The 72,089-nt window shown below is 41.5% G+C and overlaps 1 protein-coding gene and 3 long non-coding RNA genes across 4 annotated transcripts; all 4 read right to left on the reverse strand.

Moving 5' to 3' along the window:
* Positions 1-10,915: 10,915 nt before the first annotated feature.
* LOC132529940 (uncharacterized) lies at positions 10,916-22,487 on the reverse strand. Its single transcript, XR_009543619.1, has 3 exons — positions 22,457-22,487; positions 21,352-21,559; positions 10,916-11,003 (listed from the first exon to the last, which is right to left on the reverse strand). It is a non-coding gene; the product is annotated as an uncharacterized LOC132529940 (long non-coding RNA).
* A 13,445-nt stretch (positions 22,488-35,932) lies between these two features.
* On the reverse strand, positions 35,933-45,973 carry DACT1 (dishevelled binding antagonist of beta catenin 1). The gene is made up of 4 exons (XM_060167040.1): positions 45,546-45,973; positions 43,227-43,359; positions 41,986-42,141; positions 35,933-38,885 (listed from the first exon to the last, which is right to left on the reverse strand). Exons 1-4 carry the CDS (start codon positions 45,888-45,890, stop codon positions 37,102-37,104), a joined length of 2,418 nt encoding a protein of 805 aa, XP_060023023.1. The 5' UTR covers positions 45,891-45,973; the 3' UTR covers positions 35,933-37,101.
* A 7,502-nt stretch (positions 45,974-53,475) lies between these two features.
* On the reverse strand, positions 53,476-55,735 carry LOC132529959 (uncharacterized). Its single transcript, XR_009543620.1, has 3 exons — positions 55,628-55,735; positions 54,277-54,488; positions 53,476-53,844 (listed from the first exon to the last, which is right to left on the reverse strand). It is a non-coding gene; the product is annotated as an uncharacterized LOC132529959 (long non-coding RNA).
* Positions 55,736-63,797: 8,062 nt separating this feature from the next.
* LOC132529967 (uncharacterized) lies at positions 63,798-70,822 on the reverse strand. Its single transcript, XR_009543621.1, has 3 exons — positions 70,750-70,822; positions 66,831-66,915; positions 63,798-63,929 (listed from the first exon to the last, which is right to left on the reverse strand). It is a non-coding gene; the product is annotated as an uncharacterized LOC132529967 (long non-coding RNA).
* Positions 70,823-72,089: the final 1,267 nt, after the last annotated feature.

The following is a 72,089-nucleotide window of genomic DNA, read 5'->3' on the forward strand; positions in this document are numbered from 1 at the left end:
CAAAGAGTAGCCCCCGCTAGCCACAACTAGAGAAAGTCCATGTGCAGCAACAAAGACCCAATGCAGCCAAAAATAAATAAATAAATAAATAAATTTCTTTTTAAAAATAAATAACTAAATAAATAAACACTAAGTTTGGGGACGATTTCTTACACAGTAATAGACAAACAGAACAGGTATTTCTGTATGAAATCCACCAACTATAGTACTGAAAAAATATAAATTTAAACCACAAAACAAAGCACTGTTTCAGCCAAATACTACACTTCTGTAGGCTGCTGGTTTGTATCATCTGTTTGCTCTGGTGATTCCCAAATGCTCTGAATATCTACTAACACCCTGCTTTTTCATATCTTCATGGCTTTGCAAATGCTGCCTCAATCCAAACATCCCAACTGCTTAGTTTTCCTCGGAGTAAGAGCTGGTTAACTTTTGTTGAATAAATTGCCAGGTGACCAGAAAACTGAGGACTAACTATCCTGAAGTCACCACCTGTCTTCCTTGATTCTCCTTGGAATCCTAATCGTAACCCTGCTTTCACTCGTAGGCGGATCTGGCTCTGACCTCGCCACTTGCAACACAGTGGGTGTTGACAAGTTATATACATTTTATTCTCCAGCTTCTCCCATTTGGGGGATTCGTAGTGACCTGTTTCTCTAGTTGCCTTCTTATTCTCCTCTTTTATCTTTCCTCTGGCAATTCTGTTGTTTATCCACTCTTATCTTTTTTTTTTTTTCACTCTTATCTTTCACGGCTTTCAATTATTCAAGGAAGCGTGTCAGGTACCAGAGCTGACCCGGCACTGCACTCTGCAGTACAGAGGGTGCAGAGATGGACAAGCATACACTGTCCCTGAACAACTTGCCATGGCCTCCCAGCACCTTCCAGGGCATGGGAACCTCTCGCATTTCGTACTAAAACCCACTTGCAATCCAAGATGATCTGTGGATATGCGGGTCTATCACGGTCCAGATCCAATCCTTTATTTTTCACAAGGAGTCAATCAAAACGAAAACTTCATACTGGTAAATTCTTGGCTACCTGACTTTTCCTTCATCCCAACTGCTCAGTGACATTTAACTTGTTTCTCTGTCCTTAGATTAAAAAAAAAAAATTTAATATTGTAACTAAAACTGTAACTAAATGTGTCCTAAATATTTTCCCTAGCTCTGGTCTCTCCACCACTGTGGTTCCTCCCACACAACAGTGAGAGATTAATCCTTTTAAGATGCCATCTAAACGCAATTGGCAGATGCTGTCCACACACCAGAAAAAGCTCCAAATGCCACAGCCTAGAACTCAAATGCATCTGAGGCCCGGCCCCAGCCTGACGTCCCAAGTCCTCTCCTGTAACACCCTACGTGAACCCTGGCTCCAGGCAAACCCACTGCCGCTGTCCTTCAGAGCGCTGGAACGCCTCCCCCAGCTCTGGCTTTCTCCCACTCTCCTACCGCCACCTCACAACTTACCCCTCCTAGGTCCCTCCCCTTCATGATGCCTTCTCTTAAGGCCCACGGTCTCAGAAGCAGATCCTTCTCTGCACCCAGGTGACACAGACTTCTACAGACTCAGATACACTCCCTCAGGTTGTTATCCCTCTGCAAGCAGGTTCCTCTTCTCCAGAGAGACGGTGAGCCTTTCAAAGGCAGAAGTCACAAAGGCTTTGCACAACTTTGTATCCCCAGGACCTAGCGTGATGCTCAGCAAATGTCTGACAATCGCACTCGATTGTATGTGTATCAGTTGTTTGCTCTGGTTATTGATGAGACACAACCCAAGTGACAGTTAAACACCTCACTTTGGTTACTGACCTTGACCTTCCTTCTGACCCTGTGATAATGTGTAAAACTTAGCAGGATTTACTGGCCACTCACTAACTAAACAATTGACCAGAAGTTATACACAGTAAACACCACCTAAAAAGATGTGAAATTCTGTTTCTAAGACAAACCATGCTTACCTTTAAAGCATGACACTCAATATCCCTGGGAAGTTTCCGAAACAGTATCTGAGGAATGGACCAAAAAGGAAATCAAAATTATTTTGTTTCCTTTATCCCACAGGACCCTGGAATTAGCATCCACACTGAAACCATGTGAAAGTAGCAGATCAGCAAGTGTCTGGCTTTAAATATTCCAAAGCAAAATTAAAAAACAAGTCAATGGGTATAACTGAGAAAGCATTCATCTTGGGGGAGCTGAGCTCACGTCTCCCTTCTTTTTTTTTTTTTTACATCTCCCTTCTTGAGTGTAGAATGACTGGATTCTACAGACACTCGGCTGAAAGCCAGTGAAGGGAAAAGGGGTGTAAACTTTAAGCGAATAGAGCCAGGTTGTCAAATCTCTATGCAATTAATGTAAGGATTAAGAGATAATAAGAGCTCTGGATTCTGGTTAGATCCTAGGTGGTGCTTAACAAGATTATTAAGACAGAAAAACCTGACCAAGAATAGGCAAGTTGGGGCAAAGCTTTCCAAATCATTTTTAAAAAGCTAAATATAGTGTTTTATGGTTGCTTGTGACATAAAAAATACAGAAAACACATTATGACTTTTACATAAATGTCACTGTTCAGACACATTTAATTGTTTCCATTGAAAACTCCCTATCTTACAGATGATTAAGAGTGAGGTCAGGAAGCATTAAGGGACTGACTCACAGTCATGCAGCCGTTCTAACCTAGAGGACAACAGCTTTCCATTGCACGCACTACCCCTCATTCACAATGGATAAAACCTCTGATGAGGAAGGGTCCAAAGATAAAGTGTCTGCATTAAGTGACTCTTAAATAGACAACATTAAAAGTATTTAACATACATTTATGGTTATGAAGAATTGGACTTCTTAAGTTGACCTCCTGGACCAAGGACGGCACATTGGATTCTCCTCGTGAGCTAAACTGATCAATTATCTGGAGCCCCTTTTGGAGAAATGTTCCAAGGCTACCTCTGGGTTTGGTAGGAAAAAAGCAATGCAGTAGATTAGTGATGTCTGCCGTGGGCAAGGAAAGGTGTGTGCTAGTAGCATGCATGCCACATATTTACCATTCCTGACTTAGACACTTAGCTGTTGAACTTACTGTGGATTTTCCCTGGCTCTGACCGGTACTTGGATTCAGTCCTCCCAATGCAAAAATAATTGCTTGGACAGGTCAGCCACCTCAGAGAGGACTGATAGGGGAGCTGTGAACACCTTGCTTCAGGTAGAACCATCCCATCAGAAAGCTGAATCAGTGTGTCTGAATTATTTGCTTTAGAGCAAATATATCTCAGAGAAAATGCACAGAATATGAAGATTCCTTTCTCCCTTGAAGAGAAGCACATTGTTCACCTTGTTGGTGATTGGCAACTTACAGTGAAAAGAGTGAGCAGACTCTTTATAAATTACCATATATGGGATATCATATTTTAAAATATTAACTGATTTTTGTCCTCCCATTATTTATCCCTTTTCCTTTTTCTTTTTTTTTGGAGGGGTTGTGGGTTTTTTGGGGGGGGTTTTGGGGGGAGGGCGGGTTTGGCCACACTATGCAGCTTGTGGGATCTTAGTTCCCTGACCAGTAATTTAACACGTACCCTCGGCAGTGAAATCACCAAGTCCTAACCACTGGACCACCAGCAAATTCCCCCTTTTCCTTTTTCTACCTCTCTCCCCCACTCCCACTTCAAACTGAGAATCTATTTTCAGTGGAGGGATTTGACAAGACAATAAAACTTAAATCCCCTGTCACACACTTGGACATATTTTGTTTATCCATTTTGTTGAATATTTATGTTATTTATACTTTCTATTATGAATAATGTCACTATGAACATTTGTGTACAAATTGTTGTGTAAATATATGTTTTCATTTCTCTTAATGAAGCAACTCCTCTCTTGCTTCTGTTCCTTTTATCAGGGAATCCAAAGATTCACCAATATGCTTCCCCTTCGTTTCATTGGTCAGAGTTTAGTAACATGGTCACCTCTGTCTGTGAGACTGGGAAAAAGAATGTTTCTGGTTTATTCTATCATGGGAGTTGAGAAAGGGAAGAGGGAGTTGGGAATGACTATTGGGTTATCCAACTAACTGTTCTTCCAATGGACCTGGGCCTGCTGAATATCTCCACTTGTGTCAAAGGCACCTCAAAATCATCACGTCCAGCTCTCAACCCAGCATCTCCTTCTTGCCACCAAACCTGGTCCTTCTCCACCACAGCCTGGCTTCCTGGTCTCCTTTCTTTCCCTCACCCCTGGAGCTAATCAATCTCCAAGTCCTATTTTACCTCCTAAGCATGTCTCAAATCTGTTCACTTCCTTCCATCTCCTCCACACTGTTTTCAGGAACCTTCATCTCCTCCCTGCACGGACACAATCGCCTCCACTCTCTCCTCCCTCCAACCCATTCTCCACACCCTGCCCAGAACCACAGCTTCCAAATGCAAATTAGTTCATGTTCCTGTGAAACTTAAAATCTTTCGAAGGTTCCTCATTGTAAAAGCGATGGTGAACACTAACATCCACCAAGCCCCTTCACGACCTCTCCTGCTGCAGGCCTTTCCACAGGCTGCTCTTTCTGGCTTAAATGTTTCCCCCTATTCCTTTGTCTAATTTTAATTCCTACTCATCTTTCAAAGTTCAGCTCAAACATCCTTCACTCTAAAATCCTTCCATGATTCTTCAAACCAGGGCAAGTCCTCTGCTCTTATAACATGCATTTTGCCTTTACGCATTTAACACATCCAACTAACTCACTATGTGATTGCATGTTTAACATGTCTCTCCAGCATGAAAGTAAGTTCCATGGGTCAGGAAGCGTAGCCTTGCTCTCTGCTGCTTCTCCCATGCCTAGCACAGTACTTCACACATGGGAGGCACTCGGATAGTTGTAGAACATAAACAAGAATAAATGAATTAGAAATAGATGGAAAGTATTCAGAGCCAATTACTACCACAAAGAAAGCCACTGAAGCAACTCTAGCTGGGGACCAAAGGGAGGAAGGGAAGTTTGAAGAGATTTGATTTCCTCCATGAAGTACAATATTGCTTTCCTTGCAGACAAAATCTTCAGGCAGTAGCAGCCATTGGGTGCCTGATTACCAAAGCTTTCGATGGTATTTGCTCAGATATTACTTTCTGATCCTTTCTTGTTTCAAGTTCAAGTCTGTTGAAAGCTAGGATAATTTCTGATAAAGTACCTGAAGAGTACTAGCATGACATTTGGTACAAGGCAGAGATATCCAATAAATACTTTGAGTTTAATTGAATCCTGATATCACTGAATTTTAGTGTCAGTGGCTTGTGGTCTCCAAAAACGTTGTAAGGGGAGAGAGAAAAGTTCTAAGTGCCTTGAGGGCAAGGACAGTATATTATTATATAATCATCCCCTTGCCTGACACATAGAGGACCTATAAATGCCCACTGCTTTCTACCACGTATGGAGCCCTCCACAGGTGCTGGCAATGAACAGCCTGTCTCACCAGCCCCACTCTCATTTTACCTCTTAAAACTCTCATGAAATCTCCACTTTACAGGAGAGGAAGTACCCCATACACTTGTCTGAGGGAGTGATCTGCTTTAGAAGAACTCTTGCTTAAAAGTCAGATACAACCTAGGGGCAGGACAGGAATAAAGATGCAGACAAAGAGAATGGAATAGAGGACATGGGGAGGGGGAAGGGTAAGCTGGGACGAAGTGAGAGGGTGGCATGGACACATGTACACTACCAAATGTAAAATAGCTAGCTAGTGGGAAGCAGCCGCATAGCACAGGGAGATCAGCTCGGTGCTTTGTGACCACCTAGAGGGCTGGGATAGGGAGGGTGGGAGTGAGATGCAAGAGAGAGGGGATATGGGGATGTATGTATATGTATAGCTGATTCACTTTGTTATAAAGCAGAAACAAACACAGCATTGTAAAGCAATTATACTCCAACAAAGATGTTAAAAAAATAAAAAGTCAGGGAGATCAGCTCAGTGCTTTGTGACCACCTAGAGGGGTGGGATAGGGAGGGTGGGAGGGAGGGAGACGCAAGAGGGAAGAGATATGGGAACATATGTATATGTATAACGGATTCACTTTGTTATAAGGCAGAAACTAACACACCATTGTAAAGCAGTTATACTCCAATAAAGATGTAAAATAAAATAAAATAAAAGTCAGATACAGTGCCTCTAGACCACCTCAAAAGAGATCACAACTTTCCTTCTCAATTTAAGGAAACAAAAGAAGGAGCTTTGGGGCTCAAGCCTACTCTCTTCGAAGCGACAAAAAAAGCGATTTTTCCCTCAGTTGTTCAGAGCTTACCTGGTGATTTCTTTTTCGCCAGCACAGTACGCAATTGCATAATTCAGCCCAGTTCCATTGTCCCTAAACCCTAATACTTTAGCTTTCTCTTAGAGCTAATGATCTCAGGGAAAAGAGCATTAGTGCTTAAAATGTACAAGCCTCTCCTTGAGTCCTATTCTTATTCTGCTCTGCTGCTCAGCACCAAATCATAAAGCAGGGCACCATTTCATTCTGGGTATCCCCATCACACCTACTTAACACTGAGCACTTAAATCACCCTGCCAAGTAGGAATATGCTCATTTGCTGTCTCAGGAATCGACGCCAGGCGACACCAACCAGCTCCCCACAAATGCTCGCTGAAGAATTTCAAGGCCAGCAGAAACCTTTCCAAGAGAAACCTGGCAGCCTTTGAATCAAATTTCAAATAAATGTCTGCAAAGACAGCAATATTATAAAGGATTTTTATTCCTTGACCTCTATCCTATAGTTTTTTGGTTTTAAAAAATATATTAAAATTTTACTCATCCAATCCTTTGCACCCAGGTATTCAAATCACTTGGCACAGAATAAAATGTCTAACCATACTTTATATTATTTTATAAACAACTTTAAAACTGGAGAAACTTGGACTTCCCTGGTGATGCAGTGATTAAGAATCTGCCCGCCAATGCAGGGGACAGAGGTTCGAGCCCGTGAGCCACAGCTACTGAGCCAGTCTTCAAGACATGGTGATTTCTTCCTCTTCATCAGACCCCCTCCTCAAAGACCTGAGCCCTGGGTGTTACCCTGTTAGTGATCAGTCCTTTTAGTTCACATAAATAGCCACTTCCAAGTAAGCCAGCCGACCCCAGGAAGGCTGAGTGAGGATGGGCTCCAGCATCTCTCTCCATATCACGATACCTAATCATTCATGCATGCGACTCAGGGGGGCCACACAAGCGATTCTGTTAAAGTATAAGGAAACTGTGTTTCAGAATTAGTTTCTGTCCTTGCCTGCATATGAAGCACCTAGCAACTTCCTCTTCCTGAAGCAAGAGGAGGGGTGGGAACACAGAACTATAATCTCTGGCTGCAAGCTCCTCTGGAAGAGCAAGCCCACCACACTCAGCAGAGCAGCTCTCCCCTCCCAGGCCTTGTTGACAGGGCGCCACCCATTGAACATACCATTTCTTGACAGCGCCATCGTTGTTGGTGACAGTTCACTGAGTCCTGAACAACCTTCACAGTGGTGTTGCGGTCCATAACGCTAAAACTGTTCTCCACATTCTTTGGCAATTTAACATAGTTCACATCTCACAAAGGGAGAGTGAAGCACACTTCCATTCTATGCTTTGTATTTTTTCTGTAATTGAGAGGAAAGATCTTCAACTACAGGACCTTAGCTGTTCTTCTCTTGCAGAGTGAGTTCCTTTATTTAAAGAGAGATATCTGTCCTCTGAGTCCCAGGGCTTTTTCCCTCCAGAGCAGCTGGACAAGTGCTGATGGTACGCACAACTTAAAGAAGTTGGAGAGCATTGTAACTGCCTCTCTTACATTACCCTTTGCTTTTGAAACTTCAGAATAAATTGCAACTTGTACAGTCGTATTTGAATCAGAATCCTTATTCCCACTGGCAATTTTTCAACCCCCAAAGTTTAAAAAAGAAAATCAAAGACATACATATCTTTTTAAAACATCACTCTGTGTTCTCCTCCTAACTCTATTTTTTTCCCTCTGGCCTTAAGACTGTGCATTCCCTTTGGGCAACCTCCTTAATGAATCCTCTGATATGAAATCTGCCCTTAGGCCACTTTATCAGGATGGAACTCACCGACCATCCCTGGCCTCAATTACTTTCATACAGAACCAAAGATTCCTTATGCCAGTTTTTCTACTCCAGAACTATCACACGGTGCCCCAGGATTTTTCTACTATGTAAAATAGAAACTAAGTTGAAAACAATAATTGCAAAATATTTTATCCTGGTGATGAGTGACTCTTGAAGTAATTGGTAATTGCTTATAAAATTTGATTCTGTATTCAGTTCAATTTATGTGATCTCCCCCGAAATTGAAAATTAAAAGGGAGCAGTTTAACCTGTAATAACTTTCAACTTACAGATCAATTGTAATCCAATTATTGTGGAATAATTCAACAAGAGAATACAACTGCAAGAAAGCCTATATAATTGGAAGGAGATCAGTAGATTTTTGCTCAACCTAAAAAGCAAAGATTGATATATGATTAATGATGGAGGGGAAGATGAGTCCAACAGCTTGGAATCCTTTCTGAATTGTTAGGCACTTATAAATAAATAAATAATGAAATCAACATGGTACTGTTGGTTCTTTTGCCATCAGGACAAACATTAACAAACATTAGTGGTATGTGAACCTGTCCAGTGATTTACTGAACCAGTCACTGCCTCTTAGATGCATTATCTTATACATTCCAGTTATATGCTAGTCACTGTGGGCCCTAGTGCCTCCTCAATCTACAAGGCACTATATGACACAGTGGTTAGGAATACGGACTTTGGAGTTAGACTACCTGGGTTCAAGTCCTAGCTCTGCTACTTACTGTGTGGTCTGTGCCAGATGGACCCTGCATCTCTGCTCTGTTGCTGGGCTGTATGGATGACATCAACAGGCTTCAGTAAACTTGAACTTCTGATGAAGTCTGCCTAAGTCTACCAGTAAAGACTCCTGGCAGGAGCCCAGAGGGACGGAAAAGGGGTTAGGGTGTTTCTCCCCATGGCTCCTTCTCTGCAAGGCTGCCATGGGCTAACATTGCCCCTACCCCAGAGATCACTGCTCCCTCCCTGCAAGGTGCTGTTGGCTTCATGTACCTCTCTCCTCCAGCGTTTTACTGACTGTCCACTACCCTCATCCATTCAGACCTGGGGTAGTAACAGCCTGCCTGCTCCTAGTTCCATCAATTCCTCCCCAAAACCCACATTTATAATTAGCCCATTTTGTAAATAAACCCTCCCAAGTTAACTATTTTTATGTGTCATCTATGCTCTGTTTGGATCCTGACTGATAAACATTGTGACTCTGGATAAATTACATAACCTCTCCATGCCTCCATCTATAAAATGCAGAAAATAACAATAACTTACTTCCTAGGCTCATGATGATTAAATGAGTTATTAATACATATGAAATACTTGGAGCACTGTCTGGCATATAATAAGCATAACTAGTTTATTTTTCTTGGACCACCATTTTCATCATTGTTATCATTAGGCAACACTAATAAACAAAGGTGACATGTCCTGGAGGAGCTAACCATCTGGTTTCTAGCATGCTAAGTTGTTTGTGGAGAGCTATAATTTAAAGAAAGGACCCAGAGAAATCTGACAATTACTACAGAAAGTAGCTTAAGGGAAAGCCAGTGGTGATTTAACAACACTGGGCAGTTAAGATCGATAGTAATTACTGGTGATCCCAAAGGATTTCTACATTCAGTTGCTTGCTCTGCTTTTTCTCAAAGCCCTTTTGATGTATCTTATCCTAGATTCATAGATGTTTAGCTCCAAAAAGGACTCTAACTAGAAACATAACCCCTCATTTAGCACTTTATTTAGAAAAGAAAACTGATTTTACCAAAATAAACTGTGGGCCATTTAGATGCAGACGCTGCATGAGAAAAATAAGTGGGAAAAAAATATTGGGGCCTTTTAGTCTTGCTTAAGGGACTCTCAGCTAACCATTTGGAGAGATTTATTTCTAACCAAAGTTTCCTAAATCTAAGAAAGAATATTATTGTATTCTCTCCCTAGAGAAGGGAAATGGATCTTAACAAAGGAAAAAGAAGAAGAAGAAGAAGAAGGGAGAGGGGGAGGAGGGGGAGAAGAGGAGAAAGAAGAAAGAAAACAGAGAAAACGGAAGTCCCCCCTCCATTCTGCAGACTGATTTATAATACCCATTAGGTTCAGCAGAATATGAATTGCTTTGTGTCCAAAGCATTTCACCAGGACTTATATTCAATTCCAAGAGTGATAGTAAATGGCAGGGGGTAGGAGATGGTTATTCCTCAAAAGAAGAGTGAAATTTACAGGATATTATGTGTGTCCAAGTCAAGTTGTGAGGGTCTCATTCCCTTGAGATAATGTAGGGCTAGACCCATCGTTTCAAAAATCAGAATCTTGGGCTTCCCTGGTGGCGCAGTGGTTGAGAGTCCGCCTGCCGAGGCAGGGGACACGGGTTCGTGCCCCGGTGCAGAAAGATCCCACACGCCGCGGAGCGGCTGGGCCCGTGAGCCATGGCTGCTGAGCCTGCGCGTCCGGAGCCTGTGCTCCGCAACGGGAGGCCACAACAGTGAGAGGCCCGCGTACCGCAAAAAAAAAAAAAATCAGAATCTTTGGGTTAAAAGAAACTAGATCTCAACCTTAAATATTTCATTTCATCTCTCTGAGCCTCTATTTCCTGTAAAATGAGAGGGCTGAACCAGATGGTCCCTGTGAATCCTTCTAGTCCTTTATATCTAAAATTCAGTGAATTTTAAATTGGATATTACAGATATCAAAGAACCCCCTTCCCAGCCTCAGATTCTATTACAAAGAAACAGATGAAGGCTACACCTCACTTGTGAAAGGATCAAAGTTGCTTTTTGATTTCTTTCTTTCTTTCTTTCTTTCTTTCTTTCTTTCTTTCTTTCTTTCTTTCCTTCTTTCTTTTTTTGACATCTCTGAGTGGATTTCTGATCCTTGAGTCCAAAAATTCATTTTAAACTCATCTAGTTGTTTCAAACTCCTGGTGAAAAAAATTTAGTTAAAAGAACTTGATTTACAAGTAGCATGCCAAAAGCCCCTTCATAAAAAAAAGAAAAAAAAAAAGCCACTTCATTAATATGTCCAATTAGGAAATCCACTTGGAAGAGTGACTTGAAATGAGAAGGATGCAAAGATACTTTGAGCAAGGTTAGAAAACAAGCCATGAACTGAGAGAAGATACTTGCATCACAGATAATCAGCAAAGTGCCAGTAGGTGAAACTTGTAAAAACCTGCAAATTAATAAGAGAACAACAACCCAACAGAATAATGGGCAAAAGATTACAAACAGGAGAGAAATGGCCAACAAACATTAAAAGCCACTCAGCCTCACTAATAATCAGGGAAATGCAGATAAAAACAACAAAGACCATTTCGCTCCTATCACTTAGGCAAAAATTTAAATGACTGATATTACCAAGGTTTGGTGAAGATGTGTAGACATAGGGACACACAGGCTGGTAGTAGTATAAATAAAAATAAACATTTTAGAGAAAACAACTAATGAAGTTGAAGACGTGCATACACTGAGGCCTAGTATTCTTCCAAGTATATAATCCAGTGAAACTCTAACATAATAGTTCAAGCAGACAGCTTACAAGAACATGTTTATAACAGCAAAAATTGGGTACAGTCAAATGTCTATCAAGTAATAAAAGTAATAAAAAAATAAATACATTTGGTGTAATCCTACAACAGGATATTATACAGCAGTTAAAATGAATGAGGTGTCGAGCCAAATGCACCAACAGGAACCTGTAAATGTCTAGTTATATATATATTATATATATATGTTATATATAACTAGTTATATATATTATTTCATTCATCTAGTATTATAAAATATGCCCCAAGCTACATTATTTATGGATACACATACATGTAGTCAAAATATAAAGGGAACATATACAGGGTTGATATGTCTGGCATCAGGAGAGTAAAAACATCTGATGAGGGAAACAAGGAAATTTGATTGAGAAAGTGTTCACAGGGGACAGGGGATTTCCATGATGTTTTGCTTATTTAGAAGAAGAAAAAAGAAAGATCCAGGGATGGAGTAGGGAAATGACAAGATGAGTCTGGAACACCTTGTGGTACCAGGAAGGAAGGAGGAACTCAGAAAGGATGGAGCGTGTAGACAGTACGTAGGAGTCATCTTGAAAGAGCTATCAGTGGCTAAATCTAGGATATTTTGAATGACAAAATAATGATAGTAATGAATTATAGCTTATAAAATAAAGCAAACTCCATGAGTCCACTTTGATATAATAAAATATTAACTAAATAAATAAATGAGAGAAGTCATGATGGAAATAGAAAAAAAATCACCATTTGGCAAACACCAAAGTAATCATTGTGGCAGGCAAGAGCCCCCAATGGATGCTAAAGATATGATGAAAAACAGGATATTTGCATAGTCTCAGTGTATTTCTGCATAAGATACTCATTAATACTTACTAATTGCAAAGGGGAAAAGAGTAAATTCTCTTCAGCCAAATGATCAAAGTGAACATTACCAGTAATGGAACATATCCACATTGAGAACACCCTGATGTGATGCACTGAAAAGGGCACAAAGTCGCTTCTGTGGTGTTCTTGCTAAAAATGCATAATATGAATTCAAACATTAGAAAACACCAGACAAATTAAATTGAGACACATTCCACAAAACAACTGGCCAGTATTTTTCACATGTCCAATCATAAAAGACAAAAGAATACAAGGAACTATCCTAGTGGCAACATAGGACGTTAGTGGGGAAAGTTGGTGACATCCGAATAAGGTCGGTAGGTTAGTTAAGAGTACTGTATCAATGTTATTTTCCCAGTTTCAATCATTGTGCTATGGTTTTGTAAAGGGTTAACATTTGAGGCCGCTAGATGAAGGGTACATGCAGACTATTATTTTTGCAATTTTTTAAGTCTAAAATTATTTCAAGATAAAATGTTTTACAAATAACTGCAGCAAATATGACAAAATGACAAAGTGATTATGGTAGTGAAGTATCTGTTATCTATACTTCTCTGTATGTTTAAAATATTTCATAGTAAGAGGAAAGAGAAAAATGAAGGATGTGTAAATTTAAAATGTGAGTATAAGGAGTTCGTCTAAAGAGATATTTTTATCACAGAGCAGTTTTCAAACAATGAGTTACTGTGGTGTGGGCCCAGGCTTTGTATCTGCCAGTCAGGAGCCTTGATTGAAAACTAGAAATACAAACACTGGCATATTGAGAAGTCCTGATCTTCTGACTCTATTCTAAGCAAAATACACGATGTTAATTTCCTGTCCCCCTGCCTGGTTTTCTCTTGAGGTTCACGCTGATTTCCCTTGGCCTACTACTACTCTAATATTCTTTCTGATTTGCTTTCCACCTAATTCCTCACTAGCCTAGCAGTCTAGGTCCAGTTCATTTTGCAGCTTTAGAAGTAATTGTCAATTTATAGGAAAAGTTATCTGAATGGAAACAGGGAAATCAAGTGTACAAACTGGCTTTGAGGAGTTGATGAGTTTGACTTTGAAATGCAGAGTTGGATTGGCTTCATCACGACCTTCACGTGGAGATGCCTTGCAGATTGTTGGAAATGCGAGTCTGGAATTTGGGACTACAATGAGGATATGACCTCGTATTGGGGGACTAGCCACAGAAGATGTGTGATTTGATAAAACCACCAGTGTTTGGGAACAGAACCTTGAAGAACAATTAAATTTAAGGAGCAGAAAGAAGAGAAACCAGCCTTTATCGGGAATGTAATAAACAGTATTACCAATAGCGTTAAATGATGTAATAAATTCAAGAAAGGTGAGAATTGAGTTAAAACTAGTGAGTTTGGTTATTAGAATGTGGTCTTCAAGGCATCAGATGCTTCAGGAGGGGTGGATTGCAAGATGCTAAGTCCAAAAGGAGTGGGAAGGGAATGGGGAGGCACAGACGTGTGGTGGTGAGATGAGGAAGAAGAGAGGATGAGTGTTAGCCTTGAGGGGACAGCTGCACCAAGGGAAGGATTTTAGAAAACAAAATGCAAGAACACTTGAGGGAAAGGAGAAGGGGCCGATAGAGAAGGAGAAAAATTATGCGTTAGAAGGGTAGAGCAAAGTCAGGGAGGGGAGAGAATGCAGGTCACAGGCTGGGGGTGCACCAGCATCAAGGGCTGAGCCTGCCATCTTCAGTGCCGTCATGAAAGAAAGACTGAAAGTGAGGATTTCGGAGTCAGAGAAGAGAGACACTGAGGAAGCCGCTGCCTAGAGCCTCAGGTCAAATTCACCTGTTGTATGAGGAGTATTAGGGGGGAGACTGAAGGAAAGTAAGGAGGTTCAGGGGGAAATGACAATTTTAAAATAGCATTAAGTGTAAATCCACTGCTATCTTATTTTCTCAACTGACTGTGGAGCAGCCCCGGAGTGCAAAAGTATCAATGCATACAGCATTTAATAAGGCTGCTTTTGCATTTGTTTTGTAACTTTATTCCAATAATCCTATGACATAACTGGAATGGATATTATTAACCCTGTTTTATCAACAAGGAAATCAAGGCTCAGTAGTTAAATGCCTACCAAGATCGTACATCAATCAAATCAAGATTAGAACTCAGTTCTATTCACTTTGTTCCCCCGAAGCACTTTGGAAGAAAGGGCTATTTTATACAAACTATATTCAGCCAAGCAATTTTTTAAAAAGCTCCCAGGAAAAGCTGCCAATGCGTGCACTGTCAACAGAATCATGCCTAATAATCTCATTAGTGGAAGAAGAGTCTTCATTAAACTTGTTACATGGTTAGATGAGGGTTGGTAGCAGATGGTAGATATTGAAAGCAGCTCGTTACAGCTAAAAGCTGTTGGCAAGAGCATTTAGAATATACAATGATGGATGACATAGTATTCAATTTAGGGAAGGTGGTTGAGTCTAATACAGTGACCCAAGGGTCAAGCTCAGGCTTACCGCTATTTAACATCTCTTAGGATTCTTGCAGCATGCATAACTACATGCTAATAGAATCTGAAGACAGTCACAACTGATGGGTGATGGAAATACTAATAAGGCAGGGGAAAGAAAATAAAAAGGAACTTGATACAGTTTAAGGTTTAAAGTGAAGAGATTTTTCACTAAAAAAGAAATGCAAATATACTGTAGTAGGGTTGAACCCCTACACTCTGGGAAGAGGATCAAGAAAAACCTAGGAGGTGATGAGAAGAGAAGTAACAGGTGATAATACAGACTGGATGATAGTGCAGCCAAAAGGTTCAACTTGAGTCTCGAGTTAAAATTGCAACTGACCTGCTGTCACTTGCTTAACAAAAAAAGGGGGGAAGGAATGGATTTATGTGTTTGTGAAATGCACACACGCACACATACCTACCCACGCAGAATATCTCTGAAAGGACACAGAAGAGAATAATAACCTTGGTGGCCTCCTGTGAAACAAACCAGTGTCCCTCAAGCTAAATCCCACCTGCAAACTGTTATATTTGGCAGCACAGTTTTAAAGCTGAGTATCTTTAGGTTTGGTGTAAATTCTCCAGTTCAGCATAGCCTCATCATTCTCTCATTTCACATGTTTATGTTATCTGCCTGGCCCTTAGAGGGAATTGAGTTGGCATCACCACACATGCCCAGACACAGTCACATATGGAAATAGATAAACATAGAAAAGGGCCTATACAGATATATTTTGAAAGGTTAACAACAATGATCTCAGAGCAGTTAGATTATGGGCGACTTCTTTTATCAACATTTCTAAATGTCCTACTAAAGACAGCACATATATAACATAAATAGTAAATGCTGGTTGGTCTTAAATTCATGTTTAAATTAACATCAGTTAGCAGTCTCTAGCCAAGTACAGTCATAGACCTTCCAGGAAGATGCGGTGGGACAGTTGTTCTGATAGATTTTGCTTTCTGTTCCTCCTCTTATGCCTGTGCCTACATCTTTGTATGTGTCTTCAACTCAAGCTAGGGCAGGTGAATGGGTCAACCCCGTGTAGTAACTGCACGGTATCCACATTTCAATAAAGGAAAATATTTAAAAGGATTTTTTTTGTTTTTATTTTAATAGGTAATATTTTAATGGGTAGTGTTTAAATGATTAAATAACAGCCCACTCTGCCAGTCATCCAGTTCTCTTTCACAGAGGCAACCAAAGTTACCAGTTTGTTGTGTATTATTTCAGAGGTGGTCTATGCATATAAGTAATTACAAATATATCATCTTTGGGAAAATTTTGCCCAGAGCAAGTCTATTGTTTTTATCTGGGTATTATGAAGATGACTTAGAAATGTATTTTGTCTGGTGATGTGAACAGAGGTCACTTTCAAGTCCTTGTGGAACATCACGGCGTTTGCTATGACAGGTACGTGTAAGTGTCATTGCAACGGTGGCCATGGAGGCCAACTGTTTTCTCACACTTCCAGCTGTAGGGAAAGCAAGAACAGCAGCCTAACCAAATATTTCAACCAAGCAAATCGACTTTGTCAGTACTTTTAATGGTATTCCTCTCATCTGATAATTATTATCCCATTTCTTCCCTGTTGCTGACAAAAAGCCTATAGAGAGTAGCTAGTTTCAAAAGTGAAATGGGCTTGACTGTGAAAATATGCAACCTTATGATTTTCGTGACAATTTATCTTAGTCAGAGCTAAGCGAATTCAAATCCAGTCCATCATATCTCTACCTCCAAATCTCCTACACAATGCTGAAAAGACACAGTTGTGTCTGCTTCTCCTTAAGTCATTTATCATTTTTAAAGGGAGGGAGAAGAGAAAGTGGTTTCCTGCATAATTAAAAATCAAGAGTTCCCCACTGTGAATGTTGGATTCTAACTGAGGCGGGTGTCTTAGCTGAGGGGGTTAGAAGAGGGGCTGGGATGTGTGTGTGTGGATGACAGCCCAGGTGAGATAAACATCCCTTCTTTAATAACCCAGGCAAACGCCACACTCAGGGGATTAGGGAGAGGCCTCCACTTATCGTCAGGATGTTTCCACATGACAGGTGACCTCTGTGACCTGGTCCTGATGGAGAGAAGAGAGTGTTTAGGAAACAGGGGCCAGCTCTCTTCTCTCTCCTGCCTTTTCCCTCCTGCAATCTAAATGGTGTGATTGAGGCGTGCTGAAAGGTGAGCCTGTCACACAAATCTCCTCTCCAACAGCCTGCCAGAATGTGGAGATGTGACAGGAAAGGTCATGACACCCAAACAGAAGGCTCCCTTGTGATTTTCCGCTGTCACTATACAGGGTAGCAAGGCTGTCTTCTCCTTATTCCAGAGCCTGGGGTAGAGACTTTGCTTGCATCCTCTTCTGGTAAACGCTTTCTCCCCAGCTCCAAATCAGGAGCACATGCTGTCAGCTACTTAGAACAAGAGGCCCTGCGGTTCTAAGAATCGGTCAGGCAGCAGGGGTCAATCCCCACAACCCTCGGTAATTCATTTTGCTTTGCCCTGGGCTGGCTGGTTCAGTCCTCACTTGCCCACACGTGGCCCCAAGTCCACTGCCCTTACCTTTAGGAACAAATCCTTAGCTTTCCTGAAGCCGTCTGACCCCATCCCCCTAACACCTTTTAACAAGACGCCCTCTCCACCACCGTTCCTGCTCTCAAAGCTCAAAGCTCGGCCATCTATCTTTAGCAAATCTAAAAACAGACGTCAGGAAGAGATTAAACTTAAGCGTATCTACTTCAGGATTTTGCCAGTCATCTTCCACTCACCCACCCCATTCCTATCCCACTCTGTGCCCAAAGGGCTCAAAGCCCCCAGAGCTGACAAGAGACAGGAATAGCCCAGCACAGTTCAGTGGTGGGACTTGGGCATTGCCTACTCTCTGAGGAAAAGTGCTATTTCTATTTGTTGCAAAATGTCTACAAAGTAGATTAATCGTCTTAGGGAGTTCTATCTTTAACCAGTTAGGGGAATAGTGTAATGTGGTGAGCCAGCTTTGTCTAAGTGAAACTGTATGCTTTTCCCTCACTGGATGTGGACTCATAACCCAATCAGCGTTGCTTTAAAAAGACCCTTCCGCGTAGATGTGGGATGCCCATGCAACTGAAAGCAGAGCCTAAGCACGATCAGGGGGAGGGAGAGTATCTAGGCTGGCCTTGCACCCAAGGGCTGCAGGGCTGCAGGGCTGGACAATGGAGGAGGGGCACTCAGTCTTTGCCTTGGGCTATTTACTGAAATAACATCTCTCTGGGATAAAGAATGTTATCATTAAACAAAAGAAAAAGAAAAGAGAAACCTAATGGTTTCAAGACTAGTGCCTGGGAGAATTAGGATGAAACACCCTGTCTAATGAGAACAGCAACATTTCTAAAAGGACTTCAGGGAAAACTGGGGTGAAGGCCTTCGGGTGGACATTGCTTCTGCAGTAGCCAGGCCTCCAACGCCCATATTAGTCATTCATCAAAAAAATGTCTGAATTCCACTCTGGCGGCCTCACCAGGCCCTTGACTCTTTCTCTGGCCTCTCACTGCCTGCCCCACCCCAAAGAGAAGCCACCTCTCAACACCCTAGGTTCCCACTGCACCCACAAGCCCTCTGCAGCAGCCCCTGCCCGTAAGCCTCCCCTGCCCCCTGTCATCTGACCCTGTTAGCAGCTATGGCTCAGGCCGCACTCTCTTCAAAGATACCTCACACCTGAGTGATGGGGGCTGTGCAAGGCTAACGCATCTCTCAACCCAGTTCTTTGTAATTTCACCCAAACTTGACAGAGAAATAAAACAAAACCATAGTAAATATAACATTTGGGGCCGTAATAACTTAAGATCGATATGAAATTTCTATCATTAGGGACTATAATCTTGGGAAAGTTGGTAATATATGGGAGAAGGCATTATAGGGTGACTGAAACTGACATCCATCTGGAAGCAAAACACTCTATTACTGTCAAAATGTGTGCTGCATACAAATTCTGTGTGGAATTATCAAACACAGAAATAGTTTATTGTTATTCCAAGGCCTTATTTTTTGTGATAGCTTCGTATTATTAGAAAAGAGTCCTGTTCACCAATAAAACCACTTCCAGCTGGTCAGAGATACCACCAACCTAGAGAGGGACTTACAGTTGAGGGCTGAATGTACCCGGGAAAGGAATCAAAATGTGAGGGTGAGTTTTATTCTAATGATTTTCTAGGCACTAAAAAACCCGTAACAACACTCTTCCTCTTGTTATAATTTTTCTGTGCATTTAGCTGGGAAACGTCTGAAGCCATTTTCCTGATAAACGAAAGTTGCAACTGACTTTTTGCCATCATCTGGAGGTTTTTGTAACATGTAAAACAGCCAACGTTTACAGCTGGTTTTAAGGATTTCATTACAAAATGTTACCCGCCCTCTGCTCTCACACTGTGAGTCGAGCAGCTTTCAATTACTTGGATCACGTGTACCTGAATGAGATAACGGTTGAGTTTAAAGCAGTTAAGTGGAAAAAACAGTAATTATTTTTCTTTTGCAGTTGAAGGGCACATATTATTTTTATTTGAAAAATCAAATCATGTGATTGAAAACAAAATGAATAAGCAGTTCAGGCTCATATCTGTGAAATAGCCACCGGATGCTTTGAAGGCAAAAGGCAGCTTAGACACCATATTATTTAATCATTTCCTAAATAACCAGCGATAAATATGTCCCCAAACTGCAAATCTAACATAAATGCACTTTGTCAGCTAGACAAACCTGCAAATCTAACATAAATGCATGTTTTCTAAACAACCAGCAACAAACATGTCCCAAACCTGCAAATCTAACATAAATGCACATTGTCAACTTGAGACTAATGAACACAAGGGAGAAGATTATTTAATAGCACGATATGATTGTAAACCTGAGACAATACCAACGTGCATAAGAAGTCCCTTCAGATACTGATTTGCCGAAAAAAAATTGGTGCTTCTCTGACCCAACCAAATATCTGCCCCCCAGATTAAGAACGGCTGGCCAACCCGTCCAGGTCATCACACGGCCTGAAGCCAGAACAAACATCATTACAGAGAGACAAGAATCACCTGTTTCTCAAAGCAGCTACAGGAGGGGTCTCAGCTTTCCCCTGAAAGCCGTCAAGACGCCTCCAGTCTCCACTGCCATCACCCCCTATCATTCATGCAGCCTGAATCCTCTTTGCTGTGATTGGAGTCTATCCCCTCTTGGTTTATCCTTAGTGAAGACAAAGAATATCGGTCACCACCTTCTTCCACTAATCATCTGTCATATCCTTACGCCTGCATTATGCCCAATAGCAGACTTTTTCTTGATGAATTATCCCTAGTCCTTTAGCATCTCCCCTCAGGGCTAAATTTTTTTAGCTCTTTAATCATTCCTATGTCTCTCCTTTGAACAGTCTTCATGTCCCCCCTCAGGATGTAAAGTCCAGGCCAGGATACCGTATTCCAGCTGTGCACTGACAGTGCTGATGAGAATAAGGTTATGCCTAACAGACCAAGCAGAGACACAGAGAGGAACAAAGACTAGAGATGGAAAGTCCCAACAGCCTTCCAGTCTTTGCTTTGAGTCTGTTACTAACGTTCCAAGCACCCCTGTCTCCTAATAGTCACTTCCCTTTTGTTCCTTAGTTGGCTCCACTGTTTTCTGCTACTTACAAACTTTTTCTTACAAATACAACATCTGTGTTTGACAGTTGCTCCCAAATATAGCTGCTTTAAGATTGACAAGGCTCAGGTACAGAGCAAGACAGAAAGAAGCCCTTAACAGCAAAATGCCAAAGCTTGGCCATTTGACCCTGTCTGGAGACTGTGTCCTAGAAACTCGCTCTTCCACATTTGACCCACCACCACTTAAGCCTCATGACTCCTGCCTAGAAGACCAATTCACTATGATCTTAGATAACAACCCTCAACTCAACCTTCCCAACTGCACAGCCCTAGCCCCCTTTCCAACAATCACTAGGGTCACAACAATCTATTCCAACACCATCATTTCACAGATGTGGAAACAGAGGCTGAGACAGACATAAAGTGACAGTATCTAAATGTACAGCGCTGAAATGTCCTTTCACCTGACTCCTGCCAATCAATCCATGACTTGCCCCAGAGGCACTGAACTCCTTAGCATTGTCTAAATGATGAGGGAATTTGCTGTCAACTTTCAGCAATGTGATGTCCAGCAAAGCATTTTATGGTTCTCTGGCTCTGTTTCCCCATCTGTTTCTCAGGGTATTTTGTTTCTCTGCACACCAGCTCCCACGGACACACAGCCCAATGCCAATGGCCTTTACTACCAAATCACAAGGTTCCTTTTGTCTCTGACCTCAGTTTCCCTTAAAAAAAAAAAGCTACTTATTTTAACTCTATGACTATTACAAGGAAAAATAGTTTCCGGGCAACGTACCTCAAAAAGATTATCCCCTAGGGCTTCCCTGGTGGCGCAGTGGTTGAGAGTCCGCCTGCCGATGCAGGGGACGCGGGTTCGTGCCCCAGTCCGGGAAGATCCCACATACCGCGGAGCGGCTGGGCCCGTGAGCCACGGCCACTGAGCCTGCGCGTCCGGAGCCTGTGCTCCACAACGGGAGAGGCCACAGCAGTGAGAGGCCTGCATACTGCAAAATAAAAACCATAAAGATTATCCCCTAGCAACATGAGGCATCTTTCTCACTATCCTTCCATTTCCCCTTATCAAAAAGGGTAAAAATGATCTTTTTAATATGCAGAATCCTACTTATTATTATGTGAATTCTTTTCAAACTCCTGCTCTCCTAGCTGAAAACCCCTTGTTTATTAGCATTATGAAATATTTTTATTTCCAGATAGAGATTATATTTGCCATTATTTCCCTTCCTTCCTTTCTTGCTTTTTTCTTTCCTTCCTTCCTTCCTTCCTCTCCCATCCTCCTTCCCTCCTTTCTCTCCCCCTTCCTTTTTCTTTCTTTCTTTCTCTTCCTCAGGTTCACATCTCTGCATTCACCCCTTCTGAATTCTTCTGTTTTAATCTCTACTTTCTTCCCCAGTTTCCTGCTTGTTATCTAGCCTGAGTCTCTGCTATTCTGGCTACTTTTACCCTTTCCAAATTCCAGATTTAAGGTCCTCTAAGAACTTAGTTAGGTTTTATTTTCATTTAATTTCCCATCAATCATTAACACTGCTCCTGGGCATTTACCCTGTATTTTGTATTTTAATAATTGGTCATATCAGAGGAGAGCTAACTGGACTTTCTTGTGCAATTTTGTTGTACATATATTGAGTCCTATTCCATTTCTAGTCTCCTCTCTGGAGTCTACTCACATTTGCTGGGACATCATACATAATCCATTATCCAGAAAATGGTAATATAATACTAAGTGGCTTACTGTAGCCCCCATTCCTTTCATAATGTCATAAAAATTTATAACACTTAAAAGCCAGTGATCCCCAAGGTCATTTATCCTCAAAAAAGAACAAGTTTATTCTTATGGAGCAGAATCTATATCAGATGTAGTTCTCACATTATAAGAAATGTACCTTTAATGCACAACATCAGGGCAGCCTGCAAGTGCCTAGCATCCATTCCGTGTCCTGATGGTGCAAAGCCAATTAGACGGAGGCAGGTGGGCTCTTACCATTCAGAGGTAAGGACCGGTATCTCGGAAATTCACTTCAGCCTCCATATCAGATGTGGCTTCACAGAGAGATAATGATCCCCTTCAAACAATAGGAAATAACTGAGAAAAGTCATTATGTCACTGTTAAAAAATGTACACGATTATCCTACCCTAGCAGTTACCTAATCTGAGTTTTATTTCAAAAGGCTCCTGAGCGGGAAGGCTTATGTGCACATACCTAGCTCATGAAGTAATTGCTTTCCATGGCCATCAGATAGTGGTAGCGGAATTTGAGCAACTGCAGAATGAGGGGTGAGGTAACAGGAATGATGTAGCAGCTAAAGAAGTTCTAAAACTACACCCAGTTACACAGGGCGCTTTCTAACACCAGTTGAAGAAAAGGCAAGGTCCTCATCCGGCAGATGAGCGCTTTCTGAACACCAGCTGGCCTGAGGTGACTTCTCCAGAGCCATCTGCCTCCAAAGAGGCCTTCACCTGGGCTCCAGGCCGCTTCCTGGGGGAGCCCCAGGCTACGGGTGATACTGATCCCCGCCGACAGCCACCTCTCCAGACAGCGTCCTTCGGGAGACACCAGTTGTCCAGGTATTAGGTTCAGCCTCTCAGCCCTGGGCAACTGTGCGACTAACCTTTCCTGGTGACCTTCTTTCAAGCCTTCTGCTCCCCCTCAGGTCCTGTGAGTTAGCAGTTCTCCTAAATTCCTGAAGAAAAGAAGCACAGCACACAGGCTTTTCAGATCACCAAAAATTGGTCCTTCCGCATCCTCCCAATAAAATGTTAGGCAGCCATTGGAAATGATGATGCAGTTACATCTACTGACCAAAAAAAGTCCACACTAGATTATTAAATTTTCAGTTTAATAATGAAGATTACAAAACATTAATCTGACAAGTTTTTTTCAATAAATGTTTATGTGAATATATTTTTTAAAGGGGTTAAAATGTCTGTTAGGGCTTAACATCAAAATATGAACTGTGCAGAGAAAGACAAATATTAAAAGATATCCTGTATAAATGGAATCTAAAAAATAATAAAAATGAATTTATTTATAAAAGAGAAACAGACCCACAGACAAAGAAAAGAAACTTATGAATACCAAAAAGGAAAGGGGTGGGGAGGGATAAATTAGGAGTATGGGATTAACAGATACACACTACTATATATAAAATAGATAAACAAGGACCTACTATATAGCACAGGGAACTATATTCAGTATCTTGTAATAACCTACAATGGAAAAGAATCTGAAATATATATATATATATATATATAACTGAATCAATTTGTTGTACACCTGAAACTAACACAATATTGTAAATCAACTATCCTTCAATTTTTTTAAAAAAATGAACTGTGGCCAACTCTGAAGACTGGAAATTACAGATTATTTTTTTCTTTTTGCTCACCCCTGTTTTCTAATTCTTTGGTGAATGTGCACTATATGTGTGATTTTTTTGAAAAAATAACAAGTTAAGAGAAAGAAATTCAGCCTGTAAATACATGGGGGAATTTTTTGTTCCATTTTTTATACTGGGGACTTAGGAGACAGCAGTTGTTGAACTGGGCCTGGTTGGGGGGTTGGGGGCAAAGGATTACGGTGCCTGACTCTGGGAGAAATCTCCACTGGCCACAAGGATTCCTTGAGTGTTCTGTGCCCCATAAAGGAACAGAAGAGCCTTATAAAGAAAATTGAGGCCTTGGAGAACCACTGATTAAACCCAGAAGAACCACAGGAGGCTTGAAGGGGGAAGTCCAAGTAACATGGCTTTAAAGATTTGCTTAAGGGAAGTAAAAGTACCCCTTAAATAAAATATTGATTTTGAAACTGTATTACTATGACCTTTTCTTGATGATCAAAAGTAGATAGAATTTTATTCATCACCATCATGATTTTATTTTTATATTTTTACCACCTCTACCTAATATAAAACATCTGCTGCCCTTGAACTAGCTTCCAATTCTCCCTACCACCCTCTGTGTATCCAGTCCCACCCCTCAGCTATGATGCCATTCTTAACTATATTCTTTCAGTTGGTCTCTCTGTGCTTCTTATCATTTGTACGACTTGTTTGGTTTCAATAATATAAAAGCTTTATGTGGTAAATTAAAATTTAATGTGTGCATAGCTTTACCTCTTAAGAAGATTTAAGTGCACCAGAGATCCTGCTAGTTGTCCCCCCAATACATTTTTTCACTCTTCCAGAGTAATAGAGCCCCTGATTTTACCTGGGGAACATAGCCACCCAAAACAAAGGCCACATTCCCTAGGCTCCTTGCCCTAGAATTGACAATGTGACTAAGTTCTGGCCAGTGTGACGTAAGTAAAAGGGCTGTGTGAAATTTACAGGAAGGGCCTTTAAAGAGAGGGAACGTGCTCTTCTTTTCTCCTTTTTCTTGGAAATGTTGATGTGATGGCTGGAGCTCAAGCAGTGAGTTGGGACCCTGAAGTAAAGCTCACATGCCAAGGAATACAGAGCAATAAGACCCAAGTAAACTGGGCCCTGATATTATGAACCATCCTTAAACAGCCTGGACTGCTTTTCTGTAGATTTATTTTATGTAAGAAATAAACTTCTATCTGGTTTAAGCCACTGTTGTTTTGGGGTTTCTGTCACTCACTGATGAACCAAATCCTAACTGATAAAAACAGTGACTGTATTTTCATTCATTCTGTAAACATTTCCTGAGCACCTACTGTGTGTCAGGCACTGAACATCCTGGCTCTGGAAATACAGCAGTGACCAGAGCAGGCAGAGTCCCTCTCCTGTCGTCCCCTCACGGAGCCTACATTCTAGCTCAGCCTCCACACAGCAAGGCATCTAGTAGGTGCTGAAATATTTGGTGAACAAGTCAACAAAGAGCCCTCCTGTTTATCTTTTGGTTTAAAACAGATTTTGTGTTCATGTCTGAGGATATGTGCACAAATAATGCTCAAGAAAAAAATCACAGCTGCTTTTTAAAAGAAATAAAATTACTTAACGAACCTTTTCTGTTGCCATACCTACCCCCCCAAATTAGGTAAACACATTAACAAAGTCTATGGTTGCCTTTTAAATTATACTAAACAATGATGATGCCACAAAGATAGCTCAAAATAATGCACTGTGGTGTTACACATACCCCTCTATGCTTCCATAATGGGGATATGTATAAGACTGGTGTGAGAATTAAGTGAGATAATGTCTCAGAAACAGTTATTAACTATTAGCTATATTCAGTTGACAATAAATATTAACAGCTTTAAAAATAGCCATAATTTTAAATTCAGTAAATCCATTTCTGGGATTCCATCCTAAGAAAATAATCCTAAGTATGAGGGGAAATTTTATGGAAAAAAATGCTCTCCCAGAGTCATTTATAATAGGCCCAAACCAGAGATTCAGTGACCTTCCCCTGCCACCCTGACTCGCATCCAGTGGTGAGCTGAGGCCGAGCACTCTGGCCCAGGCCGAGAGCTATAAACCCAGGACTAGCTGGGAAGATGCAGACGGGGCTGGGAAGAAGCAGAGAAGAACGCAGAGCTTGAGTCCAACTTCCTGGCAAGGCAGACTTACAAGAAAGAAGAGTTCAGAATATCAAGTCCATCAGGGTAGAGCAGAGCGAGAAAGCCAAAATGAGTCTTGACCCCTGAGATCAGGCTCCTTGAGGGAACATTCTAGAATGTGGATCTTGGAGCAATGCCCTGAGAGCGGGAGGGGAACGGGAGGAAGAACCCTCCACAGAGCATCTCAGGCGCAGTTGGTGGGTGGGCCAGGAAACGCTGGGTCCTGAATAGGAACAAAATATACTTCCATCATGAGTGGAAGGGCTAAATAAATTATTGAATACCAGAATAAGATATTATGTAACCATTACCAAATGCTGATTAGAAAGACTGTAGTAATCAGAGAAAAATGCTCAGCTATTGCTAAGTATATACGTTTATGTATGTATAGTATACATCATGTATATGTATGATGCATATATTATCATATGCATCTATTAAATGCATCTATCATATGCATCATATGCATATATTAAAAATATATCAGTACTTACTATATGTATATGAAACTATATATATATATACTTACACATATATATTCATGGTATGTACTTATATATACGTATATATGTATATGTGTATATACATGTGTATACACGTATATGATAGCAGCTATGGCATATGCATAGGAAAAATATTTGGAGGAACCATATCAAAATGCTAATAATTGAGTAGGAAGGTAATGATGATTTGCCTTTCTTCTCTATTTGTTAAATTTTATTTAATGTGCAGGTTTTAAACGTTTATGTTTAAAAACTTGGATATGAGGACAAAAAGAAAATTAGGCACATTTATCTAAATGTTATAGTGCTACTCTTCCAGAAATTTGTTTCTTAAGAATAAAATATGTGTGTCTTAGGCAGCGAGCCATATTTTCAGCCTCCTAAATCCTTTCCTCTAAATATCAACTGATGAGATTCCAGAGAAAGAATGTTCCTTCCTTGGACTACTTTTGGCTCTTTGGGAATAATTGTAACTCTTTCCTGACATGGGATATCATTTAGGGGCCAAAACTCAAAAACCTTGTTTATGGGATACACTGTAATTGTCAGCAATTACCTGGTTCCTTTCCAAAGGTTCTCACTTGCTCCCAAGGTAAACCTTACACACACATCACATAAAGCAATACAAAAGAAAGGGAAATGGTACAAATATAAGTACTATTATACTTCTCCCATTATATATTTTCTCATTTTTATTAGGAACTTCTTGACGGAATGGGAGTCATTTTAGTTCCTCATTTCACCAGAGCACAAGTTGATCTTTGGTTTTGGAAATTCTAGAGCTATGATCAGAATCAATTAATACATATGCCAATTGACCACATGATTATCAATACCAACTATCAGGCCTGCCAAAGACCTCCCATGAATTCTCTGAATCCAATCAATTCAGGCAAATATTTAGAATAACATCCTTAGTAATCAAAGGTTGATTTTGAATTTAATTAAAACATTTTTTTTAAGTTCCTCTAAACAGTTGGGGAAATATGAATGTGAACTAGGTAATAGATAAGATGAAAATGCATTTACTGTACATGGAAAGGTGGAGATCCTTGACTTTAAAAATCAAGTGGCAAAATGGCAAGTAAGGTACAATCTCATTATAGGGACAAAAATATATATAAACATAATTAGAAGGGGATCCAAAAGGATATACAATGATGGGTTGGCAGGAATCATCTCTGGATAATAAAAACAGTGTTTTATATTCTTATTTTTTGCTTATTTGTATTTTTTATTTTTTAGGCCATGCTGCACGGCATGTGGAATCTTAGTTCCCAGACCAAGGATCCATCCCTCGCCCCCTGCATTGGGAGCACAGGGTGGACTGGACTGCCAGGGAAGTTCCCTTATTTGTATTTAAAAATTTTTCTATAATACACATACACTGTGTTTGTAATAATAAAAGAATATTTTCAATTTTAAAAAAAGCTCGCTTCTGTTTTAAAAATAGACCTCTGCCTTTCCTGGTTCTGGCTATGTACAATATTCAGAATAAAATGTCAGACCCATAGAAAGCCAGAAGTGTGGGAAGCATCCTCTTAAGTAAAGAACATAAATTTAAAAAGAAAATCTCATGGGAAAAAGTTGCTTTTGCAAGATTACCTGCCCAAGTTTGCCAGTTCAGAGCTTTAACACATTTTGCATAATTTTTTGATAAATAAATAGATTTTAGGGTTATTTACCAAAACCAGGTTCATACTCTGATCATTTTGATGTTACCCATCATTAGTCACACTCTCCCAACAAAATTCTCCAGGCTGCACCTCTACATCCTAGTATCTGTGTATAGCATTCCCTTTAAAATATAACAGCTAGATGAACTAGTGATATTTAAGACATTTTTTTATATTTTGATAACCTTGAAATATTCATCTGTTATAGTTAAAAATAAAGGTAAATTATTCATTGACCACTTCAGCTGTAATGATTCCAAAGCAGCTGTTATTTATCTGGGCAACGGACCTCAAATTAAAATAATTCTCTGAATCAGCTCTGGGCTTCATGCTGCTACTCCTTACATTTCACAGATAGGTTGTAGCAGCTCCAAAAAACCACTGTGGGCCAACGAGTAAATAACCATTTTCAAAAGTGTAATTATATACTGTATTTATATTATAGTCAGAGATATGATGATCAGGTAAATAATTAAAAGTGACAGGTCTGAAACTAAACAAAATGACTCTCAAGGAAATAAAAGGCACTTTTATACTACCTTTCAAGCAGTGTACCTATGTAGAGAGAATGTTATCCTTTGTTCTTAGCCCCAAAAGAAAGAATCAAAGAAATAAATAATTATATAGCTCCCCTCTATCCTCCAGATTAAAGGTCTACACCTAGAAAAAATTAAAATAAAATTGACTGTACCAATGCTAAATACCCCTTCTTGCACATTGATAAAGGATTTCCTTGCTTTTAATGACTCTTACTGTTTTATGAGATTTAAAAACCAGAACACAGAAAGCCTTGTGATTTTCAGAGTCGGGTGGGGAATTCTGGGGAAGCACATGATTGGCTTTCCTTCAGGACTCTGCTGCATCTTTGAATTCTATCCATATTAAAAATAAATGGGTCAGTGGATTCTGGATCTGCCATGGCAGCCTATTCCTCCTACTAATTACAGCTAAAAACTCTGACAAAAATATGCGGAGAAAAGACTACCTGAGGACTGTGAAAGTAAACAAAAGCAGATGGATTGGGGGAGATGGGTGTGTTTTCCATTTTTTCTTTTCTCATGCAGCTTTATCCTAAGAACAGATCCCAGTTTCAAAGCAGTGCATGCCATAGGCAGCTAAAATTCCAATAGAAAACATGTCTTTCTAGCCAGAGGAACAAGGAAATGATCACTCTGTGGGGTGGAGTGAGTGGGAGAAATCCCAGAGGGGAAAAAACTAGAGAAAGGGGTCCCCTAATTCTGTGTATGAATCCTTGGTTCAATCTAACATCTGAGCCAAGCATGCAAGGTACAGACTCAAACCAACACAGCAAAGGCGTTGAGAGTTTAAATGAGATATGAACCATCTACCTAAGTGTCAGACTAACCCCTGAACTATGCAGGTACAGAACAGACCCAAAGCAGTACAACAAAGGCTTATATGATTGAACTCAGAGTTAAACCACTGCCCACAAAGGTGAGAAGAACTTAGGGTCAGAGCCTAACCGGGTTGATAGCCTGCTAAAGCAAAAACATCAACATTCTCCTGAGGATTATGAAAGGACTCAGAACATATGCAGTATTACATTGATATGTTCAGGATACAATCTGAAATTACCTGACAACCAAAGAAACAGGAAAATGTGACCCGTTCTCAAGGGAAAAACAATCAACAGATGCCAACCTCAAGATGACCTACATGTTGAAACTATCAAACAAAGACTTAAAGCAGCTACTGTAACTATGCTTCATGAGGAAAACACATTTGAAGTGAATGAACAGATAGAAATTCTCAGTAGAGAAACAGAAACTATACACACACACACACCCCAAAACAAAAATAAGCAAACAAAAAAAATCCAGCTGGAAACTTTAAGACTGAAAAATATAATATCTGAAAAATTTTTTAAAACTCACTAGATGGGCTCAATAGTAGAACATAGATAGCAAAGGAAAACGAAGTTAGAGCAATAGAAATTATCTAAACTGAACAAAAGAGAGAAAATATTGGAAAAATGGTTTCCAGATCTTTAGGACAATATCAAAAACTCTAGGATTGGAATTCTACAAAACAATTACTAAAACTAATAAATGAATTTAGCAGAGTTTAATGTTAATATACAATATCAACTGTATTCTTATATACCACTAGCAGACAACTAGAAAGTAAGATTTTCAAAAGTTCTACTTAGAGTATCACCAAAAATCAAAAAATACATAGAATAAATCTAACAAAAAATGACCAAGACCTTTACACTAAAAACTATAAAACACTGCTGAAGAAAATTAAAGAATACCTAAATAAATGGAAAGATATGGCATACTCATGGATTGAAAGACTCATTATTTTTAAGATGGCAGTATCTCTATAGTGAACTATACTCCATGTGATACAAATAAAAGCTTCAGCAGGGTTTTGTTTTGTTTTGTTGTTTTGTAGAAATTGATAAGCTGATTCTAAAATTTACATAATAATGCAGAGGATCAAGAATAATCAAAGGAGTTAAGAAGAAGGAGAATGAGAAAGCAAAGTTGGAGGACTTGCCCTGCCTGATTTCAATAATTACTGTAAAGCTACAAAAATCAAGGCAGTTGGTATTGGTGAAAAACTAGGCATATAGATAAATGAAAAAGAATAGAATCCAGAGGGGCTTCCCTGGTGGTGCAGTGCTGGGGCTTCCCTGGTGGCGCAGTGGTTAAGAATCTGCCTGCCAATGCAGGGAACATGGGTTCAAGCCCTGGTCCGGGAAGATCCCACATGCTGCAGAGCAACTAAGCCCGTGCACAACTATTGAGCCTGCGCTCTACAGCCTGTGAGCCACAACTACTGAGCCTGACTGCCACAACTACTGAAGCCCGTGAGCCACAACTACTGAAGCCCATACACCTAGAGCCCATGCTCCGCAACAAGAGAAGCCACCGCAATGAGAAGCTCGCGCACCGCAACGAAGAGTAGCTCCCACTCGCCACAACTAGAGAAAGCCTGTGCACAGTAACGAAGACCCAATACAGCCAATAAATAAATAAACTTATTAAAAAAGAGGAATAGAATCCAGAAATATATATATATTTCAATTTTTTTCTTTTTTTTTTTTACAAAGGTGCCAATTCAGAAGTGAAAGTCATTTCAGTGAATAGTGTTAGACCAACTGAATATCTGTTTGGAAAAATTGAACATCTGTCCTTACTTCTCATCATACCCCAAAATTACCTCAAAATAAGTCATTGACCTACATGTAAACCTAAAGCCATAATACTTCTAGAAGAAAGCATAGGAGAAGATCTCTGCAACCTCGGATTAGGCAAAGGTTTCTTAGATGGGACACCAAAATCACAAACTGTGAATGAAAAAATAGAAAACTGGACTTGATCAAAATGAAAAATGCTTGTTCTTCATAAGGCACCATTAAGAAAGTGAAAAGGCAAGCTACAGACTAGGAGAAAATACTCACAATATATACCGGAGGACTTTTACATGAAATTAAAAAAAAAAAAAAAAACTCTTACAACGTAATAAGAAGCAGCCCAACAACCCATGCACAAACTATGTGAACGGATACTTCACCAAAGAAGATGGACAGATGGCCAATAAGCACATGAAAAGATGTTCAACATCATTAGTCATCAAGGAAATTCAAATTAAAACCACAACAGGATACCATTATACATCCATTAAACTGGCTAAAACTAAAAAGACGGAGCATGCCAAATGATAGGATATGGAGCAACCAAAACTCTCATATGTTACTTGTAAAAATGTAAAATAGTACAACCCGTTTGGAATATATCTTTGCAGTTAAACATACGCCTACCATAAGACCAACGCATTCCATTTACCCAAGGGAAACAAAGACATCTGTCCACACAAAGACCTGTGCATGAATGTTCTTCACTGTTTTATTTGTAATAGCCCCAAACTGGAAATAACCCAAATGTCCATCAACAAGTAAATGGGATAAACAAATCATTATTTATCTGTACAGAAGAATACAACTCAGCAATAAAAAAAGGAATGAACTATTGAGACATGAAGCAACATAGACAAACCTAAAAATCATTATGCAGAATGAAAAATTCAGGCAAAAAAGAGTACACACTGTTTAATTCCATTTATATAGAATTCTATAAAATACATAGTAATCTATAGTGACAAAGCAGATCAGTGATTTTCTGGGGAAAGGGGTGGAGCCAGAGATGGAGTACAAAGATCTCAAGGAAAGTTTTGAGAATGATGGAAATGTTCGTTATTATTGATTGTGGTGATTACACGGGTATATATCAAAACTGATCCAACTGTGAAGTTCAAGTACGTGCATTTTATCATACTTCAGTTGTACCTCAATAATATTGTACCAAAAGTAAGAGGGGGAAAGGAGAATCCAACTTATTGGCAAAGGCAATGGGTAGCGCTATGGTTTCTGTTTCCAGCCTTTTGATAGATAGACAACCTAATCGTTTCACTGTAAAACACTTGGAAATGATGGGTAAACTATTAACAAACATCCTCGTTAAGTGTATTTGACTTCACTAGAAATGAACCCAAGTTTGTTCTACCTTTTTGGAGAGTAGAGGGAGAAGTTTCTGGTCCCTAAAGCAAGGCACACAAGGACAAGGACTTGGCTCTCCGAGGGTGGGATTTGGGACTGAGACTTCCCCATATTCCTACAGGCACAGAAGCACTACACCCTCAGTGAAGGGCTGGTCCAAAAAAAAGAAATTCACTTCTTGGCCCAGGATGAAAATAAGGAAGCTCTTCCACCTTGGGAAAGGTCTCCTCTGAGAACATGTAACTTCCATGTGGATTTAGGATTTGACTTTATACTACCTCTGTAGTCAGGTAACCTCAAAGCAGAGAAATGAACTTAAAAGTGGTCCAGCCTGGAAATGTCCCTGAGGCACCTGACAGAAAAAAAGACAAAGCTCCTCGGTATGGCAAAAGCCTTAATCAAGCCTCACAGGATTCCCGCGATAATACCCCACTGAAGTGACCTCACAATACAAAATAACAAAATACGTGAGAAAACTAGAAAGGCAATATGTGTGCAAAAGTATAGCACTCAGGTAACACTTTTGTTGCTAAATATTAGAATTTTTCTAAGCAGAGCAAAAAAGTAGCCCCATAAAATCTGATGCCTTTTTCCTCTGGTGCCTATTTTCCAAGGACATACTTGGAACCCCATTACAAAGAGAGAATTATATTCACGAAATGAAGGACGCAAGTTACAGAATGATACGTATAAACTGAGACTTGGTTTTGAAGAAAAAATATAAAGGTTATATATTTGTGCATATAACAGAGTATGGAAATATATACACCAACGTTACTGAAGAGTAGGATTTGAGGAGGATTGACAGAGAAGAGTGTAAACACCTGTGTATTTATCTGATATCTTTTTCTTTTCTGACAATGAGTATTTGTAATTTATTTAAATAAAGGAAAATATTTTAAAGAGCCATTTCGTTTGAAACAACAATAGCAGGTATTCTGTCATTGAAAATAATGGACAAAACCCAATTTTCCAAGTGCGGTACAACTGCTAGCTACAGGGAAGTCAAGCAATAGACAGAGGTGGACAAACCCAAAGTTCTTTGAAAAATCCTGTTTTTCATGCTTCTCTTCCTTTGGCATTCTGTCACCTAACATGTAATTATTCAGAAGCTGTTTTTCAGGAAGCGTCCCCTTCTGAGAATAATGCTTATTGAGAACTTGGACATGATTCAAGAACTGACTGCAGGTCCCAGTTGCCTTACACAATAAACTTTATAACTTGCCTCCAAAGAGATTGGATCACACCATTAGAAAACATGGAGAGATCATCCCCTTGTTTGTGCTTGGCTTAGATTTAATCAGGTAACCAAAGAAATTCTAGTCAAAGAAGAATGATTGCATATAAAAACATATGAATATGCAAAGACTAGCAACTCTACATTTTCAAAAATTGTCTGATGTCTTGTTAAAAAAAAGATGTCTTGTTGAAAAAGAAGTCTTATAAGATAAAGATACAGTTTTATAGAAGAAATAATTTGCTATAGTTTCAAAGTTAAAAGGCTTCTTAGAGATAAGAGGGATATAAAATATAGGAAAAGAGATCATTTCCAAGACAGAATAAAAAAATGGATAGATAAGGGATTTTTTGTTGCATTGCAGTTTAGCATGTGAAAAAATCATTTTAATGCAGTACATCTCATAATAAATATATGAATTATGAGACTGAGCTGATTCCAGAGTCTCCTTTTAATGAAATGTATCCTCCCACTGGCCAAATTTGGGACATGTTGAGCATCAAAAAGAACAATAACCGTAAGTGATTGTAAAGAATCAAATGAATAAAAATCCACGAATCCATCATCATATTTTAAAAAGAGAAAGGGAAAAAAAACAAGGAAAGTTCTTTTTTTGTAGAATGTCAGCTAGTAAAAGAAGAAAAGATACTTAGAAAACCATTTTGCATCCCCAAGGCAATAACTGATTCAGGCAAGGATCAGCCAAGTAAACTAAAGCCATTAAGTGGAAGGTTATGAAGAACAGGATATCCACACACACTACCAAAGAGTCACCCACAAACACTAACCATCTGCAAAGAGGAAAAACAAAACCTTTATAGTGGAGAAAATTCTGCTCACCGACTTGACTCTTAAAGGGATCACTCTTAAATTCAGTAATAGTAGGGCAACCTGATATTCTGTTTCTTGACGTGAAGCAATAAAATACACAAGATCACTAGTGAAATCTTCTTGCCAAGAATGTTTAACCTGAATCCAATCAAGCCTTCACAGTTTACAGGAAATAGAGGGACTAGAAGATGTTAGAAGACAACATAAAGAAACAACCAAATTCAGAATGTGGGCCCTTCTACAAGACAACTGCTCTGACTTGAAAAACCCAATGTCATTTGAAAAAAATATGGAGAGGCTATTCCAGACTTAAAAGACTAGGGATCTAGAACCAAATGCAACGTATAACATTGACTGAATCCTGGTTGGGAGGAGCAGGGAAGCTGCTACTAAAAAATTCTTGAAACAAATTGGGAAATTTGAATAGAGATTAAATTTTTGATGATAATAAGAATTATTGTCAATTTTCCTTAGGTGTGATCATGGTGTTGTGATTATATAGGAGAATCTCCTTGTTCTTCGGAAATACATACTTAAATTTTTAGAGATGAAATATCATGATGCCTGAAATTTACTTTAAAATAATGTAGTAGCGTGGTGGGGAGAGGGAGGATTGCCAAAATCTTTGACCCACAAAACCAGCAATATGGTTTTATCTAATATATATCAATACATAAAGAGTGTTAAAGCAAGCATGGCAAAATGTTAACAATTGTTGAATCTAGGTGGTGGCTGTACAGTTGTTTATTGTACTATCCTTTCAACTTTTCCATGTTGAAAATTTTTCATACTCAGAAGTTGAGGGAGAGAGGGGAAGTCTTCTCAGAAATATTTTCCTTAGAAGAGATCAAATGTACCTTAAAATTTAAAGAAGCACCTTAACCATTCTAAAGAAGTAGCTTGCTTTTCCTCATTTGTTTATTCACCATCCATTCCAATACTCCTAAAATCTGCCTTAATTATTATTGCAAATAATATTCTAATGCTAGAATAGGCCTAATATAAATCTCACAATAATCAGCACAAGATTTATAGGTGTAAACATCTGGTTTTATACCCAAATAACAAACTTAACAGCAGTAAAACAAATCGTTTATTACAGCATATAATGCGTTATATTAAATTTACACAAAGATATATAAAAACACATACTGTTTATATCATACAGTCATTTAACATCAACAGGAATATCAAAACAAATACTACTCATGCACAAAACATGCATATACTGGTATAAAAAAAGGAATTTTACACAATACTGTTTACCAAAAAAAAAATTTTTTTTTTAAAAGCCCTTCCAAACAGGGTCAGGGGTCCGATCTGGACTGGATTGCACTAATACGTTTGGGCTAATGCTTAGGTGGCACAGTGCCCCGCGAGCAGTTCTGAGCTTGGAGTCGTACCCAAGGGTTATTTCACTAGGAGTGAATTTCTTTGTACCCGATGACCAAAATGTTATCCCAAAGGCAAGTCTCCAAGGGAGGAATGGTTGGATCTGCTGCAAATTAGGGAGGAGGAGAAAGGCATCAATGTCGGGTAAATGGCCCTAGAAGGGGTTACTGTAACCCGGGCCTAGGCACCAAGTGTGGCAAAGGTTTTAGTGAATCCTTTTAAGGTATTACCAGCCTCCCTATCCAGGTCACCTCTCTGGATGTAGGGTCTGGTCTTCAAGTTCTGGGTCCAGTAAACCAAAGAGTTCTGAGGAGAATACAGAATGGGGATACATCCGAGAAAAGAAGAGTATATAAAAAACTACAGAAAACCATGACTGCCCCTTGTATCTACCTCACACAATTGTATGTGATACCCCCAACAGGAAAACCCTCATGGAGACGCTGCCCTAAAGAACCAAAGCAGCAAATGTATGTCCTAAATTCCATCCACCTGACCTCCAGATCAAAAGGTCTCATCCCATTAGCACTTGACCATCAAAACCTGTGCCTTCACAGATGCTCACAAAATGTCAAATAAAAACCATCTGATACCACAAAAGTCACTATCACCACCATTAGAAACTCAATATTCACTTCTAACCAGCAAAGACATTCTTTACCTTCCACTAAAGGCACTAGGCACTAGTGTCCATACTTGACGAAGATGAGACATAATTCACCTCGGTCTTATCTAAACCAAAGGAAAGCATTCCATGGGATTATTACGCACAAAACAGTAAGACGCCGCCGTTTTTTCGGGAACTAGAAAAACCCCACTTTCTACACCAAAGACGTTACTCAAACGGTCGTCATCAGTTTCAAAGAGCCAGACCGAAAGCGCAGGATTTTCTTCTTGAGGTTGTGTGAAGCCTTAATTTTGACGAAGGTTTTGGTGGGGTTGTGGCGAAGGTCCGGGGCCGGGACCGGCTGCAGAGGGAGGGTCTGGACAAACTGGGACCAAATCAAGCCTCCGCTCTCCTCGGAATCGCTAGTGCTGGTGCTGTCGCCCACGAACTCGCCCTCGCTCACACTGGACTCGCTGTCGCCGAAGCAGTTCGTGGTGTAGTTGCTGCGCTCGTCCTCGCTGGTGTCCAGCACGGTGGAGTGGAACAGGGACTCGCACTCGGCCGAGTACTCGGAGTCGCTGGCCGCGTAGGCATAGGGGCTGGCGTAGGGCAGCGGCCTGGCCGCGAACAGCCCCGTGGGCTCCCGGCGGCCCCGCCGCGCGCGCCGCAGCGCCTCCTCGTAGGACACCTCGGCGGCCGACCTCCACCGCCGCGAGTCGGTGCGCTTGTGCTTGGGCTTGGCCACCACCGCCTCCCGGCCGTGGCCGTGGCCGTGGCCGCGGCTCCCCGCCCGGTGGCCCGCCCCCAGCGGCCGGCTGGGTGGTCCCACGTCGGACTGGCCGCCCCCGCCCCGCCGCCCCTTGGCCGGGGCTCTCCGGAGTTTCTTATTTGTATCCGCATCATCGGGGAACCGACACTTCTTGCCGGCTGCCCGGCCTTTCTCCCTCACGGCGGGCAGCGCGCTCTCCGGCCCGTGGACGGCCGGGGCCCGGGGCTTCAGAGCAGAGCCCCTCGGGGTGGCCACGGGCCGTGTACCCCGGGGTGGCCTGACGCTGGGCGGCTGCGCCAGGACCGGCGGCGCCTTCCCCAGAGGCCCTTCCTCCAGGCTCTGAGAAGAGCCCTCGCTTCTGAAATCCAGGGCAGGCCGCTCTTCCACTGGGAAAGCGGGAGACACCAGAGCGGAAGCGGCGGGAGGGGGCGCCGTAGGGAGAGCCGGCGGGCTGTTTTTCTGTGGCACCTTTTTCAGTGGCTGGACCACCTTGTTCTCTTGCAGCGAGGCGGGGACCTTCCCAGGGCTCTCTTTTGGGGAGGCAGCTGGGATCTGCCCGCTTTCCTTAGGAGACTCCCCTACCCCAGCAGGGGGACACCTAGCAAGTTCCTGGGAGGCTGGCTTGGCATTTTTGGGCAGATGCTTACCTGGAAGTTCAGTGGCAGTGCCTGGGGAGATGCCCTCAGGCGCGGGCAACCTCTTGCTTTCCAGTGGTTCTGGCTTTGATTCTTTTGACCACTGTTTCAGTGGGGACAACGTCCCATTGTCCAAAGAGGGGACCCCGCCAGAGGGCAAAGGCAGCTGTTTAGAATTCTTAAGGTTCCCACCGTTGCCCTGTGAGACGGCCGCAGTCACTCTGACACAAACGCTCCCATTCCTCAGAAGCCCCTTGGTGGGGTCAGCGTTCACACTGGTTCTCGGCTTGTTGGTCCTTACAGGGTGCGTTTTTTTCTGGACCAGGCTCAGAATGTAACCATCCATTTTCTTACTCGATGAAGGATGGGGAGCAGACCACAAACTGCTTGGAGAGGGTAAGGAAGTGTCCGTCTTGACGGCATCCAGCTCAGATCCGACACAAATGTCGTTGGCATGGCTACCGAGCCTCTCGTCTTCCCTCAGGGGATTGCCGGTCAGGCAAAGGAGGAACATTGGGCTCTGCACGGCCACAGCATGAAGCGGACTGGGGTAGCGATACACATCATTCCCGTTTTTAGACACCAGATCACACTGGTACTTGGGATTCACATCTGCAATGACACCAAGGGAATTAGACTGTGATGTGGAGGGGGAACGGCCAACTGCCACAGTGGCCTTCTTTATATTCCAACCATCCTATGAGATCTGAAAAACATTTTAAAGGTACACTCTGAAGAAATGAATTGGTCAGCACCATCTCGCCTCTGGCCAGTTTCTACGAAGACAAATTCATGGGTAGAGGGAGAATGCCGAAGAATCAACAAATACTCCACAAGCTATTCTACTATTTCACATACAGTTCACACTACTGGGTGATGGAAGAAATAATTAACAAAGGAATTTTTAACAAGCTATAACTCTGAAGGAAAAATACAGTCATTAAAAATGCTTTCAGGGCTTCCCTGGTGGCGCAGTGGTTGAGAGTCCGCCTGCCGATGCAGGGGACGCGGGTTCGTGCCCCGGTCCGGGAAGATCCCACGTGCCGTGGAGCGGCTGGGTCCGTGAGCCATGGCCGCTGAGCCTGCGCGTCCGGAGCCTGTGCTCCGCAACGGGAGAGGCCACAACAGTGAGAGGCCCGCGTACCGCCAAAAAAAAAAAAAAATTCTTTCAAACTATTGAATAATATGGGGAAAACACCTTAAAGTGGAGTGAAAATCATAATAACAGACTATTGATTATAGTTTTATTAAGACTGGATATATTCAAAGAAAAAAGCCTGAAATGAAGCACACCAAGATGCCAATAGAGCACTAGCATCTCAATGTGGTGGGAAAGCAAGTAATGTTTACTTTCTTCTTTATTTTCTATTTTCTAAATTTTCAGTAAATATGTACTGCATTATAACTGGAAAAATAAATGTTTTTTGAGTTGTTCTTTCTCTAGGCCACTCTCCCTTCTGTGTTCTATTCCTGGTTTCCCTTTAAAATACTTCAGATAAACTATACTCTCTATGGGCTTCCTCCTCATTTTTAATTTTTTTTTTTAGACCTAATTCTTAATGACATGTGTTCTAGTATAACTGTCAATTGAAAGGTCAGGGTAACCAAATTTCAATAGAGACTAATTAAATTTAAATAATAATCACCCTATGTTTTCAATAGTGACACTAAAAAATAAAGTACAATATTTCAGGAGGGAATTCTTGATGATGTTTTAAAAGACTGAGTAGTAGTATTAATGAATAAATTTCCCACATCTCAAAAATGTAGCTGCCAAAATACAATGACATCAAGCTTTCTTACTTAATTAAATGATTTTGTTCTCATCTTGGCATACATTATAAATATCAAATCCCCTGAATGACCTTTAGTTAGAGAAAATCAAAGTTTTTGTCACTATTTAATTTGTTGTCCGTTATAATTATATTTATTCACTCAAATATTGAAAACACACTACATGCTAGGTTCTACGTTGTTAATTTAAGGGAAAGCTCCACGAATTCCAATGATAATTAGCAGTTGGGGGAGGGGGGCGGGGAAGGGGGGAATACAGTCTAGACTCAGAAATGATATGATCCATTTGTAAACAAAAGATTATTGTAAAATAAAAGTGCCATGTCCCCAATCCCACCTCCACTGCCAATAAATAACGTGTTGTAAGAAGGGGAAACCTCTCTAGCTAATATCCTTGCCCATCCCTCCTCACTACCCCAAGGCCTATCCTTGTCTTACTTTAAGCCACATTAACCTAAACGACATCTTTCATCTCTTTTTCCTCCATAAAGTTAAGGAAACAAACAGGCATCCCAGCTGGCAAGGGCCAGCCCAACTGTCTCAATTATGTGAAGATGTGGCATTTGGGATAGCAGGAGTCTGTCTTTAAGGAAAACCTATACCAAAGTACCTTTAATAGGTTTATAAAATTTCCCTCTGAAACCAGATCTGCAGAGTGAAAGGGAGCAATTACCAATGAACTTGAGGCCCAGATACTCTAGATAACACAGATTTGTGCTTCACCAATCGTTTGCTGCTAACAACACACACTGTACAAAGACATCAGCCAATTAGCAGCCTCAGTTGTTTAGTGTTATGTTTGCATTGCCTGGACCTCAGAAATCCAACCTTTTACCCAAGTGGACAACACATACAAACCAAGGGTGCAGTGACTTGTGCCAGGACCCACAGCTCCTCTAACTTCCATATTTTCTCTGATCTTCTGAGGAATCGTACTAAAGCAGAACTAAGGAAGGTGTCCCGAGTTTCAGCAACAACTCTGCCATTCAGCAAATGAGAAGCCTCTGACAAAGGCATATGAAACCAAATTCCTCCTCTGTTCGTTAAGAAGGTTGAACAGAACAATTTCTGGATTCCCTTGGTGTGGTGGAAAAACATGGACCTGGCAGATAGTCCTGAGCTTGAACCCTGCCTCTGTCACTTACTCTCTATATAACCTTAAGCAACTCACCTAAGCTAACCTCAGCAGGCCTCATTTTTCTGATACATAAAATGGAGCTAACAACACTTGCACCCTGAAGAACTGTCAGGAGGATTCAAAGCAGATAAACATATGCAGAGCACACAGCAGTGTGTGACACATGGTGGAAATGCAGAAACTCTTCCTGTATCAACAATGGCATGATTCTCTCTAGAGGTCACTGCAAGAATAGCCCAAAATGGGCAACATGGTCTAGGGGATCTCACCCTATCCACCTGCTAAAAGAAGAGAGCTGCCATCATGCAAGGCATTCTGGAGAACACGGAGGGGCCACTGCTACCAGAAGTGCCAAGCAGCTCTTAGCCAGGCTGACAGATATATTTATCTTATTTTATATATATATATATATATATATATTTAATGTAAGCTTTAGCTTTAAATGAGTAACAGAAGAAGAAAACAGATCCAAAGTAATTTTGAAAAGAAAATGCAAACAACTGAACAGCAAAAGCTCAAAAACAGAGCTCAAGAACTGTAATATTGGGACAGGATTTCTAAAACTAAGTCATCTTGCTATCATCAGAATATAAAGCCAGGTGATACCCAAAGAGGACTGGAATAGTGGTGATCTTGATTCTAGATGCAACTATGGCACTAAATGCAGAAAGCTGATGAAATTCTCTGAGCCTTTGTTTTTCATCAGTAGAAGCTAGACAACCTTTAAAGACCTTTGACCCCTTCCAATTAAAAATGTCTATCAATTGTAAAGAGTCTTACCTGCAGATTTGGGGCAACCATCTGAGATAGTCAAGGTTGCCTCCAAGGGGCTGCAAAAACAGGTGCTGGAATGACAAGTGGATAAACACTCACTAAAGACGGAGTTCGAGGAATTGGAAAGGGATCCCGAAGCCCCATCACTCAGTTCATAAAACCCTACAAATAAAAAACACCATTTGGGATTAAGATCGTATCAAGCAATAACACACATTTGTGCCTAAAAGGAAAAGGGGTAATCATGTAGAAAAGGTAGGAAAGGGAGAATATGAGAGGGAGGGGCACCAATTTTGGTTCACGGGATTTAGTGTCCTGACTTTATGGTTTCATTTCCAGCAGTCTTTGGAAAAAGGCAAAAAGCCCATAACTATGGGTATGTTTCAAAGCTGAGAGCACCCTCACTCTCAAACTGACCTTACTCCGAGACCCCACCTTTAAAGATGTGCAAGGAAAGAGACTTAGATCTGTCAAACTTCAACTTTTTCATGAACATTTCAGAAAGAATAACTTGAAGAGAAAAACGAATCTATTTAAGTAGCCAAATGGTTTAAAAGAAAAAAAGAACACACTTTTGAAGTGGTCTCAGGAAGTTGAAGTGTGACTAATTTTCTAGCCCAGTTCTGACTTTCTCAAGTTTCAAAGGAGGAGCACTCTTCCAGAAATCTGAATAGAAGCTTTTATTTTTAAACTCAGGAGACTTCAGTCAGATCAATCTCATTATTAAAAATTTTGTTGTCTAACGAACTTATCTACGAAACAGAAACAGCCTCACAGACACAGAGAACAGACTTGTGGTTGCCAAGGGGGAGGGGAGTGGGGGAGGGATGGATTGGGAATTTGGGATTAGCAAATGCTAATATTATATAGAGAATGGATAAACAATAAGGTCCTACTGTATAGCACAGGGAACTATATTCAATATCCTGTGATAAACCATAATGGAAAAGAATATGAAAAAGAATGTATAGATACATATAACTGAATCACTTTGCTGTACAGTAGAAATTAACACAACATTGTAAATCAACTATACTTCAACAAAACAAATTTTTAAAAAATTCGGTTTTCTGATTTTGTTTCCCTCTTATGCAACTGAATGGCAGACTTCTCTTGTTTTGTTTTGTTTTATTCTCTCTGCACTGGAAACGAACTCCACTGCCATTTGCAGGTCTGGGAACGCCAAGCACAGGGGGCCAAGGCAGAACTCATGACCGCAGAATTCCTCCTTGTGCTGCCACACTCACCTGAGCTGGGGCGGCTGTCTGTCTCCAGGTGTTCCTCAGATGTCTTTTCCACATCCAGTCTCAGGTCACTTATCTGCTTGTCGAGTTCCTGCAACTGGTTCAACAAACCAGCATCTCTTCTCCTCAAACAATTCTGATTAGGGAGAAAGGGAGAAAGGAAAAACAAACACATTTTGGTGACAAAGAACCAGAAAGTCTGGCTCTAAGTATTCAAATTACCATCTGAAGAGTTCCCTAAGTCTTCCAAAACCAAAATTTTTACTGGATGACCTGAAATTAAGAAAAACTTCAAGAATATGTCCTACGTTGAATTCCACCTTCTCACATTTTGTGGTGATATAGTTTCTTCATAAAAACAAGACTTGCTTTTAGTTTCAACTAATATATATATATATATAAACTTACTTTTTATAGGTAGTATGAGAAAAACCCACTGAGATTTTTCAAAAAACCTCTGTGTACAGCCAGTTTTTTACAGAACAGTACTTCACTGTAGACTCTTTAATTTGTCAGAGTATAACAGATTTCCTACAATACACTATAATCTTATTTAGGTGAGATTTTCTGGCCAAATGTCCTGCAGAGTTTTGTTTTCTATTAGTTGCTTTGTGGGGTTTAATCAGTCTTAGGGCCTTTGAAAGTGAGAAACTAATACCAATAGCCAGTGCCAAGTATAATGTGAGCTGGCAGAATCCAAAACCCTCAAGGGAAGGTCCATCAAGATTTGAACTCAGCTCGGGTTTCCAAAGGTGACAGACCGTAGTGCTAACTCACACCGCCACCTAGTGCTTCCTATTGCTGGGGAAGCAAAAAAACAAAACTCAAAAGGCATCTGGTTCAAATCACAAATGCCAAGTCTACAAATGAAAACAGTACCACAAACACTGAGTGGACGGGAATTCTCCTGACATGCTGCCTTGCTCCCCTCCAGGGGTCAACAGGAATGCGCCACTCACAGTTGTGAGATTCATGAAGACAAGAAGGTGCTATTGTATAAGACAATGCACACAATGTCAATGACAGGCATAACCAGTAAGAATTGGCTCAAATCAGTGTCTGCTACCAAAAAACACAGCAAAATGCCAAAACAGAGGTATTGCACAAAGCACCATATACATATTGTACCCCCTTACAAAACAGATGCATATGAATCTACCCCTCCTGTCTGTTCTTTGACTTAAAAAGCTTGGAGACATAACATGCTTGTTTGTTAGAATGAGTTCAGAAAAAATGAACCAAACAAGTCGAAGCACTTTGACGCTCAAAAAAAGAGACAAATTCTCTGAAAAGAGATAATACAAGAAAACACTTGACAAATAACCACACAGCATCACTGTTGGTAATCGTAGGAGGGACATTATCTAGCATGCGTCTAGTTTCAGATAGTATCACATGGTCAGATAAGGATTTTTTTTTTTCTCCTGTTTTCAAAACTACATTTTTGAGGTCACCGAAACAAAGCTGCCGCCATTACTCTGAGGCTGGGTCAAAAGCTGTTCATCAATACATTAAGCGCCGAAGTTCTTTTTCTTCCCCATTAATGAAGACGGCAGAGAATGTCTGAGACGCTGACACAAATCCAATGATAAGTGCTCCCTGAGAGCAGGTTTTTCTCTTCGCCCACCTCCACCTCAAGTCACAGCGAGCAGTACATATAAAATATGAGGGGAGGGGGCACTTTCTCCAGACAAATTTCCATCATTTGCATCGGTTTTAGCCGCCTTATACAAAAGGGCTTCTATCTTAAATTAAGCAGCAGCCCCGGCAAAAGCTGGCAGGCTGGGGAAAGCCTTGGGAGGGGCAGGTTCCCCGCGGCCGCTTCCGTGTAATCGTAAAATTCGGCATTGGACAGTCAACCGCGCCACAAGCCCCCTCCTCGGCTTTTGTCCCCTCTCGGCGGGAGACCATGAAGCCAAGAAGCTCCCCAAAGAAATGCTATTTTAAATGAGGCTTTGCAAACCTTCGGGGAGAGGGCACGCTTTCGTCTAACTGGAGAGTTTGAAGGTAACAACCAGGAGACTCCAAGAATTCCAAAGGCAGAGCAGGAGGGGAGAGCAGCCACCCCCGCCCGGCCGTCCGCGCGGGGTTGCCAGCCCCTTACCTGACACAAAGCGGGCACACGCCGGGATCGCGTGGGCGTCCGCAGCCCACGCGCCGCGGGCGCCCTCGGGAACCCGGGTCAGGGGGGCACCGGGCGGGGGTCCCGGGAAGCCAAAGGATTTCCCCAGTCAGAGGCACCCCAGCGCCCACCGCAGGCCACCTGCCCGACCCCGGCCCGTCTGCAGGGACAGCCGTGCCCCACCTCAGGGCACGACCTACCAATTGCTTCCGCAGCAGCAAGATGTTCTCCTCCAAGAACTTCTCCTCCAGGCGGCTGCGCTGCGCCGCCTCCCCCGGCAGCTCCCCGGCGCGAACTGCAGCTGGCCCCGCGCCCCCAGAGCTGCGCAGGGCGCCCCGGACCAGCAGCTCCTGGCGCTGGCGCAGGTACTCCAGCTCCGCCAGCCCGGCCAGCGTGGCCTCCTGCCGCTCGCGGGTGCGCTGCCGCTCCGTGTCCGCCTCGCCCTTCTCCCGCCAGCGCCCCTCGGGCTCCGCCGTGCGCTGCTCGCCCCGGACCGGCGCCGGCGGCTCCAGCTCCCTCGCCGTCCCGGCCGGACTCGGTTTCATGGCCCCCAACCCTACAGCGCGCACCCGTCCCCGCAGCCGGGCCGCCCGGGCGGAGGAGCGGGCGCTAGGGCTGCGGCCGCGGACTCATGCCTCCCGGCGGCCGGGGCGGAGACCCGGAGCGCTCGGAACCCGCGCGCGGCCGCTGCCTGCGGCCGTCCGGGACCGGGCGGCGCCGTCCGCTGCCGCCACGCGTCCCTCGCCGCGGCCCCGCAGCTGATAACGCCCTGCCCGGCGCTACGTCACGCGCGGCGGCCCGGCGAACCCCCGCCCGGCGCCCGCCTCCCCGCGCCGGCCCCTCGGTTGCGAGGCCCGCTCCCCCCCGGCTTCCCCCTCTAGTGTCAGGGGCGCTGCTCGCGCTCGGCGCCGGCCTCCTCCTCGCCGGGCCCTCCCCGCTCCTCCCTCTCTCCTCCCCCGCTCTTCCCGCGGGCCTCCTCGCCCCCTTTTCGGGTTTACAGCACCCAGTTTTTGCCTCGCTCCTTATTGGTTCTTTTCCCTCGCACAAAGCAAGGGGCGAGCACCTCGAGCCCCAGCATCCTGTTACAGTCGGCCTCGCAGGCAGGGTCCGCGAAGGGACGCGGCAGTTGGGCTCCCCAGAGAACTTTCTGAAACTCGACCGAGTTGAAGCACACAACGTTAACCCTTTCCCCACCCGTCCACTGTTCGTACCCACTCAGGCTGATTTAGGTTTCTTTCACCTTACCCAGCAAGGTACAGCGAATGTATTCAAAGACCATTTCTTGGGTTTGGCTTTTTGGACTCCAAGTTGTAAAGGCAGGCACTACAAGGCACAGTGCAACGTTGTCCTAAAACTGTTTCACTCTTAGTTTTGTTGCTGCTGTTTTAATCTTTTCACGGAAGGCATTTATCAATAAAATTAGGCAGGAGGATGTCGCTCTATAGCAAGCGATTGCATCAGTTCTTTTGCAAGCACCGGGTTTATTGAGTCCGCGCGCCTGCGCGCTTTGATTTTTGTTTGAGTTTTTTATTGTTGTTATTTAGTCTGCGATCACAAGAACTCTGACTCTGAAACCAGACTGCCTGAATCTGAATCCCCTTTCCAGCCAAGACTAGCTGTGCAGGCAAGTAACTAAACCTCTCTGTGCCTCAGTTTCCTCAAAGGTAAAATGGAGCTACTAACAGAAGGAGCCTGTTGTAAGAATTATAATAATATACAGTATATAATATATATGGGAGTAGGGGTGTTTACAACGTGGCAGGCACATAGATAGTAAAGGTTATATGAGTTGTATCTTTTTTTTCCTCCAGAGGGACTAATAAACTTTTCCCCTGCGGTAGCATTTGTGGTATGGCCATCTCCGCTTGGGACACTGGTCACAGGGAATTTCAGTGGGATGGGGTCTGGAAATGCCACTAGCTGGCTTGTCCAGGGAAAAGTACCATATCTCTTTTAAACAGCAGTACATCCAAGAGCCTCAGAAATCGAATCCAGCAAGTCGCAATTTGCTGAAGTTCAGGCAAAGTGTTGTGTGAAGGAGTGCATCCTATATCATTATTTCAGACTCTTACACCTTTACCCAGCTGCTTAGCCCTGCTAAGAATTCTCCATTTCTCCCCTCTGCGTAGTCCAACCTTCTTCCCTCCAAGATCAGTTCAGTTCTCTCCTCTGAACTCCTGTTAACTGTATGAATATTTGATTCTTACCAAATGCTATTTGTATGGTTACTTATATGGGTATGTACACTTACATCTATGTACGTAGGTGTTTATGTGTATCCCTTCTCTCCAATTACATTATTAAAGTTCCCTGAAGGCAGTGGTTGTTTTAACATCCTCTTAGTATTACTGTGCTCAGGACAATGCCTTTGCAAGCATTCAAGAAACTGCAGGTTGGTTGTAAATTGTTTTTTCATTAACATACTTTCCAACTAACTTAATAGTACCCATTTAATCTCTGCAACAAATAGAGTCAAGTTGACATGTACCAAAAAACAAAAACAAGAGTTCTCTTGCCACCCTCCATTGACTTCCCCATTGCTGCCCCTCACAGACTAACTGGAACTATAACTACAACTATGATTCATAATCAACCAGATTGTATATTAGATCTAAAAATGGAATTATGCTTAGGTGCTCATCAACAAACAAAATTAATTCCATTCAGTTCACCTATGCTTTATGCCTCCTGTGTGCCAGACACCATACTTGATAATACAGGAACGAAATTTTCCTCCCTAATTTTAGTAAGGCACTAAAGAATAATGACTAATCCTGTCTACCAAATGCCACTCACCCATGTCCTCTGTCATTGTCTCATTCTACTCATTTCTAGGCAAGCTTCTTGCTTTCTAGTGCTGAATTCCTTCTGGCTGGGTGGAATCTATTATTGTGGCCTGTGTTATGTCACACATCGACAGCTATATTTATATAGTTGAGGGGGGAAAAAAGCTGAAACATGTTTTTACACACTACTAATAAATCTTGTTAAAGCAGACAAGTCGCTGTGTCTCCAAAGCTCCCCACCTCCCAAGCCCCCTACCCACCAAATGCCACTTTGAGCTGGCTCATTAGTCCAAAGCCAACCATTTGCCCTAACAGCTTGTACATCTCCATGAAAAAGTGTTCCCAGCAAGTTTCAATATTAAAAGTAATGTATTCAAATGGTTCTGCCAATAAAATGGTCGCAAATAGGAAAAAAGGTCATGCTTTCTAAAGTGTCCATTACACATTAATAAATAATGCTGCTCATTCACGCGCCAATTAAAACAAACTCAGGCTGTCACGTGAAGTTAGAAGCAAGGAGCTCAATGCTGTAATTGTTTTTCCAGGAAAACTCGCAATGTCGTCAGATTAAGTGTGCCTGGTTGGGTTGCCCCTCTTCTCTTCTTAACCCAACAGCCAATTTTTCTCCTCTCCAATTTAGTCCTCTGGCTTTCTTTCCACTTTGATTCTTTGTTTTGGTTGCAGGTATTTGGGACGCAGTTTAAGATAATCACCCACTGTTCACTGCTCCCTCCTGTCAGAGACAGGATCTCACTTCCCCCTATTTTTTTTTTAATTTTTATTTTTTAATTTATTTTTGGCTGCATTGGGTCTTCATTGCTGCACGCAGGCTTTCTCTAGTTGTGGCGAATGGGGGCTACTCTTCGTTGCAGCGCGCGGGCTTCTCATTGCGGTGGCTTCTCTTGTTGCGGAGCACGGGCTCTAGGCGCGCAGGCTTCAGTAGTTGTGGCACGCGGGTTCAGTAGTTGTGGCTTGCGGGCTCTAGAGCTCAGGCTCAGTAGTTGTGGCCCAGGGGCTTAGTTGCTCCGCGGCATGTGGAATCTTCCTGGACCAGGGATTGAACCCGTGTCCCCTGCATTGGCAGGCGGATTCTTAACCACTGCGCCACCAGAGAAGTGTCCCCCCACCCCCACCCCCCGATTTGATTTTTCTTTCCCTTTCTTTTTAAAGCAAGTGCTGGTGCTTCTTCCTCCTCTAACGCCAGTTCATCTTCTTTGTAGTATCGCTCAGCTCTCCTTTTGCTTTCCCTGGAGGCCTCTGTCTTCTCAGGCAAACTGCTAATCGACGCTCAGAAAGTGTGACATTAAAGACGGGGTGGATCTGCTGCCCAGAAGATCTGGAGAGTAAGATAAAGTTGCCAGCAAGAAAAAGAGTCTTGACTGAATATATCACAGTCGTGTAGCTTATGCTTAAAGATATTTCCTGGGCAGAGTCAGAAAGGGTCCCTCAGATCACACAGTCTGACGCTTTGCCCTTGGGCAGAACAACTCCCAACAGCAACCTCACAAAGTCTGAGCACCACTGTACAAATGCCCTTATCCAGCAGTGAACATTCTTTTGCAGCCAAGCAAAGTAAGGAGCATCAATTGCACGTTTTGCTATAGAGCAAAGCAACAAAATGATGCCTTGCAGCTTTTATGGCCAAACACAAATGATGTAATTGGGAAAAGCTGTCTCCGAATAGGAGGGAAAAAAATAAAGGGCAATCCTTTGAGTTGGGGTGATGACCACCATTCGAGGGACTGGGATCAAAGCTCCAGCCAGACATCAAAGCCCATCTGAGTCTAATGCCAGAAGAGCCACAGTGAATTAAACTTCATATATAAACTAATTATAGCCTGACCCCACAATCAGGCTTCAGTGAGCACGTAGGGGAAAGAAAGCAGACATTGAAACAAAAGATCAAGAGAAAAGAAGGTTGGTAGCGAAACTGGGCAACATCATGGCCCTGACCACTTTACAAATCTTTTGAGGGCAGAGGGGAATCAGGGAATGGCAGCGGAAACAGCAAACTTTTGACAATGCTGGTCTTGTCTGCAAGGCTATGAAACAGCTTCTTCCACCCTCACTGACTCGTGCACTACCAGAGGCATCCTTATTCCTGGAAGAAAAGGTTATCTTTTAGCTCTTTTTTAGCACTGTGAAAGAAGTTCCCCGGCACCAGATTTCTGCTGAAGGAGCGAATGCAAGGTGATTCCATGAAGTTTGGGGGTGGATTCCCAGCACATCTGTCTGGCAGTGCCTGGCGCTGCCCACACTCTCAATCACTGATGTCTCCACCAGCTTTGGACTTCAGTCCCTTAGCGCTGCCGTTTCAGCTGGTTATCTTTACAGATGGAAACGCAGCATAGCAACCGTGCAAATACCCTAGAACTACTTGCTCTGGTAACACCACCATGAAATAAGACTACTTCATCCCTAGGCAAAATTTAAAAGTGTTTCAATTACAAGTGGCCTCTTTAAACAATTATATTCAGTGGATTTTGCCCTTACTCTGACTTATTGGGACCAGTCACCAATTATTTGAAAGTTTCAATCCCATGAACTGGCAAACCATTGCACATCTGATTTGACAATCCAAAGAACATTTTCAGTCATATTTTTTTGTAGATAAGCGTTAGTGATTTCTTAAAATCACAAAGTCCAAATGTATATAACCTGAGTCTCTTAATTAAGAGAAAAAAATTTAAAGCAGGCATTCTTATAAGATAAAATCAAATATATACCATCATCATTACGTTGCACCTCTTTGAGTGATTATTCATGTATTCAACAGATATTTGAGCACCTAATACATGTCTGGCGCTGGGGACAAAATGGTAAACAAATCAGACATAGTCCCTGCCTTCATGGAGCTTAAGGTCTAGGAGGTAAACTGACACTAATTAATTACACACATCTGTGAGATATATATATATATATATATATATATATATATTTCCAAATTGTGAAACTACCACAATTTGCAAAATAATATAGTGGGATGTGTAAATAATTTCATATTTTAAGAACAGAGAGAAAGGCATCAATATAAATTATCCTTGGAGACTAATATTTCTTTTAATCCTGTCTAATTGTGTCATCTTAACAAGTAAATTATTGATATTGTATTAAAAAACGGCACCCACACTTCATTTTTCTTTTTTAAAATAATATTTTCAAAGCAGATATAGTCTATGATTCTATCCAAAAAGTAATACTCAAGTGAAATCACACACACCCCTCAAAATTATTGACCTTTATAAAAGTTTTTTACAGAGAAGGGAATCTTATATTTAACTTTCCATCTTTTTAAAAAATAGTTACTCTCCTTAGAGCTACATTTGAAATGTCTATAGGGAGATACTTGATCTATAGCAAAATAACAAAATTTTCATCTAAATATCATTCATTAAAAGGTAGTAACTAATATATGTAAGTAAACTTTAAGATAACTAATTTCCTTACAGATCTGTTTATTACCTTTTCCTCAGAATAATCTCAGAAAGGAGAAAGCTTCGCTCCAGTGCATGGTACTTTGAGCGATTTCCAGTGTGGTTTCCGATCATCATTTCTACACCAGCGAAGGGAAATGACCAGGTGATGCTTTGCTGGAGAGCTCTGGTTATTCAGGTGAAAGCAGAGGTTTCTGCTTTAGGATTTAGACAGTAGGTCCAGTTCTTTCATTTCCTTTGCTCCTATGAACCTAGACTCTCTGAGGCCAGGGAAAAACGGAACCAGAACTTATAACGAGCTCCCACCCTGAGTTCTGGGCCGGTGTTTGCCTCCAAGACCCACAAAGCCACTTTAATTAAGATCCCTCGGGGGGCCTCAGGACCCCTGTGGAAAAGTCTAGAATGCCATTATCGCCCCGAGAGCGCCTGAAAGCGCAGGCTGCCGCCTGAGGCTTAGGTGGCCTCGCCCCACAGGGAGCCGCTTCCTCTAATGCCGCTGCACCTCCGCGGCAGCGCCCGCAGTGTGAAGAGTAGCACGTCCACTTCAAACAGAAATCGAGCCTTGGGTCTGTTTGAGCGGAGGGGAAGGCAGGGGGTGGTGAAGAGCCGCAGATTCAAAGAGAAGTCAGCTGGGATGACAGGCAGCGGCTCCAGCCCCCAGAGACTGAAGCGGCTGACAGGAGGCCGAGGGGCTCCGCTTCCATCTCCCTCTGCGCCCCGGGGGTCTCTCCCTCCGGGGCCGGGACTCTTTGAAGTCAGGGAGGATGGTTTTGACAACAGATGGGACAATTCGCTTCTGTTCAGTTTGGTCCGTGCAGACTAAATCCAAACAGAGTGGGGGGAGTTTTGCCTCGTGATAAAGAAACGCTGCCATCTTGTCACACCCAACTCTTCCCCCTCCCAGGCCCCATGGAGGAATTTGGTTGACCCTCTCTAACCTTTAATACATGCTGTTTCCACAGAAGAAAGAATCCGATTCTAACATAGCACTCACTGTTGTGATGAGAGGATGTACACTGAGGGTCAGGCCAGGCTGGATTTGAACTCCAGCTGTGCCCTACTCCATGGCTGCACCACCATACACTGGTGTTGCCAACTTGGACCTCTCTCAGCCTCGTTTTACTCATCTGTAAGATGGGCCTTATACCTAACCTTAAAGGGAGGTTGTGAAATGTCTGGAAATAAATGTTGGTTACCCCGAAATCCCCAATGTTACACGTGCTTGCGCCCTCCCACACACAGAATGGACATTTAAGGACGTTCCTCTCAGATATAAATTATCATTAACCATTGCTTTGCCAGTTTTCATATATTGCTTCGAAATTTTTCCTAAAGCATACATGTCATATTGTTTTCAAAACATTTTATCTGGTTTTGAACTGTGATTTCACCCACTGGCACTTGAGGCTGCCGAGATGAAACACAGGGATCCTGCCCTTAGAAACTATATGGACCCACAGAGCAATATGGTGCATTGGAAAGAGCATACATAAGCTTTGGCCGGCGTTCAACTCCTTAAAGAAGTCTTTTAATCTCTCTGAGCCTCAGTTGCCTTATTTGTAAAATGGGATCACAGTTAAGTCACAGACAGTATATGAAGGATCTGGTACATTATAAATGCTGAAGAACGGTGTTCTTCCTTCTTTCTTCACCTTCATCGTTTATCTGAGGTATTATTTAGGTTAATGAAGTTTATTTGGCCCCTTCCTTTTTTTTGCGTGGCCTCTGATTATGGAAAATTTCAAAACACAAAAGTAGAGAGAATGGTATGATGAATTCCCATGAAACCATCACCCAGGTTAACAATTAAAAACAGATTATGAACAGGGCACATTTAGAAATAAATATTTTGATAATTTGGGGCTCAACGGATATAAAATAGAGTTACAGATTAAAGCCGTATTCCCATCTTTAGTTTAATGCCAGGCGTATAATAAGCATTCAATAAATGCTAGATATTACTATCATTGTTATCACTTATTTTTTCCTAAACGTATCCAAAAACCTTTTACAGACCTTATATAATACACCTTTCATCCAAAGGGGGCAAAGCATTTCCCACAATCCTTACAGTAAATCATGATGTGGGGAGATGAAGTTACCCTGAAGAAAAAGCAGTGGAGTGATTCTCACAGCCTCTCAGGACAAGACCCCAGTTACTGGTCCCGTGGTTCTTGTTCTTGTGCACCAATGCCTTTTCCCCTCGTGCTCTGTCTCACCTGCTGAGCTTGGCAGTGAGCTCCTTGAGAACTGGATTCATGCCTGATGCAGCTTTACCTCTGCAGGGAAAGTGGCTGGGTGAGTGCTTAATGCTCAAAGTCATAGAGTCTGGAACAAAGTACTATTAGGAAAAGAACTAATTAAGCCAAATTAGCTTGAAAATTAATTAAAGCATCCCCAACGTCTAGACTGAGTTTCCTTCATTTGGGTTAGAGAGGCCTTTTTTCATGAACAACTAAATCTACTATGATACATAGATTAAAAGTACTGGAACCTTTTGGCCATTATACATAGAAACACTGAAGCCAAGAATGTGAATTCAAAAACTCATAAGTAAATTCTTGGCTTAATTAGTGTTGCCTCTTATTCAATTTGACTTTAAACTCCTCAAGGGCAGGGACAAATCCTACTTCCTTCCTCAAGGGCAGGGACAAATCCTACTTCCTCTCTACCTCCCTCAGAACAAAGCCAGACACAAAGCAGATACTCACCAAATGCTTGTTTAATTCAATCGCCTTTCAAGGTAGATTGAGATGGAATCCCCTGTCTCTGACGGACTGACTTTGGAAAATTCTACAAATAGATATCTAGAAACAAAACTGGGTACTTTTCCAGTCAGCTCCACTTTCAGAAACAACTTCTGTAAGTTTGTGTCTTTTAGGAAAATATTGAGGAAACAGGAAAAAGAGGAACCATTCCATTTCTGAAAAGATAAGAATAAATTCTGATAAAGACAAAAGGCATTTGGGGTCAGTAGAGTTAAAACAAACTCAGACTGCCCAGCCTGTTTGAAGTTGACAAGAAACAGAGAATGACCCACTAGTCCATTATGGAGCAGAAAGCAACTTAATCAGCATTTCATCAATGAGACAACACCATGGGGTAGCCCAGCCAGGCCAACTGGCACTGCGTAAAAAGCCATGGGTATTTTTACCCAAAGAGCATTTCTACCTGAGCACGTCTGTGTGTGTTTGTGTGTGTGCTGCGTATAAGGATAAGGAATGGCAGGGGGTATCACTAATGTGGGATCCATGCTTTCTTATTGCTTCCCATAATGGAATTCCTATGAAGATTCTTAAAAAATGGTTTCATTTTCTTTTGTCATTAATTCAGGTTTACTCCTTCATGACAGTTTGTAGCACCTCACAGAGTCCTAAGAACGTACTAGGAGTTTAATTAAATGCTTGTTGCATTGGGTAGGTACAGGGGGTAGAAATCACTAATGTAATATTAAACAAATGCATTTCCACTGAAGACATACTTTGGTGAGGGCTCTTCTAACTGAAAATGTTTCCTTTCCTATGCTATCGCTTATATGTGGAATCTAAAAAAATGATACAAATGAACTTACTTACAAAACAGAAATAGACTACCAGACGAAGAAAACAAACTTACCGTTACCAAAGGGGAGTGGGGCGGGGGGTGGGTAATAAATTAGGAGTTTGGGATTAAAATATACACACTACTATATATAAAATAGATAACCACAAACACCTACTATAGAGAACAGGGAACTCTACTCAATATCTTGTAATAACTGTTAATGTAAGAGAATGTAAAAAAAGAATATATATATATATAATTGAATCACTTTGACATACACCTGAAACTAACACAACATTGTAAATCAAATATATTTCAATAAAATTTTTTTTTTAAATGGTTCGTTTCCAAAGATGGCTGCATGTGAGCCCACTTCTCTGAGCACAGAAAGTTTTATGTTAAAAACTGTTCCAACCTCAAGCCCTTCTTCCTAGTTAACCTGCACCTGGAAAAGACCCAAATATACTCTGACTGACGCTGGGTCCTTCTCAGGATTTTTCCAGGAAGCCAGGATCTTACCTTGCCAACTGCTGTGGCTGCAGCTGCTTCAGTCAACTACAAAGGGAGGGAAATCTGGGGCTGCTGCGTGACCCGTGTCCCTCCAGCATCAGGCTGCCCTTTGCACCTGGAGGATTTCACTGGCTTAGGAAAAGCAACACAGGAAAAAAAAGCCCAGAGCTTACAAGTATACCTTTTCCTTCCCCTTTTAGCTCATTTCCACATCAAAGAATTAAGTTTCTCTATTTTCAATAGAGCTGAGGCCATTTTAGAATTACAACGCATACCACTCTCTTAATCTGGACCAACTGTGTCTCCTGACACTGTCCAAACCACATCACCCTCTCTTTCCTCCCTCCTTCCTTTTTAAATACCCCCTCTCCTCTGAGGACCCCAAATAAGCATCTTGGCAATGGAAGGCAGTAGAAATTAAAGTGGATCTTTGGCATATCATATCCTGTTGAAGAAACACGGAAAACTGAGAGCTGTTTAGCGTGTGACCCAAGCGGGGACTTTGACCCTCAATAATCCAAGAAGGCAAGCATGCAGGTATGTTGCCATGCATCACTAGGTAATTGCTTGAATTCTCGGTCTTTACAAAAAGTTTGTCATCCCGTCCAACTTGTCTTCTAAGAAAGAATGAAATTAGCTCTTTACCTTTCCCCCATCGTCACAAAGAACAAAACCCCAAAGCTAGGTGATTATGTTTCAGGCCCCTGTATATCCCTTCTGCCCCATATGTTCTGACTGGGAGCCTATCAGAAGAATGTGAATAATGAGGTTACGTTTTCTTTTGACCCAGCTGTTTACAAACAAAGCTCTTCCTTCTAGGAAAGGCAACGACATTTAAATTGCTGAAAATTATCAGCCTCAACTCATCGAAATTTCATTGCAGTGCTACTCATTCAGGAAATGGGAACCATGAGAAGTTTCCCTTTTTTTAATTGCCACCAGATGTGGCATACAGAGTATCTTTATTAAAATATCACACAGTAGCCAATGCCCTACAATTTTTTCTTCTGACAGTTTGGTCAGAAAATGAATAACAAACCACTGATCAGAGAAAAAGAGCTCTAGATGTTATCTGGGAAATTGCAAAGGCCTTCACCTGCCCCCAGAGCCTCCAGCCACCTTGCCCTGCCTTACCTTGTCTTTTTTCCATAGCACTTAACACGTTATTACACTATATGCTTATTTATTATGTTCATTATTTATTGCCTGTCTCTTGCTAGAATGCATGTTCCATAAAAGCAGGGATCTTTGTTTTGTTCACTGATATATCCCAAGGGCCTAGAACTGTGCCTGGCACACTATGCCTGCTCAAATATTTGTTGAGTGAATGAATCAATGAGTCAGTTTGTCCATTCTTTTTTTTTTTTTTTTTTTTTTGCGGTACGCAGGCCTCTCACTGTTGTGGCCTCTCCCGTTGCGGAGCACAGGCTCCGGACGCGCAGGCTCAGTGGCCATGGCTCACGGGCCCAGCCGCTCCGCAGCATGTGGGATCTTCCCGGACCGGGGCACGAACCCGTGTCCCCTGCATCAGCAGGCGGACTCTCAACCTCTGCGCCACCAGGGAAGCCCTGTCCATTCTTTTTATTATTATTATTTTTGAAGTTTTTATTGGAGTATAGTTGATTTACAATGTTGTGTTTGTCAATTCTTACTGGGTCAAAATCTCTAGGCCTCACCTCGAAAGTGGCACTAATGCCACATATCCTATTCCACACAGGTATCATCAGAAGGATAATCCCAGTCTTAATTCCAGATACACTTTGTCTCGCTCCCTTTACCCTGCTTCTCTTCCGAGAGTATCTATTTTTGTCAATGACAACAAAATCTACTAGTCCTAACACTAAAATTCTTATTCTGTTACACTTCCCTCTTCATCCCTCAGATCACTAAGTCATCAAATTCCTGAAGGTGCTTCCTTTCAAATGTCTCTCCGATTTGTCCCTTCCTCTCTATTCTCATTGCCCTTGTCTACACAATTATCACCTCAAATAGATTCCTAATTGATCCCTTAGCCTCTAGTCTCTGCCCCCTACAGGTTCTTTTGCATATCATAAGCATCGTTTTGAACACATCAGTCCTCTTCCAAAGCCAGCTGTGATCTGGCCCACCTAGCAAACCTGACCTTCCTGAGTGGTCAAATGGTCAGGAGTTAAGTCTTGAAAAAATAGAAAGTGTTGCATAGGCAAATGAGTTATGATACGTAGGGGGAGGGGACAGGATCGCAACTGTCAGGCTAAGGCGCTTGAACTCCATCCTGGAGACTGACTGGAGACAGAATTCACGGTCTATTGCAAGATATTTCTGACTATTAATTCAACAATTATCTACTGTGTATCCACTATATCTCTGGCAGTGCTGAAGGTGCTGGGGATACAGGAGGGAATAGTTTTTCTTGGGATTCTGGGACAGGTAGAGAGAAAACAGCAAAGACTAATAACAAGCCTCTGTCCTTGTGCTCACTTGTCCCCAGAGGCCCCAGACACTCTCAGATTTAAAATAAGCACAGTTAGCCAGGCTAGTCATCACTTCACCTATTCTCTTGCTCAAAGCTGCTGCTGCTGAAGACTTGGGCCACAGGTTAGTTAGGAAAAAGAAAAGAAATGTTTTGTATAAGTCATGAGTCAACAAACTTTTTCTGTGAACAGCCAGACAGGAAATATTTTAGGCTGTGGACCTTACACTGACTATCACAATGACTCAACTGTAACACAAAAGCAGCCACAGATAACACTTAGACAAGTGGGCATGGCTGCATTCCAATAAAACTTTATTTACAAAATCAGGCAGTGGGCAGATTTGGTCAGTTAGTTCACTGACCTCTGCTCTAATATATTAGGATATTTCAAATCTAATGCTTTGTTTTAATTAGGGAAGGTAGCATGGAGGAATGTAAAGATAATGAGTTTTGGAGCTCAGAAAACTGGAATAGAATTCCAACTTAACAACAAAACCTGGGGCATTAGGAAAATAAACTACAGCTTCCTAATATATAAAATGAGAAGCAGCATAGCATGGTGGCCTGTAGAGTCAGTCTGCCTGGGTTCAAATCCCAGCTCTTCCACTTTCTACTTTTGTGATTTGGGGCAAGTTTCTTAATCACTCTGAGCTTCAGTCTCCAGCTATTTTCAGGGGGATGAAAAATTCAACCCTCTTCATTTTGAGGATTAAGTGAGATCATGCATATTAAGCGCCTGGAACAGCGTAAGCACTTGATAGCTGTTAGCTATTATTACTGTTATTATTACTGTAATATTACTGTGACTTTCCTAAGGAGTGGCTATTGAGCCATTACCAATACAAGTATTTGTTTTCTTCTTTCAGAGACTAAAAACAGACAGGAGTTGTCCTGTTCTTACACTTTGAACATTTTTCACACAACTACAGGAAGCTGAAGTCACCTTGTAAAGCAGCCCCTGCTTTTTCAAATGTTTGCATGTAAGTGGATTTCATAGTCTGAAGATTATCATGCATAATATATTATGCTTATGTCAGCATTAAAATTTTTCCATTGATTTTTCTCTCGCCTCCATCAGGGGTTTTGTTGGACAGGACTTTGTCTCAAGAGGAGGCTGATTTTGCTTATTCCGAATTGTGAGCACAAAGAATTTCTTTCAGGCTTAGTGTCTTTAAATCAACTTATGTGGTTTTTGTCTCCAATTACAGCCAAGTTAAAATTCTCCAATACACACTAAACGTCCCTTCCCGGGTTAGACAGGCATAAGACTGTCCCAATCCATTCAACACCATCAGGAGAAAACAGGACTGGATTTTGGGTGTCTCCACCCAGAGCACCCTGTCCTCCTGGCAACTGGCGCCAAAACTGAGGAAAGAAAGTAGATTCATGAGTCTAAGGAAATCTTTTACTCCAGGGTGCTGTACCCAGGGTTTAATCATAATGGACGAGTAACCTTTCAAAGCACACACAGAAAAATAGATATTATCTTTCACACTGTATAGCACACATCAAGAATAACACTGCTCCAGAGTACATTAAAGCAAAGATGGTCTTATTTGAGTGAGAATCTGTAGGATCACTTTTGTTGTCTGTTATGCTTTATAAAATGCATCTCAGAAACCTTAATGGCTCTTCACATAACGATCCCTTGAGCCAGGAGTGTGGACTGTTCCCTTCTGGTCATGTCACCACTAGTAAGCACCGCAGCCTTCTCCTAGCCTGCTCAGAGAGTAGCGGGCTGCATTTCAGGTTGTCTCAGACGATCCAAGCCACTGTATACGTCTGCTCTTTGTTAGAAGTAATCAGCCACAGGAGCAGAGGTGGTAAACAGTAATTAATATGCAAATTTGCAAGTAACTTGCCTCATGGTGCTAAGCCTTCTTTGTTTGTTTGCACAGTCGTGGACAAACTGGGATTTGTCTTTGCCGTAATTAGCAGGATAAATATAAAATTATGACATTAATTGTTAGCTGGCTTTTTAAAAATGGTAGCATACCCCTGCTGTGCCTGAGATGCTGCAGCTCAGTGGGGGGTTCCTTCAAAAATGAATTTTAAAATGCCGAAGTACCCATTTTAATTAAAAGGCAAACACTGAAATGAGTTTGTCACTTCAAAAATCATAGTTACCGGGCAACAAATCATCAATGCATATATTAACAATTAGTATTTGTACATCAGTTGACCTTATCGCAATGCAAAAAACAAAAAAATCACTCTTCTATAATAATAATGAAGAGTAATATTTATTAAGTGCTCTGCACCAGGCAATGTGTTAAGCACTTTTCTTGCATTATTTCAATGACTCCTAGTAGCAGACAGACTGGGTGGTGCTATTAATATCCGCAAACGTGGAAGCCAATGCTTTAAGACAGGTTTTTCTGGGTCTGCTCTCTAACTGTTGTGTCTTCAAGATTACATGTGCAGCTCTCGTTTCTTTTCTTTTCGGGTTCTCTCTTCACTGAGAAGTTTTTACCATCTGGCTGCTTTCAGCTACTGTTTCGCAGCCTACTGAAGACGGCCTAAACCTTATCTCTAGCTCCAACTTGTCTCCACTACTACTACTAGTCTCATCAGATTCTTGCTTCTGCTACCAAGTAAAGCCCACATGCCTTAGCCTGATATTGAAGGCTCTCCCCAATCTGGCTGGCTAATTTCCATCTTTTATTTCCCACTTTATTCTTTCGTTGTTCAACTCAGCTCCCATTATTTAGTGCTAATTGGCAAAGTCATTATATTTGTTCCTGGGGGTGAGATGGGATGGGAAAGGGGAAGGTGAGATTTTAAAAAGCACCGGTTTTCAAGGAGGTTCTGGCGAGAATTCAAAGGAAGCAATGATCAACTTCTAAACTAAGACTTTTGATTTGTCCTGATTATAGAGAAGTAGGAATAGGAACCCAGTGCCTCTCTCTTTTGGTAACACGGCCCAGTCAGTGCCTTAGATATGGCATGTGGCGTGATGCCACAAAGCCCTTGGCAGTGGTTTTCTTCCAACTTGATGTACATACCCCTGAAGTTCTTCCTTTCCTTCCAAGTCTCAGCTCTCGGTTGCCTCACACGGAAAGCCTTCCCTGCTTCTCCCAAGCACATGATGCATCCTTCTGTCCCGTTCCCACTACAGCCTTCCTTTGACAATTACAATACGATATCACACGACGGTGTGATTTCGTGTTTACCTGGCTGTCTCCCCACTAAACTGTGAGCACCTTGAGGTTAGAAAAAGGATTTTTCCCCTTTGTGTCTCCCATGCCTAGAAGCCTGCTGGCACCTTATTGGCACTAGTTGCTCTTTGCAAGCAGCCAGACAGTGTCAGACCTGCTAACAAAGTCAGACAGTGCCTTCAGAGAGGAAAGTAACAATTCAAAGCAGAGGCCAGTGAAAAGGAACCTGGAGGAGTAGCTGGGGAAAAGCTACCTCCAGGCTGGCCAGGGCAAGTGATCTCCAAACTTCCAGCTGATTACTGAGGGCTGGGAATGGGAGTAGCTGCAAAAGAAAGGCTTAGCAAAATGACTTTATAAACTGCTCCGTTCCAGGACTTTCGGAAACAAAATACCCCAGGAACTGCCCTTTGAATCTTTGAATCTGGCAACTTTGGGCAGGTTCCTTGGGAAGAGCAGGGGTAATATTTATTCTACTCTTTTAAGAGATGGTGAAATAACGGTGCCACTAGAAGGCCATTGCCTCGATACTGCCACAGTAGCCATTAGAAGTCTGTAAAACTTGACCTCAGTGGATGTTCAGAGGGATACACACCATCAGCCCGAGAGCTGTGAGGCCTCTTTCTGGCACTGTCTGTGGCTCCATCACGCAGGGCCAGAGATAGTCAAGGCAGGAGGCAAAAGAAGGAATGATGAGAAGAAGAAAAGCATCCCCGGGTTTTCAGTGTACCTTCAACCTCCCACTCTCCCCCTTACAAGACCCTCTGCCATCAGTCACAGAAGAGCACCACAGCATCAGTTACTCTCAAAGGATGGGAGAGAGCCCCCCAAACACACTGTCGGGGTACAGACTGAAAATTCCTGAGTTACTCTGCTGGTACCACTACCACAACTCCTCTAACCTCCCAGGGCTGACCCAGACGTGTCTGCTGTCCCATTTTCCGCACATCCACTCCAGCTCTTTCTAAAGCCTTGGTGCAGGGTGCCAGGTCTAACAGGGTGGGAACCAAGGAGGAGCAGAGGCTCTCTGGAAGCAGGCATCTACTGATCAGCTCCTGCCATCCAGCGAGAACAATGTGAATTCCCCACCCTCTCCATTCTCTTCATCCAGAACAGGGCCACTTTTATTATTTTATTTTTTGGTCCTCCACATGGAAGTTCATTTCTAAAAAGAGGGAGGCTTCCGCTGCTTATAGGAAAAAAAAAAAAAAAAAAAGAAAGAAAAGAAAGAAGACCACGGCTCTAACCTCACTCATGAATCAGGCAGTCAAGTGCAGTGGTTCAGAGCAGGAATTCACAGCCAAACAGCTAGTGCTGGATCCCAGGCTGGTTATTTACTCGCTGCATGACCTTGAGCAAGTTTCTTAATTTTTATTCCCTGTTCCTTAGTTTCTTTACCTGCAACATGTGATTAACAATCCTACCAAAAAAAAAAACAAAAGAAAACAATCCTGCCTACCTCAAAGGGCCATTGTGAGGATTCAATGAGTTAACATATGTACATTGTTGAGGACAGGACTGGGACATAGTTAGGACTGTGCGTTTCCTTTTCCTTTTGCTACAATGTGGCCTCCACGAGGATGAGGAATTCTGCAGTTTTGTTCATTTCTGTTTCCCAAGTGCCTAAACCAGTCCCCAGCACATAGAAAGTACTGGATGAGAAAGTACTGGATGAATAATCACTGAATGGATCGAATGAATACATCTGGCTGCCATCACTCCTCGCAGCTGTGAATGCCACAAAGTAATATCACTTTTAACTGTCCCCTGGCCTCTCTCCTAACAACTGGTCCCTGGTCCTCTGGTGTCCTGCAGCCTGTAAAGGTGGTGCACGGCCTGGGAGAAGTGGCACTGCAATGAGAAGGATGAGGCACGTTCTGGGACCAGCTCTGTCCCTCCTATACCCGTGGCCTCCGCTTCTCTGAACCCTAAAATGCGAGGGTTGGAACCAGAAGCTCTGCGTATATGTCTCAGCCAGGAGACTGACCGTGAAGACAACTGACCACAGACTAGAAGTGAAACTGGGTGGCTTAGTTGGTAAAAGCAGGTAGGCTCACAGAGTCCTGCTCCCAGGACGTAAGTGTTCAACCATAAAAGTATTCCAAAGCACCATCAAATATTATTCCAAAAATCTGTGATTCTTCTCTCAAATTACAGTATGCTGCGTCTCCATTACAACCCGTTGTGTGTTTTATTACGATTTTCACTCAAAGTTGATGAAGAAAAGGGGTGTTGACCTGAAAACTGAAGTGCTCCTCTGAAGACCTTGAAAACCCATGGACCCTGGGTGGCCACAGAAGGGATGCTCATCACTGCCTCCCCTCACCTGGGAAAGAAGCAAGTCTGTGGAACAGCACACTCAAGATTCATTACTGTCAGTTCAGTGAAATTACATGTATTAGCACTCAGATTAGATTGTTTACATAGTAACAATTACTACAAGAGGGAAGGCAGCACTTAAACGTGCCTGTGTGGTTGACACACGTGACTGATGAAGAGCCCACACCACGCACGGGGCACAGGCTGAGCCTCTCACCTGGCATCCACAAAGACGCTGAGGCAGGGTGCAAACCATTGCTGGTGGTGTGGCAAGCTTTAGTGAACACGGGGCTAATGGAAGTCCCCGTCAGACAATCTCAGGTTACTAGGCCCAGCAAAGAATCCAATCTCCATTCTTCTCTTGTCACGAGCTAAACTTGACCTGTGGGATTAAGGTAACGACTTACTCCAAGAAACCCTCAGATCATTTTGGAAACTCACACGGTTCTGCTCTGAGAGACATGGGATGTTGGTCTTTCCTCTAAGGTATGGAACCTATCCCTAGCAGGACTTCAACATATCGTGGACCCACTTAGCTCTTTAGAACAAAAAGCTACCTTCCTACCTGACACAATATTGGCTTACCAGCTCCAAGGAAGTATTAGTGGTCCAAGTGGTTTATTCTCTGAACTCAATGAGACTTTTTTAGCCTTTAAGCCTGGTCTAAACAGTTCTGACCTAGATTTCTTCCACATTTAGAGATTATCAGTCCTCTTTTTTTTTTAAACAGATTCCAGTTATGTGCCCTGGAAGCCATTCTATTTGCTACCTGATGGCTTTCCAGCCTCTCTCTGAACCTCTTTCCATCTGCTCTGACTTGTGTCTAACACCTTTTGAACATTCATTCTTTCATTCAGTAAACTATCATTGCGCACCTATTGGGGGGTGTCCATTATGCATGCATTATGCCCTGCGTTGAAAAATACAGCCCCTGGGGCTTCCCTGGTGGCGCAGTGGTTGAGAGTCCGCCTGCCGATGCAGGGGACATGGGTTCGTGCCCCGGTCCGGGAGGATCCCATGTGCCGCGGAGCGGCTTGGCCCGTGAGCCATGGCCGCTGAGCCTGCGCGTCTGGAGCCTGTGCTCCGCAACGGGAGAGGCCACAACAGTGAGAGGCCCGTGTACCAGAAAAAAAAAAAAAAAATACAGCCCCTGTTTCTCTCTGGTGGCCACTATCTCTGCTGCTGCTTCTTCCCTCACCTCAATCCACCTTGACATTAGTAATCCAACCTTTACTTTATCTCCTCATTATTTTTATTATGTTAATAATATGTATTCACCACAAAACAAATAAGAAATACAGATAAGAAGAAAGAAAAAAAGATAATTGAAACTTGAAATCATTTGATCATTACTTTTCCTTTCCAGGTAAGCAGATATCATAATATCAGATACAACATAAAAGGGGCAAATGTATTTTTGTTTCTTCATTTAACTTTTTATTTGAAAATAATTATAAACTACAGAAAGTTGCAAAAATAGTACCTTTCACCCGGTTTCCCCCAGTCATCATCTTATATAGCTATAGTGTAATGAAACAGACATAAACAATTTACCAGACAAAGAGTTCAGAACATTGGTAACTACAGTGTGATATCAAAACCAGGAAGTTGCACTCGTGTGTGTGTGTGTGTGTGTGTAATTCTATGAAATTTTATCACCTGTGTAGATTCATATAATCACTACCACAAGATACAAACTGTTTCATCACCATCAAGGAACTCCCTCATGCTACTTCTATTTAGTTGCACTCACCCCTGTCTCTAACCCTTGGCTACCGTTAATATGTTCTACATATCTATAATTCTGTCCTTTTGAGAATATTATGGAAATAGAATCATGCTGTATGTGACCTATTGAGATTAGCTTTTTAAACTCAACATAATGCTCTTGAGATCCATCCAAGTTCTTACATGGATCAATATTTCATTCCTTTCTCTTGTGAGTACTATTCCGTGGTAAGGATGTACCACAGCTTGTTTAACTATTGAAGGACATTAGGGTTGTTTCTGATTTTTATCTTTTACAAATAAAGCTTCTATAAACATCCATGCACATGTCTTTGTTTGACCATAAGTTTTTATTTCTCTGGGATAAATGCCCAAGTACAATTGCTTTTATGGTAAATGCTTTTTTTTTTTTTTGGCGGTACATGGGCCTCTCTCACTGTTGTGGCCTCTCCCGTTGCAGAGCACAGGCTCCAGACGCGCAGGCTCAGCGGCCATGGCTATTTTCCAGAATGGCTGTGTCAGAAATCCAGTTTCTCCACATCCTCACCAGCACTTGGTATTGTCACTATTTTTATTTTAGCAGTTCTAAGTACAAGGCATTTTTAATAGCAACAGTATCTCAGAAAGCATGGAGATAAACACAATGAAACTTAACTTCCTAACTACTTTATAAAAAATAAAGTAAAAATAAAAAATAAACTAATAATTTTCACTTCTAATATGCAAGTTTTGATGATGTTTATAACAGATTCTACCTCATTAAGTATTACTTTAGCTTTTTTTAACCTAAAAAATAATAATAAAGGTCAGCCCGGCATGGAAAATTAATTCATAAGGTCTCACATTATAATAACACTAATTGAGGATATTTTGACAAGTGTGCAGGGTTTATGGGTAAATCCTAGAATATTGGAGAGCAGAGCTTACATTCTTCATCAGCAGGATGTCTCTATGTCTCATTTTGTTTGGGACAGTCCTGGTTTATGCCTGTTGTCCAGTATCTCACGTGGTTTAGAATTTTTTCTCGATTTTTCATTTTTAAACAAAGTATAATTAGCAATTGTTGCATTAAGATAAGCTGGAGTAGATTTAAGAGAACTCCATCAGAGCCAGAGAGATGCTGGGATCAATGAGAAACATGAGACACAGAGACACGCTACTGTAACATATGTGAGAGAGTCTAGAGATTAAGTTCTTACATGGTAGTTTAGCCATTTATTGTAAATCTACAACTGTTTATTTTGTTGATAACATGTTTATACTGAAATAAGTCCTTTTAACCACAATGAATTCAATAAAAATGAAGGAGTATATTTAGTGGAAAATTACTAAACATCCAAGAAAGTTGATGATGAACATGTTTCTTGGACAAAACGTTTGTTGACGTTTATCATTCTCTGTATGGGGGGTCACAGTGATATCACTGACCGCATGAGAGCCAGAAGACTAAATCTACTAAGGAAGCATCAATATCGATGCTTAATAGTTATTTTAAGAAGAATGCGCTGGGAAAAATGTTAACCACTAAAGCTTCGGAAGGTGCATTTATACTCACTGTGTGAAGCATGTGTTTAGATCATGTTTAAATCAAATGACTGTTCTCCTAAACACATTCCAATATATTTTCAATTCCAAGTTTTCTTGTGTACATAGAAAAAGTAAAACAAGAGATGTTATGTGTTATCTCCAGTAATATTAGAATCACAATTAAATGCCACCAGTTTTATGTTAGTGTCATCATTTACTTCAAATAGAAAAATCTTTTAATTGCAATATTGGTTCATTGTTTTTCATCCAGTTCATGGAATCAAAGTAGAGGTTTTAGACGTTGATTCTTCCACATCTGATATTATTGTGAATGCTACTGAAAATTCCATTTAAAAGTTTGACACTTAAAATAAAAACTTTTTGTGATAATAATTCAAGTTTTGGTAGAACAGACCGTCATGGTAAAGACAGTGTTCTCCAGTTATGGAAGAGAAGTGTATAACAATTAGTGTAGTGCTCATATAATTTATACAGTAGTTATATCCACAGAAGATTCAATTAGGAAAATGGATAAATATAATTACCTACACATAGCATTACTGAATTACAAACCTGATATTAAAGACTCTAAATTATACCAACATGGCATTACATGCTTTCTCTCCTTCCTGTCTGATATAAGATTTAGAAATGCTTGAGTCTTGAAGAACTATATTCTATATCAACTTAAGTGCCCGTCAATGGCATTGAACATTTTTATAAACAAGTTTTCTAAATTTGGCTCCATTTCATTCAAAATTAGCTGGAAATACTTAAAGTATTTATTGAATGGAATGCCAAACAGTTCAGCTTCTGAAGTTTAATGAAATCACAATTACTAAAAACAAAGCTTAAAAATAAGAAGATATTGAAATGTATCCCTATACAAGCAAGATAGAAAGTGAACAACCCAGAAAGGAGAGTTCAAATAATCCCCAAATATGATTTGAAATTCTGTGATTGTACCTGGGAATATCTCATCTTGTAGGAAGTATCTTTTGATAAAATTCCTGTTTTTAACTGGATAAATTTATATTTTGTTTCAGAAAGAAATCTGAGAAGGTCTACAGTTTGGGGGCATTTAAATTTGGTAAAAGAGTCAAAAGATTTATAAATGGTGAAAACTTTATTTAATGAGCTTTTGCTTATAAAATTATTTGTTGAAATAGTTATCATAAATAGAGACAAAAAGACAGTCTTTGTGAAATTATTTGGCTGAAATATTCCATTTGAAAATTCAAATTAAAGATTTAAAATATATTTTACTTAGCAGAATTTGCTTGCTCTGAGCTTAACAAGTATCTCAGCATCTATAGAGAGTATTTTCTCAGACAAGAGCCAATTTAAGGTGTTAACAATTTGAAAATTTATAAACCTTAAAATATAATCTTTAAGATGATTGTGAGCATTTATATGTGAACATTTAACTTAATAACAACATATTGAAAAAAAATCAGGAAAATACAATCGGCTTGATTATCAGACAGAACACTGTGCAACTGATTAAATCACATTAATATATATCGAGACTAATTATTCAGATGATATCATTTCAAAGTTCAGATAATAGATATAAATAACTTAAAATTTTTTCTTCATGTACACTGTTCTATTATTTTTTTTCTTGAAAAATAATTTCTTTTTTGAAAATAGTCTTTGAACAGACCATAGGTCTACCATTCTAATAAAACTAATTTGTTGGTTAGTAAATGTACATTTTTTAAAACTATATAATTAATTCTTTAGTACCCTTTCATTCTTAAAACTGTCCAGATTTGGATGATGAATTATATAATCACTCTATTCATAAGGAGGCATTTTCATACTGAAATTTGGTCCAAAAAGTGGACTGCAGCACGTTCACATGTACCCAGCTTAAATACATAAATGGTTTGATGGCTCGGGTGGTTTTGAACTAGGTTATCCTAAGACTGAATGATGGACTGACCACAGTACATGGACCACACCAACAATGCACAAAATATCTCCAAGGATGTTTGCCAAGTATTGGAGGATTCTTCCTCCCTTGTGGAGAAAGAGGGAAATTCAGTAACAAGAGTGGCTCTGAGAGTCCCAAGAGGATAGCTATGTTTTTCACTGTACATAGAGCATAAAGGTAATAATGATGGTCTCCAATTCCATAAAGAGTTGAAGAAAGGGATCTTAAACAGTCCTTAAATCCCATATTGCCTAGGAAAGGAAGAGGGACATGGTCTAACCTTCCTCCATGACAGCCCTCTGGCTAACCTTGCTTCACACGATAATCTGACACCAATAGTCCAAACTGTTGGGTTCTAGTGGAACCACTGAAAGATTTATACCAGGCTGCACCTCCATAGAGATAGTCTTGGCATCTTCGGGGACTAATTTGTGATTTCTCAAAAACCCTTCCAGATTTAGAGAGCAGCAAGCTTAGTGGAAAGAATACAAAAGTTGAAGCTAGATATCATTTCACCAGCTATGTTCTCTTGAGCATCAGAACCCCTTACCTGTAAAATGAGGATGATAATAATAATACCTTGCAGAAAAGAGAATAATTTGAGCAGTGAGAATAAGAATAATTTGCTATTTAAAATACAACTATTCCTACTTCCATCCCTAGGGAAGGAGACAGTTTCTCTTAGGAGTAGGTCAAGTTTTTGCCCAGTAGAATGCTTTGATGAGCACCCACACTCAAACCCTGGGCATGGGCCATGGTTTAGAAAGATATTAGGAAAAAAAAGAGGAAGTTATAGATCAACTAAATTTCAGTAGATATGGACAGAAATTTGAGGGAAACATTTAATCTGAAGTTCTCTGCTGTGAGTTGCTGTGATCCCTAGACCCAGTGCTCTTCTACTATTACCCTAAGCACTTTAATAAATATGTAGTTCATCTGATTGCCTTGTAAGGAGTAGTATTTGGGGAAATTCTAGGACAGGGCTACCTTTGTGGGCACGTGACCTGTGCGGTCGCACCCCCAAGCTTAGAAAGGCCACATTCTTTGTTTAATGTTCTCCTGTCACCATCTTGAAAATTTTTTTTTCTTTTTTTTTTTTTTAGACGTTGGTAGGAGTTTATTAATTAATTTATTTTTTTTGCTGTGTTGGGTCTTCGTTTCTGTGCGAGGGCATGCTCTAGTTGTGGCAAGTGGGGGCCACTCTTCATCGCGGTGCGCGGGCCTCTCACTATCGTGGCCTCTCGTTGTGTAGCACAGGCTCCAGATGCACAGGCTCAGTAGTTGTGGCTCACGGGCCTAGTTGCTCCGCGGCATGTGGGATCTTCCCAGACCAGGGCTCGAACCTGTGTACCCTGCATTAGCAGGCAGATTCTCAACCACTGCGCCACCAGGGAAGCCCCATCTTGAAATTTTTAATTATTTTTGACAGAGGGTCTCCTTATTTTCTTCTTGCACTGGGCTCTACAAATTATGTAACCAGTCCTGTTCCAGGAGCACAACCTGTGTTCTTTTATGGGGTCCATGGGTCTGCGGGACAGACAAGGGAAAAGCTCCAAAGGCCAGATATCAATGAGAGTGAGAATGCAGTACGAACATGAAATCAGAGCTAGCAGTGACCACAAGAATCTATCCCAATCTTGGGGAGAAAATTGGATTTCCACAGAAAGTTAGGACATTCAAACCAATTTTATGTAAATTTCAAAGGTAGGGCAAGCCCAACATTATCTGTATTACATTAGCAATGATTGATAGATGATAGATATATAGATAGATAGATAAGCAATATTATATGTAACACGGCTGAAACATGGTTATTCTCAATAAATGATTAGTATTGTTGTTATTTTAGGGTCATACCTGAGTAGCAATGAGAAAGTGTGAGAGGTGTGACTATACATGCATACATGTGCACACATGTGTTGTGGGTGTTCCTCTAATTCTCTCTTCCAAATAGTACATCTCCAAATGTACAAATTTTGGAATCTTAAATTCTACAAAATCTACTTACACACGTCACTTGTGCTGTGAATGATACTTTTTAGTCTGCTTGTAGCTTTACCAGGATTTCCAGGGCTAGACCTACAATGAAAAGAAGGTGTTAATGGGAAAGCAGAAGGGTACAGGTAATGAAAATTATACTACTTGAAAGTGTTTATGGAGAAACATTTTTAACACTAATAGAGCCATGGCCCAACCTTACTACGAATGTCATGACTGGAGCCATTTTCCCTTTGAGGACGCCAGGGAACAGGAAGAACTCACTTTATTCCAAACACAGGAGAGGCTGAATACTTCCCTTGGACCTGTGGCCCTTACTGATCTTATCCTGAAACACCTTTGCTTTTCCACTTGAGGTAGAAGAAAATTTCTATAATAGATTCAGCTTTCTTTGTTCCTTGATATCCTCTGGAAAAGAACAATTAAACATCCAAAATGACCACACACACCTTTCACCTCCACTGGATCTATAGTCAAAGTTGCCCAATAAAGGAAAACCCTTAAACTCTCGCAACAAGGATCTTTGACTTTGGGATATGAGTCAATGATGTAAATAGGTGACATAAGACACTTTCTTGAGGATTAATCTACACTAAAGTGTACTGAATGCATGAGAGAGTGGCTACTGGATGCTCACCAGCCTCATTTCTGTTCTTTCTTTTTTTTTTTTTTGTGGTACGTGGGCCTCTCAATGTTGTGGTCTCTCCTGTTGCGGAGCACAGGCTCCAGACGCGCAGGCTCAGCGGCCATGGCTCACGGACCCAGCCGCTCCGCGGCACGTGGGATCTTCCCGGACTGGGGCACGAACCCGCGTCCCCTGCATCGGCAGGCGGACTCTCAACCACTGCGCCACCAGGGAAGCCCTCATTTCTGTTCTTATTCAGAAAGAGAATGTGGTAGGAAGATTTTAAGATGACCCCCCCAACAGTGACACCCTTGAGTGTCAGTGGCACCTGTAACTTGTTTCTAACCAGTGGAATATGGCAAAGGCAATGGGACATCACTCCCATGATTGTTATGTTATATGGCAAAAATGAAGAGATTTTTCAGATGTGATTAAGGTCTATAATCAGTTGACTTCAAATTAAAAGGAAATTATCCTGGGTGGGCCTGACCAAACCAGGTGAGCCCTTTAAAAGAGAGTCTAGAGTTCAGAGATGCTGGCTTTGAAGAAGCAAGCTGTCAAGAATTCTACAGCTGCAAGAAGATGAACTGCCAACAACTATGTGAAGGTGGAAGAGGACCCCAAGCCTCAGATGAGACCTTAACCCCAGATGGCACCTTAGTTTCAGCTTTGTGTGACTCTGAGCGCAGAAGCCAGCTAAGCAGTACCCGTAAAATCCTAAATGT

The sequence above is a fragment of the Lagenorhynchus albirostris genome, chromosome 1 (assembly GCF_949774975.1).
Source record: "Lagenorhynchus albirostris chromosome 1, mLagAlb1.1, whole genome shotgun sequence".
In the NCBI taxonomy this organism is placed as follows: domain Eukaryota; kingdom Metazoa; phylum Chordata; class Mammalia; order Artiodactyla; family Delphinidae; genus Lagenorhynchus; species Lagenorhynchus albirostris.

What these genes read in the sequence shown, in the direction of transcription:
- DACT1 (XM_060167040.1), bottom strand. Translation starts at nt 45,890, where the DNA reads ATGAAACCGAGTCCGGCCGGGACGGCGAGGGAGCTGGAGCCGCCGGCG. An exon ending in TGCTGCTGCGGAAGCAATTG is followed by an intron (nt 43,360 to 45,545) that starts GTAGGTCGTGCC and finishes CTCCCTAATCAG; the next exon opens with AATTGTTTGAGGAGAAGAGA. An exon ending in TGGTTGCCCCAAATCTGCAG is followed by an intron (nt 38,886 to 41,985) that starts GTAAGACTCTTT and finishes GTGTCATTGCAG; the next exon opens with ATGTGAATCCCAAGTACCAG.